Genomic DNA, 72,089 nt, shown 5'->3' with positions numbered 1-72,089 from the left:
TACCCAAGGATGATTACGCAACCAAACTACCCGAGGATGATGATACAACCAAACTACCTGAGCGGTGATGATGCAATCAAACTACCAGATGATGATGCAACCAAGCTACCCAAGGATGAATACGCAACCAAACTACCCGAGGATGATGATGCAACCAAACTACCTGGGCGGTGATGATGCAATCAAACTACCAGATGATGATGCAACCAAGCTACCCAAGGATGATTACGCAACCAAACTACCCGAGGATGATGATGCAACCAAGCTACCCGAGGATGATGAATTCGGCGACATTTTGGGCGCTAACAAGATGAGATCTGGCGATCTGTGAATTGAATGCAAATCGGCGCTCAGCAGGACGAGGTGTTGAGTGGGCAATTTGGGAAATATTTAATTATTTGGCATGGGGGCGGTGTACTTTGAATGTATCTTTACTTGGTGTGCACCGCACCTTTCCGATGCCATCTCCAGGCATTGCAAATCGTCATTGCCGGGCACCGAAGGGGGCTCGGCAGTGACTCATGCTGAAAGGGAGTACTGTTTTCACTCTGGTTGTTTGTTTGTTTTTGTACACCGCACCTTTCCTATGCCATCTCCAGGCATTGCAAATCGTCATTGCCGGGCACCGAAGGGGGATCGGCAGTGACGCACGCTGAAAGGGAGTACTCAGTTTTCACTCTGGTTGTTTGTTTGTTTTCTTGCTTTCTTGTTTTCTTGTTTGTTTTTTTCCGGACGATATCTCAGCCATCCTTTGAGCTAGGAAGCTGAAATTTCGGCACAGTAGTGAACAAGTCCTTTGTCAAAATGGTATTTTTTGTTTTTTGAACAATCAATTAATTGAGGAGTTATTTAATTATTAGCGATTAATTTATTAAGCGACAAAATCCACCCATAACTTTGCCCTCAACATCGACGGTATCCCAGTATCCACCTCCCCTCTCATCCGGAATCTTGGCGTCATCTTTGACCAAACCCTCTCCTTCGACAAATACACTAAACAGATCACAAAGACAGCCTTCTTTCACCTGAAAAACATCGCCCGTCTCCGCTCATCCCTCTCCTCCATGGCTGCAGAAACCCTCATCCACGCCTTCATCACCTCCCGTCTGGACTACTGCAATAGCCTCCTCTATGGTTCACCCTCAACAATCACCAATAAATTCCAATGCATTCAGAACTCCGATGCCCGTCCACTCAACCATTCCCAGACCCGTGACCACATCACCCCCGTCCTTTACAAGCTTCACTGGCTCCCCATCTCCCAGAGAATCCAGTACAAAATCCTCTTCTTGACCTACAAAGCCCTCCATAACCTGGCCCCATCCTACCTGGCTGACCTTCTCTCCAGACACACTCCCACCCGCAACCTCCGCTCTGCTGGTACCAACCTCCTGACCCCCCCCCCCCCCATCCGGACCAAATTCAGATCCTGGGGGGCAGGGCCTTCTCCATCGCTGCTCCCACCCTCTGGAACTCACTACCTCACACCATCAGAGACTCCTCCTCACTCACCACATTCAAAACATCACTCAAGACCTACCTGTTCAGCACTGCATTCAACATTCAACCCACAGCATTCAACCCCTGACTATCACTTCTTCTTCTCCCTCCTTTTGCTTTAAATATTTCCCTGTTGATTCTTGTCTTTTTGCAATTGTTGTTTTCATGTTTTGTTATGCATTATGTTTTGCACTCTGTCAAAGCACCTTTGGGCTTCATGAAAAGCGCTATACAAAATAAATGAATTATTATTATTATTATTATTATTATTATAATTAAGTACTTATTTAATTAATCAAATTTCCTTTCTCTTCTGACCATTAACTCAGGCACCTTTTGAGTTAGGAAGCTGATATTTGGACATGCCAATGGCCAGGTGATTTGGCTGCAAAGGCTATTTTTGATTTATTAATTAATCAATTAATCGATTAATTATTTAATTATTCGATTAATGACTAATTTTTTTTTTTTTAAGTTACAGATTCTGATGAAATGGTGGTGGTTTATGTGTTCTCTGACCGAATTGATTAATAATTTAATTTTTTATGATTATTATTTATTTATTTTCATTATTAATCATTTATTTGTTTTCTTTCTCATTTGGCCAATATCTCAGGCACCTTTTGAGCTAGGAAGCTAATATTTGGACATGACAGTGACCAGGTGATGTGGCTATCAAGGATATTTTTGATTTATTGATTAATCATTTAATCGATTAATTATTTATTGATTAATCAATTAATTATTTAATCGATTAATTATTTAATTATTCGAATAATTACTAAATAAATTTTAAAAATCAGTTACAGATTCTGATGAAATGGTGGTGGTTTATGTGTTCTTTGACCGAATTGATTAATAATTTCATTTTTTTATGATTATTATTTATTTATTTTCATTATTAATCATTTATTTATTTTCTTTCTCATTTGGCCAATATCTCAGGTACCTTTTGAGCTGGGGAGCTAATATTTGGACATGACAGTGACCAATGGTGTGGCTATCAAGGATATTTTTGATTTATTGATTAATCATTTAATCGATTAATTATTTAATTATTCGATGAATAATCTAATTAATTAATTTTTTAAGTTACAGATTCGGATGAAATGGTGGTGGTTTATATATTATATGAGGCAATTGATGAACTATTTAATTTTTTCATGATTATTATTTATTTATTTTCATTATTAATCATTTATTTTCTTTCTCATTTGGCCAATATCTCAGGCACCTTTTGAGCTGGGAAGCTAATATTTGGACATGACAGTGACCAAGTGATGTGGCTATAAAGGATATTTTTGATTTATTGATTTATCAATTAATGAATTCATTAATCAATGATTTGATTCATTACTTAATTGTTTTTAATTTAAATTACCGATTCGGGTGAAACGGTGGTGGTTTAGGTATTCTATTAGCCAATTGATTAATTATTTAATTATTTTATGATTATTATTTATTTATTTTCATTGTTAATCATTGATTTATCTCCTTTTTCATCTGGGTAATATTTCAGGTACATTTTGAGCTGGGGAAGCTGATATTTGGAAAGACAGTGACCAAGTGATGTGGCTCTAAAATATATTTTTGATTTTTTGATTGATCAACTAATTGATTAATTAATTATTGATTTATCAATTAATTAATTTTTTCGATTAATGGCGTTTTAAATTAATTTTCAAAAAGTTCCAGCTTCGGATGAAGCACTGGTGGTTTAGGTATGCTATTAGCCAATTGATTAAGAAAACATTTTATGATCATTTATTTATTTTAATTTCACAATTAATCAATCAATTATTGTACTCCTCTCCCTCCCAATTCCGTCTCCATGTGGCTGCCATATTTACCCCTGCCACCGAAGGTGGATGGAGGTTGTGTTTTTGCCCATGTCTGTCTGTCTGTTTGTCTGTGAACAAGATATCTCAAAAAGTTGTGGACGGATTCGGACGAAATTTGGAGGAGAGGTAGCATATGTGACAAGGACGAAATGATTAGATTTTGGTGAAGATCCGGTTTCGGATCCGGCTGGTAGAATTTTTTTTAATGATTCTGCACCATTGGGAGATAGGGCCAAAAACGATACATAGCAGGATATTTCAAAAAGTTGTGGACGGATTCGGACAAACTTGGTGGAAAGGTTGGATGTCTGACATGGAAGAAGTGATTCAATTTTGATGACGTTTCGAATCCGAATACGGAGCAGATAATTTTAAAGTGATTTTTCACCATTGAGTTGTAGGGCTAAAATCGACAGATATCGATAAACACGATATCTCAAAAAAGTTATGGACGGATTTGGACGAAAATTGATGGACAGGTTGGGTGTGTGACAAGACAGAATCGATGCGATTTTGGTGAAGATGTGGATATGGATTCGGATACAAGTATTATTTAATTTCCAAAGTAATTCTTCACCATTGAGAGATCGGACCAAAAGCGATATTTCACATGATATTAAAAAAATAATGGATGAGTTATGACTAAACTAGGTGGATGAGTTGGTTCAGTGACAAGAACAAGCCGATTCGATTTTGGTTCAGGTCCGAATCCAGATCTGGTCTATCAGTGCATACAAACATAAACTGTTTAGCCTGGCAGGGGTCGTTCTACCAAGTGCCGTTCTCGTTCACCATATTTTGGATAACGCAGCCGTAGGCTCAGGCATTATACATGGAAAAGCAAATCGATTACAACCCGCCACGGAGGGAGGCAAAACGCTGATGCAGAGACCGGAAAGGACGTTAATGACACCACCCAGTCGTAGCCATGGTGAAGCTCGTGACTGAAACACGCGAGGAAATCGTGGGAAATTGTGAGACTGCAGCCAAGAGGCAGGCTTGTCTTCGACTACGGAAAAGGGGTTTCCTGCAATAAGTGTCTTCAATTAGGTAAATTTGTTTCACCTTAACAGTTGATGAAGCACACCTGTAAAGAAATGATCTGTAAAGATGACACATCAGAAATGCTTTTACACACATTCACGTCAGAAATGCTTTTATTTTTATAGGCCTACACATTCACCTCAGAAATGCTTTTATACACATTAACGTCAGAAATGCTTTTATACACATTCACCTCAGAAATGCTTTTATACACATTCACGTCAGAAATGCTTTTTTTTTTTATAGGCCTACACATTCACCTCAGGAATGCTTTTACACACATTCACGTCAGAAATGCTTTTTTGCCGCGTCGCAGACGCTGCTCATAGAGTGCCCTCTGCTGTTGTTCTTGTTCTTCTTCTTCTTCTTCTTCTTGTTCTTGTTGTTCTTGCAGAGAAGACAAAACCTCAAAGCTCCACCCATTCTGGGAACCATAGCTCCACCCATTGTGGGAGAGGCTTCATATAAACAAATATCCACCATTTTATTAACTCGCATAGCTTTGAGGCCTGTTTTGTAGGCCCGTGGTGTCTTGCTCTCTCACACAGTTTTCTTTCAAATCAAATTCGATATATCATTTCATTTTTCACAGTCGCTAACATAGTTTTAGACTCGGTTGAAAAAAAACGGGAAGAAAATCCGATGAAAGTTGCCCTTTATAGAACGAAATGAATTCTCAAAGGCCTGTAACTTCAAGTCCATTGAGATTATTTTTTTTTAAATCGCGGCATGGTCAGTCATACACCGCCTGAAATAACAGACGGGAAAATGCCGAGATATATTAAAAATTCGTCCATTTGATGACAATCGTCACGATGAAATATTTAATTTATACGTCGTCACAATAATGTGGAGAGAGGAGCATAGCTTCGTTCACGTGTCGCCACACACGGGAAATTGCCGAGATTTTTTTTTTTTAATCGCGGCATGGTCAGTCATACACCGCCTGAAATAACAGATGGGAAAATGCCGAGATATATTAAAAATTCGTCGCCACACGGGAAATTGCCGAGATATATTTTCACTTTGCACAAAAATAACATCAAGTAATCGAATCAATAGGAATGTCCTGTGCCTATAACATCGACGTTATAGGCACAGCTGCATCTAGGCATTGAGTAACATCGACGCGGCTTTTGTTTTAATTAAAACTTTTTGTACTTGTTTTTTTTATAGGCCGACACATTCACGTCAGAAATGCTTTTTTTTTTGATGAAATTGTGGTGGTTTACGTGTTCTCTGACCGAATTGATTAATAATTTGATTTTTTATGATGATTATTTATTTATTCTCATTATTAATCATTTATCTTTTATTGATTTTAATTATACAATTAATGAATCGATTAGTGTACACCTCTCCCTCCCAATGCAGCCTCTATGAGCTGCACTGCGGTATTGCCGGGCGCCGGAGGCACCCCGGCAGTGCCGCGCTGTAGGATATTTAATTATTTGGCATGGGGGCGGTGTACTTTGAATGTATGTGTACTTGGTTTTCTTTCTTGTTTGTTTGTTTGTCCGGGCGATATCTCAGCCATCCTTTGAGCGAGGAAGCTGAAATTTCGGCACAATAGTGAGCAAGTCCTTTAATCAAAAAACAAAAAATACCGTTTTTGACAATCAATTAATTGATGAGTTATTTTATTATTAGCGATTAATTAAGTACTTATACATTTCCTTTCTCTTCTGCCCATTATCTCAGGCACCTTTTGAGCTATGAAGCTGATATTTGGACATGCCAATGACCACGTGATTTGGCTGCAAAGGCTATTTTTGATTTATTGATTAATCAATTAATCAATTAATCGATTAATTATTTAATTATTTGATTAATGACTAAAGTTTTTTTTTAAGTTAAAGATTCTGATGAAATGGTGGTGGTTTATGTGTTATATTAGTGAATCGATTAATTGTTTCATTTTTTTATGATTATTATTTATTTATTTTCATTATTAATTATTTAATTATTTTCTTTCTCATCTGGGCAATATCACAGACCGTTTGAGCTAGGAAGCTACTATTTGGACATGACAGTGACCAAGTGATGTGGCTACAATGGATATTTTTGATTTATTGATTAATCACTTAATCGATTCATTGTTTATTGATTAATCAATTAATTATTTAATTTTTATTCATGATTTATTTAATTAAATTTCTAAAAGATACATCTTCGGATGAAGCAGTAGTGGTTTAGTTATGCCATAAGCCAATTGATTAAGAAAATATTTTGTGATAATCTTTTATTGATTTTAATTATACAATTAATCAATCAATTATTGCATACCTCTCCCTCCCAATGCAGTCTCTATGAGCTGCACTGCGGTGTTGCCGGGCACCGGAGGCGCCGAGGCAATGCCGCGCTGTAGGATATTTAATTATTTGGCATGGGGGCGGTGTACTTTGAATGTATCTGTGCTTGTTCGATTAATGACTAAAATTTTTTTTTTTTTGGGAAGTTACAGATTCTGATGAAATGGTGGTGGTTTATGTGTTCTATGACCGAATTGATTAATAATTAAATTTTTTAATGATTTTTATTTATTTATTTTCATTATTAATCATTTACTTATTTTCTTTCTCATTGTCCCCAGTCTTTGTCCAATATCTCAGGCACCTTTTGAGCTCGGAAGCTAATATTTGGACATGACAGTGACCAAGTGATGTGGCTGTCAATGATATTTTTGATTTATTGATTAATCATTTAATCGATCAATTATTCATTGATTAATCAATTAATTATTAAAAAAATTTATTAATGGCTTCCTTAATTAAATTTTAAAAAGATGCATCTTCGGATGAAGCACGAGTGGTTTAGTTATGCTATTAGCCAATTGATTAAGAAAATATTTTGTGATCATTTATTGATTTTAATTATGCAATTAATCCATCAAATATTGTGCACCTCTCCCTCCCAATGCAATCTCGATGAGCTGCACTGCGGTGTTGCCGGGCGCCAGAGGCGCCGAGGCAATCCCGCGCTGCAGGATATTTAATTATTGGGCATGGGGGCGGTGTACTTTGAATGTATCTGTACTTGTTGTACACCGCTCCTTTCCCACGCCATCTCAATGCATTGCAAAACGTCATTGCCGGGCACCAAAGGGGGCTCGGCAGTGACGCACGCTGAAAGGGAGTACTCAGTTTTCACTCTGGTTGTTTGTTTATTTGTTTTCTTTCTTGTTTGTTTGTTTGGCCGGGCGATATCTCAGCCATCCTTTGAGCTCGGAAGCTTAAATTTCGGCACAATAGTGAGCAAGTCCTTTGTCAAAAAAGGTATTTTTTGTTTTTTGATTAATCAATTAATTGATGAGTTATTTTATTATTCGCGATTAATTAAGTACTTATACATTTCCTTTCTCTTCTGCCCATTATCTGAGGCACCTTTTGAGCTATGAAGCTGATATTTGGACATGCCAATGACCACGTGATTTGGCTGCAAAGGCTATTTTTGATTTATTGATTAATCAATGAATCGATTATTTAATTATTTGATTAATGACTAAAAAATTTTTTTTAACGTTAAAGATTCTGATGAAATGGTGGTGGTTTATGTGTTATATTAGTGAATCGATGAATTATTTCATTTTTTTTGATTATTATTTATTTATTTTCATTATTAATTATTTATTTATTTTCTTTCTCATCTGGGCAATATCACAGGCACCTTTTGAGCTAGGAAGCTAATATTTGGACATGACAGTGACCAAGCTATGTGGCTACAAAGGATATTTTTGATTTATTTATTAATCATTTAATCGATTCATTATTTATTGATTAATCAATTAATTTTTTAATTTTTTTAATTAATGCCTTATTTAATTACATTTCTAAAAGATACATCTTCGGATGAAGCAGTAGTGGTTTAGTTATGCTATTAGCCAATTGATTAAGAAAATATTTTATGATAATCTTTTCTTGATTTTAATTATGCAATTAATCAATCAATTATTGCGCACCTCTCCCTCCAAATACAGTCTCTATCAGCTGTACAGCGGCATTGCTGGGCCCCGTAGGCACCCCGGCAATGCTGCGCTGGAGGATATTTAATTATTTGGCCTGTACTTTGAATGTATCTGTATTTGTTTTCTTTCTTGTTCTGTTCCTTTTTCATCTTTTCAATAACATCGGCTTTCATCAAATGTACTTTAATGACATTAAGAATTTCTTCAAACATTGCTATTGTTTTTGTTTCCGCCGTCGTCATGGGTACTCGAGAATTATATATAACAAGGAGCAACGAATATGATTCAACTATGCTCCCCTTCGCACAATTTATATTTCCAATAATACCCCATGAAAACAACGTTGGTGTTTCGATAAACAGTTTTCTAATGTCACCTTGTGGGCGATTATGATCGTAATTATATTTAATCACAATGCGGTGAAAGGTAACCCCCTTGTTCTTATAATATTGTGGTTTTTCAAAAATAATATTCTTGATATCAAAATTCGGGTAAGTCAATGCCATATACAGTCACGTGAAAAAGTAAGTACACCCCATGTAAAGTTTTGACTTTTTCAACATATTTCTACATACAGCTATTTGATCTTCATTTCAACAATATTGATAGATAAAGGTGATATAATATAACAAATATCATGAAACATTTACATTTTGTAGTCCATTGTATAATTTAAAAAAACATAAATGCAAATTTCGCATGTGGAAAAAGTAAGTACACCCCTACATTTATCACGACTTCAAACACCTAAAATTTGAATCAGGTGCACCAGCTCAGGTGCAAATGATTAGAACATCGTTAGAGAGGATCTTGGAGGAACCTGTCTTATTTAAATCTCAGACATTTCGTTTGGTTTGCTCTTTGTTGTTGAAGTGTGTGGCGTCACCATGCCAAGATCAAAAGACCTCTCTGAGGTCTTCAGAGAGAAGGTTATAGATGCCTACGAGTCTGGGAAGGGATTTGAAAAGATCTCCAAACAATTTGAAATCAATCATTCGACTGTCCGGAAGATCATCGAGAAGTGGAGAAGACTCCAAACAACTGCCAACTTGTTCAGGCCAGGCCGCCCCAGCAAGTTCAGCCTGAGAGCAGACCGCAAGCTGCTGAAAGAAGTCTCTAAGAACCCCAGAATGTCATCATGGGACCGACAGGTAGCTCTTGCCACTGTTGATGTCAAAGTGCACGAGTCTACCATTAGAAAGAGGCTGCACAAATTTGATCTACATGGGAGGTGAGCCAGGAGGAAACCTTTGCTGTCCAGGAAGAACATCAGGGCAAGACTAAAGTTTGCCAATGAACACCTCGGCAAAGACCAGCACTCCTGGAACAATGTGCTCTGGACAGATGAGTCAAAGGTAGAGCTATTTGGCCACAGTACCAGAAGACATTGTTGCAGACGCGGTTTTAGATGTTATTTTACCGAGCGGTTGGTATTACCGCGTCCGAACAGTTACTCCCCGATTAGAACCCGATTCCACCCGACGTTGACCAGATCGCACCGCAGATATTCAATCGGGAAACCTCTAAAGCGACCGAAAGAGAATGAAAAGAGAAGAAGACAGAGTACGGAGGAAGAACAGATTTATTATACACACACAAGCAATGGATGGAAGAAGCAGTCACACAGCGAATCGTTAACTTACACTATTCATTTTACTTAATCCCAAGACAACGAGTAGGACAGACGACGTTCACACTTACACGGGGGATATTGCAGGCAGGTAGGGCTTGAGGTGGATTGCTGGAGAGGGAGGACAGGGTCGGAGGCAGCAGCTCTCAATTCCTCGCGCTTTTGGCGGGAAAACCTTCCGTCGCGTATCCGCTGCTGTAGATGTCACGCGCTGGCTCGGCACACCTGCTCCTCTCCTTCTGGTGGAGCCGTCTCCCTCCTTTCAGCGCGTCTCTCCAAAGCTGGTTTCCTTTCCGAGTACCTCTCCTCTTTGGCTTGGAGCATTTCGCATCTCACCGCTCCTCTTGGTGTCGCCTCTTCGCTCCTCTCCCAGGTCATCTGTTGAAGCAGTCCCTTCCCGTCGCTTTTATCACTCGGGGCGGAATCAAGCCGCCGGCTGCGAGGGCACGCCTACCGGGTCGCTAACCGCGGTGCTGGTTGGCCAAGTGGGGTTGGCTCACTCCTCCCCTCTATGCCGAGGTGGAGACACGCCTTTCTTCTCCGAGATTAGCACATGGGCAATGGCGGCTTGCGGGATTGAACACAACTCGCACCCTTTTGAAAGGAACTTTGGAGAGCGGAGATGTTTGGGGAAATTGCAAGGGCCTATGCTTATTTTGTTTGATACAATGCAAAGTCAATCTAGTGGGAAACACATATTTAGCCTACATAGAATAAGGAAATACACTATTTAAAAAGATATATCGTGACCTGCGTGTAAGTTTCATGGAATTAACTAGGAGGACGGCTGCGACCATTATTTACATTAACAGGGTGTTACACATAACAAAACCATACTTTTTACATTCGTTACACTTCCTCCAAAATTGTTACACTTCTCAAAAACCGTTACACTTCTCAAATTCGTTACACACTTCTCAAAACCGTTACACTGCACCCTCCTTTCTTCAGGCCCGTGCTCGGGCCTACTAAACTTTAACTTAGTGTGACACGTAGGTGTAATTCCCTCTACAATTAACCTGACCCTGAGTGTGACAATCTTAAAACACAAATAAGTATGTCCCCCTATTGCATTGCACCCTGTCTAACAGACTCAAGCCCACAGCTAACCGAATTACGGAATTATTCTCAAACTATACATTTACGGTGGGGAGCATTATTTACAATGACGTTATTTCTTATTTACAACGCAACCCAGGACCTGTGTTTTTTTTTTGTTTTTTTTAGGGAACAAGAAAAAGAAATTCCTGTTGGGAGGGAGGAGACAGCACGCATTGCATCGATGCACCAGTACCAATACCACCAAAGCACCCAAAAGCACCAAAAGCACCACAAGCACCACAAAGCACCAAAAGCACCACTCGGTGCGCAGTCACCATGGTTCTTAATAAACACAACAAAACAACTGGTGGTGGTCTTCACTTTCTCTGCTTGGCCGATGTTCTTCCCGACGTCTTCTGGCTTCATGCGGCCTATTTGGACATAATAAAAAGCACAACTTGTGTTCGTTTTTATTTAGGGCCTCAGGGGCCAACTAAGGGTGGTCCACCTGTTTGGCATAGGTGCCACCTTACCGAGGTCCGCAAGCAAGATTCCCTGGCCACTATGGCCGGTCTCCAAAAGATGTGCCCTGCCCCAGAACCTGGGGTCCATCAAGTGGTACTTGGCCGCAGAACAGCGGTCCATAAAGTGGTACATCAACGCAAGGCATGCTGGTTCTGGGAGTCTTGGATGCACAATGGCCACCTCATGCACGCTCCCCTCGGCACCCAATGGCGCACAGGTCATGTGGGAGACAAAAGAAAGACAATTGAGCGAGGGGTAAGGTCACAAGGGTACACGTCAATAAGGCAATGCAAGGCGAAATGCGTACGGAGGGCGAAGTGAGAAAGCTCGTCCCTACCGTACGTCACCCCCCTGTCATCTACCCTACCCTTGCCCTTACCCCATATGTACAAAAATCTACACATTTACAAATTCGTCACTACTGTCACATCTTCCCCATATTTCCTCTATACCAAATTCGTCTCCACAATCCCTCTAGTTCAAAATTTGCCATCACCAAATTCATCATCAATCCTCATAAGGAGGCAGAGATGGAACATCAAAGCACAATGTCACACCCACGTCATGATGCGTCTCACAATCCAAACATTTGCACAGTAAAAATAATTTAACATGGCATGGTGCGGAGTACCTGTCACCTCAGGTGAGTGGATGCAGATGGTGCGAGGAGATCCTTCTTCCTAACTATTCTCTAAATGACTTTAACACACTTTACACTACCCGGGGTCTCTCCCTGCCAATCCATTGGCCAACTTACACTATGGGTTCTAAAAACCAATTCCCATTGACCAAACTGTGGTGCTTCTCAATTTGGGGTCTCACTCCCCCGATTCATCTCCCGGTGCCTTCGCACAATTTCTGGGCTGTGACGTATAGCTCTCCCAGCAGGTCTACCCACCTGCACACCTCCACCACTGTAGTTGCCACCCGAGCTTACCTGCTCCTCACCCTAACCTATCTAACTGGGGAAGGCACTCTCCTGGCTCTGTCACCCCTTGGTGCCCTCTGGCACTGGGCTACCCGGGTCCGTCCTCCGGATCCTCGGGCCCCATCCACAACAACTACTACCGGCTCCCAGAGCCCACCTGCGGCCTCACCTGGCCGACATCCTCACAGTGGTGGAGTGCCCAAACCAACTACACACACTAACAGGCTACACGCCCAGCCATTTCCACAACACTAATGCACCCATCCACAGACCATTCTTTCACCCGCACCACAGATGCCAATATCCAACCACAATTTACCTGTACCCTCTACCTAACACTTACACTACCCGCCCCGGGTATCCGTGATGGGGGTCCACTCTTCCCCCATTCACACCTTCGCACCATCCACTCCACTCCACAATTTCCACCATACTCACTCCACGACCATCCATTCCAATACTCCATACCATTTATTCCATACAACCATTTATTTCACACAACCATTCTCCATTCACCTGTTGTTGCACACCTGTGCAATCACACCTGGTGCCACCTGCACCCTCCTCCTCTTCCTGGACCATTTGGTCAACACAACACACCTCACCATTACTCACTCATACACTGCTCCACACACCTGTTCAGTTGCACACCTGTGCAATCACACCTGTTCAATCACACCTGTTCAATCCTCACACACACGGCATCATCTCTGCTAACTACTCCCCTCTGAAACTTGCGTTTCCCAGTCGTCCCTTTAAACTATTGCGCTCCCACGTCATTATCATCCACGCTAATCTACCTGCGTCCCCACTACAGGTATCAGTCACTAACTAAACTTAACGTTACCTAATGTCATCTTCGCTAGATCCCTATCAATATAACCAAGCCCTCCCTGGCTCGGTTGTCATAGCCACCCCATAAACTATTGCGCATTTGCCCCCACACCGTCTGTGAGGGATGGTGGATTTGCCATCCCACCACATCGGGGAGGTCCTACTATCAATTTGGCACACCAAATTCCAACCAATTCAAAAATTTCCCATTTACTGCCAATTCTACCCACTATTATAAATTTCGTATCAAATCACTACCATCATCATCACAGTCCGCTATATCCTAGCCTCGGTGCGTCGTGACATCATTAAACTCGGTTCGTAAAGCCGAGCAATGAATTCGGGTGGTTTGGTCGCCTGCAGGTTGAATCCGTCCGGCTTTCGGTTCAAGGGAGGTGGTTTGGTTGGGCCAAGGCTCCACGCACCATCTCGGCGCGGCACCTTGCGGTCCCGGGCCCGATGGCTCAATCTCCCTCGGTCGGAACCCCGTCCCCGCGAGGGGGCACCGTTCCGCCTCCTCCCACTCGCCCTTGAACCGGACCGGTCGCCTCGCCCGACAAAGCCCGGACTCGACCGTGCGGGGCGGGGCCAAGCCCGAATCGGCAACGACGCTTCGAAGAGAAGCGACGCAGCATCGACCCGCGCCGGGCCTCGCACCCAACAAAGCACCCCTCGCACCGAGTGCTCGCATCGGCTATCCGTCGCCCTAACCGCTAACCCGGTTACCGTCGATGCTTCACTTGCATGCTTACAAGCATACGCTACCCCTTTCACCCTCACAAAACCTGGCGTTCCAACGCCGTCCGTACATTCCACCAACGCTCTCCCTGTTACACACCACACCTCTCATGCACACTCTTGCGCACACTTTGGTCCACACCTCTCCTCCGTTACGTCCTCCGTAACACTCACCATGGGCGTGCACTCTTGCATCCACCCACTAACGCGCTCGGATGGGCTCTCCCACACTCGCGCCATGACCAATTCAGGTGTGCTTTCTCGCACACGTTCCACCACCACCTTACTTTCCATGTCACACTTCGTACACCCCGACGTGCATTCTCGCTCGCACTCGGTTTCACACTCGCGCTCCGATGTGCCCTCTCGCACCTGCGCCATCACCAACTCACTATTCGTGTCACACTCCGTACACCCCGACGTGCATTCTCGCTCGCACTCGGTTTCACTCCCACACTTTATAACACACCCACTCGCCGACGCACACTTTTTCCTCCCACGTCTGCCATTTCCACTCACACGGGACCCTTCACCAACGCCCGGATGCTTCCTCGATCCCAAGCGCGTGAAAATTCTTTTGTCACTAAACATCCTCTTACAAAATCTCCCCGCACAATACACAACAGCACGTCTCACCTTCGGGGTTCTTCTTCCTCCCTGCACCAAAACCTGCAAACTTCCATTCGGGTTAAGCACAGCATCGTGATGTGAGCAGGGACTTTGCACATATTCCATTTCTCCCTGCAATTCCCGGGCTACCTCCGTCATCTCTTCAATTTCAATGCCCACTGCCGCTTTTTCTGTACTCACCTCGACGACCGTTGGCTTTAATAAAATTCCCTCTACCTCATCGGTCGCCGGCTTTTCCAAACCCCGTGTCGCGATTTCTACCCCCGTCATTGTACCCGCGCTTTCCTCCGCTTCGCTCAACCAGCGCTTTTCGACCCGCGTTACCTCGGCATGCACCCCTGGGACCCTTTCGCCCACCATGCGGTCTCTGTCCCTCTGCTCCCTTTCCTCCCTATCGGCCCTCATTCCGTTTATTCGGTTTTCCATTTCTAGCATGAGGGCCTCCATTTTAGCAAAAGGTTCGAATCCAACAATACTACGGTCACGGGCGCGGCAAAATTTGGTGCCGCTGTAACCACGTGCGCGAGAGCGCCATTTTGTGCACCTGATACACCCTCAACCACCTCATTGCTCTCCTCCTCCCTTTCTTCCCCTAAGTCCTGGGTTACCCCTAACCCGTCTATCTCCCCCACCGACATCCGATCGCCTTGATTGTCCATGGCGCGATCTCAAAATTCGGGTTTTCCTTTACAACAACACAAATTTCCAGCACTTTATAATTTTGAGCGCGTTAAGCGCGCTTCGGGTCCGATCTCACTCCTCGACACCAATTGTTACTTAATAACACAATTGGTGTTCCAAAATTTGGGCCTAACAAATTTAGTCCCAGGTCCGAATCCAACTCCTGACAACCAATTGTTACAGACGCGGTTTTAGATGTTATTTTACCGAGCGGTTGGTATTACCGCGTCCGAACAGTTACTCCCCGATTAGAACCCGATTCCACCCGACGTTGACCAGATCGCACCGCAGATATTCAATCGGGAAACCTCTAAAGCGACCGAAAGAGAATGAAAAGAGAAGAAGACAGAGTACGGAGGAACAACAGATTTATTATACACACACAAGCAATGGATGGAAGAAGCAGTCACACAGCGAATCGTTAACTTACACTATTCATTTTACTTAATCCCAAGACAACGAGTAGGACAGACGACGTTCACACTTACACGGGGGATATTGCAGGCAGGTAGGGCTTGAGGTGGATTGCTGGAGAGGGAGGACAGGGTCGGAGGCAGCAGCTCTCAATTCCTCGCGCTTTTGGCGGGAAAACCCTCCGTCGCGTATCCGCTGCTGTAGACGTCACGCGCTGGCTCGGCACACCTGCTCCTCTCCTTCTGGTGGAGCCGTCTCCCTCCTTTCAGCGCGTCTCTCCAAAGCTGGTTTCCTTTCCGAGTACCTCTCCTCTTTGGCTTGGAGCGTTTCGCATCTCACCGCTCCTCTTGGTGTCGCCTCTTCGCTCCTCTCCCAGGTCATCTGTTGAAGCAGTCCCTTCCTGTCACTTTTATCACTCGGGGCGGAATCAAGCCGCCGGCTGCGAGGGCACGCCTACCGGGTCGCTAACCGCGGTGCTGGTTGGCCAAGTGGGGTTGGCTCACTCCTCCCCTCTATGCCGAGGTGGAGACACGCCTTTCTTCTCCGAGATTAGCACATGGGCAATGGCGGCTTGCGGGATTGAACACAACTCACACCCTTTTGAAAGGAACTTTGGAGAGCGGAGATGTTTGGGGAAATTGCAAGGGCCTATGCTTATTTTGTTTGATACAATGCAAAGCCAATCCAGTGGGAAACACATATTTAGCCTACATAGAATAAGGAAATACACTATTTAAAAAGATATATCGTGACCTGCGTGTAAGTTTCATGGAATTAACTAGGAGGACGGCTGCGACCATTATTTACATTAACAGGGTGTTACACATAACAAAACCATACTTTTTACATTCGTTACACTTCCTCCAAAATTGTTACACTTCTCAAAAACCGTTACACTTCTCAAATTCGTTACACACTTCTCAAAACCGTTACAATATGTTAGGCGAAAACCAAACACAGCATTTGACCACAAGAACCTGATACCAACTGTAAAGCATAGTGGTGGAAATATTATGGTTTGGGGCAGCTTTGCGGCATCAGGGCCTGGGCAGCGCACCATCATAGAATCCACTATGAATTCTTCATTGCACCATAGGGTGCTTGAGGATAATGTGAGGCCATCTGTCGGAAAGTTGAAGCTCAACCGAAAGTGGACCCCGCAACATGACAATGACCCAAAACATACCAGTAAATCCACCAAGGAATGGCTGAAAAGAAAGAAATGGAGGGTTCTGGAATGGCCAAGTCAAAGCCCGGATCTAAATCCCATCGAGATGTTGTGGGGCTGTGGGGCTGTGGGGCTGTTGTGGGGGGATTTGAAACGAGCTGTGCATGCAAGAAACCCCTCAAACATCGCACAGCTGAAAGAATTCTGTATGGAGGAGTGGGCAAAAATTTCTCCCAGTCGATCTCAGAGACTGGTAGACAGTTATAAGAAACGCCTACTTGAGGTTGTTTCTGCCAAAGGGGGCAATACCACCTATTAGAGCCAAGGGTGTACTTACTTTTTCCACATGCAAAATTTGCATTTATGTTTTTTTAAATAATACAATGGACTACAAAATGTAAATGTTTCATGATATTTGTTATATTATACCACCTTTATCTATCAATATTGTTGAAATGAAGATCAAATAGCTGTATGTTGAAATATGTTGAAAAAGTCAAAACTTTACATGGGGTGTACTTACTTTTTCACGTGACTGTATATATATATATTTTATATAGGGAAAGTATTTCTTTAAATCAATTTTTTTTTTTTAAGTATTAATTTGTAATAGTAAGGAGTGAGAGTTCCTATATGGCGGGTCTACCGACCACGTGGATCTCGGATTGCGATGAGGTTCCTTGTTTGTCCACACCATGGGAGCTCTCATTCACCGTCACAAATGTTTGTAAACGTTCACAAGCTTACAATAATTCAATGTTCGCAAAATATTTTTTTAACCATTTGTTTGAAAAATTGGTTGTTGTAATTCTTTTAGAAATTTTGGAAAATTAAGAAAATCATGAAAATTTGGAAAAATGACATCAGAAATTTTGAAAATCAATTTTTTTTATTTTTCGGAAAATCGTAAAATATGAAAATTGTAAAATATGAAAATTTGAGAAAATAATTCATTAACTCACTTCCGGTTTGTGGTCGGGTCATTCCCGGTTTGAGGTGAATTCGTTTCGGTTTTGGGGCACTTCCTCATTTTGATACAGATGGAGAATATACAACACACACACACACACACACACACACACACACACACACACACACACACACACACCTTATCTGTTATGTAGTGTGGATATCAACCTGTATAAACCAGTTTAAGCAATGTGGCAGCTACATTCAAGTGTGAGGTGTGCACAGAGGGAGCTGCAGATGGAGGAAATGTTGAGTTGGATCTTGGAGACGGCGTGAAGCTGGAAGGTGTGAAAACATTTTGTTACCTAGGAGACATGCTGAATGGAGAAGGTGGATCAGACTCGGCAACGGTTGCGAGAGCGAGATGTGCATGGAAGAAGTTTCGGGAACTGAGTGTTGTGCTGATGAGGAGGGGAGTGTCGTTGAAGCTGAAGGGAATGGTGTATGCTGCATGTGTGAGAAGTGTTATGATTTATGGGAGCGAGACATGGGTAATGAACGTAGAGCAGCAACGAAGGTTGGAAAAGGTGGAAATGCGAATGGTTCGGTGGATGTGCGGAGTATCGTTGAGAGAGAGGAAGACAAATGATGAATTGCGAAAGATGATGGGAATAGAGCCTGTGATTGATGCCGTGAAGAGAAACAGATTGAGATGGTTTGCTCACGTGTTGAGGAAGGATGAAAGTGACTGGTTGAGAAGAGTGATGGAAATGAATGTAGAAGGAAGTAGAGGACGGGGAAGACCGAGAAAGACTTGGCCAAAGATGGTCGAAGAAGAAATGTGGGAAAGGGGGTTAACAAGGGGATGCAGAAAATAGGGCAAAATGGAGAAGATTGTCATGGGGGACCGCAAGGCTAACCCCCGCTCTTGCAGGGAAAATGGCCTTAAAATGCCTGTTGTTGTTGTTGTTGTTGTTGTATAAACCACACGACAAACAGCGTTTCTTACCTGTTATGCACACGAAGCCAAAACTACTACTCACTGACACATCCACAGTGATGCTTTATCACTCATATCGGTTTAACTACAAACATTTGATGTCGATTCTCGAGGTAAAACAAGTGCACAAAAAACGGAGTGTCAGGTATTCCCACAATTTGATGTGTAATGTTACTTCATTCCATAAATACTACAATGTATATCGGGAATAACAATGTACGAAATGGACAAACCTCAGTGGCAGCTCACAGCAAGTGGTTTGCAGTCTTAATAATCTATCATGTAGTTTATATTACTGATACATTCGGCATGAACATGGCATCTTAAACACAATTACGGTGATTGCAGCATGATAACAGGTGATCTGGTTTAACATCTACGTGTTTGAAACTGCTGTAGTTATCTTGTAAATTGATAACCATTTCACATCCCAAGTGATGCTCGGCAGGACACCTGCAACATAGTGTTGGTACACTTTGGCCGACACGTCCCCGTGACTAAATTACATTTCAACACGATGCGAGAACAACGACAAACTAGAAAGAGCAATCAGAGATTGCAGACCTTCGCCATGACGTGTTTTTAAAGCTTTTGTGTTAAAACATATATGACGGTCGAACCACGTGACCGATGACATCATTATATATTTTTTCTCCACCAATTTATCCATAGATGACGCTCAAGAAATTTCATCTTGACCGAATGAAATTTTGTACTTGACGAATTATGACGTCATAATGGAGGAATCTATGACATCATAAACATATTTTATTCCCCATGGAGAGTTATTTACAATGAGCCTGGTCTCATGTTTTTCTATGAAGCGCTTTCGGAGATGTGGAGGTGCAGTTTTCCCAATATGGCGCCTATACCACGTGACCTATGACGTTGTAATTATAACTAAAAATTATACAGGTGGAGTTGCACCTGTGGTGAAAATTTATTGTCAATAGGACCAACGGTTGCAGAGAAGATCATATTTATTCTGTGCAGACAAATAAACAGACAGACAGACAGGCAGACAAACAGACTCAAACGGAATACCCTCTCCTCAAGCGAGGGTAATAAATCACTGAATAACGATCATCCATCCATGGAAATAATATCAAACAATGTCATGTTTAAACCATTCGGTTCATTTGTAAAGATATTAAATAGATTGATTCATCTGTACGATGTCAAATAACGACACAGGGAAATCTCGTTACGTTTGTGCCTTTAAAAAAAATACTCATATATCGAGATAAATGTTTTTATTGAGTTAAAATAAATAAGTTTTAGAAAGTTATTGATGTAAAGAGGAGTTTTTGAGATAAACAATATGATACAGCTGGGGCCAGGTTGTCTGACCCTGTAAGGAAGTTTTAAAACCGGTTTAACATTTTCATTGTACCTGGTAATTATAATCTCCATTGAGACAATACAAAGCATTGGCAACGATTGTTTGTCTTTGGCAAAACAAGCTGCGTTTCATTGTACCTGTTTCAGGTGGTCAAATCAACTCAGTGTGTGGTCTGGAACAAACATTGTCAACTCTATCCAGATTATCTACATCACAGTAAGACACAATAAACTGTTTCTAAATTACAATTTTTGGGAGACGACGTGTCCCTCCCACCTATGGGAATGAATGGTTTTGCTCACGTGACCTATGGGGGATGGGCTTACCTGTGTTTCTTTTCCCTCCCAGTAGGTGATAAATGTTGCTTCTGGGACACCTCCGTTTAACATGGGAAATCCCTATCTAATGTCATTTACCCCCTTGTCTTTTTCAAAAATCAGAAACACCTCTATTTCTCCCTCTATGAACCTATAATCCTTCTCACCTTATGAACCTATAATCCTTCTCGCCTTATGAACCTATGATTTTCTTCCTTTATGAACCTATAATCCTTCTAGCCTTATGAACCTATGATTTTCTTCCTTTATGAACCTATAATCCTTCTAGCCTTATGAACCTATGATCCTTCTCACTTACATGTAATTTTTACCCTATTCCCCCACTAGCCCCTTAATGTAGTTCCTTAGACCACTCTACTAATGAGCCTAAAAATATATTATCTCTTTATAACTTTTTAAAGAGTTCCATTCTCCTATAGAACTCATCCCCATCAAGTATATTTATAAAGTATACAGGTTCCTTAACCTTTTGTTGTGAAAGTATAAAGTGGTATGTTTCACGGAGGGTTCTTGTTTGACCTCCTCCTCTCCCACATACCATTTTAAAATTATAATATTTATTATCCGATTGATAACCATTAAAGTTCTCACTCCACTCTAATATATTTTTCTTCCCGCCCTCCATTACCCCACTTAACAAATGAATACATTTATCCATCTTGAGAACCTTCTGACCAGTGATTCTCTCAACCTCTTGAATCTGAAATTTTTCACATTCGTTATGTTTTCCATTTATATACCAAGGTTGATTACACCTCCACTCTTTAGTCTGGTTGATACTTGGTTCTATCATTTATATAATCGTAAAAAAGGTGGCGGTAGCGCGTTAAAATCCCTAACCCCCCTTTTTAATTTATCACTTATATATATCTTATCACTTATATCTTATCACTTATATATCTTATCACTTATATATCTTATCACTTATATATCTTATCACTTATATATCTTATCACTTATATCTTATCACTTATATACTTATATAACCATAAGGGAGACTATCAATTCCATTTTCTAAAATAAACCTCATCATCAAAAGCCCCCAATGCTTTCTTATTCACCTCTTCTGAATATAATTGATGTTTATAACTTCTTATTCCATTAATCTTTCTAAACTCTTCTTTCTTTGTTGTTAAACACTAAACAGTTATAATAATCCTTAAAGTTTATTGTTTCTTTAATGACATTTTTCTTTACACCTTTTAACTTCTTATCAGTCTTTTCAACGTTATTCACAATGTATTTATAAGCATAAGCCTTCGACCTCAATCCCACAAATTCACTCATAATATTTCCTCCCAATTCATCCTTGAACTTTCCAATCACCTTTTTATTTTTAGAAGAGAACAACTCACTCTCTGGACTGTAATTACTTGTATCATAGATATTAATGTCCTTTTTCATGTCTGAATAAACATCATCAGTATTAATTTTCAAAATAAAACTATCAGTATCCATATACAACAATGACACATTATCCTTATACTTTGATTTTAGATTAATATAAAAGTAATCATACATTAATGACTTTGACAAGTCAAGAATTGATGTTCCAATGTAAATAGGTTTGTCCATTTCAATACTCTCTTTAACCAAATGGATCGCACAAAAGTTCTCAGTAAAGACCTCAGCTCTAGTAAAACTCGGTCTATTAATTAATTTTGATGCTTGTTCCCAAGATGTTGCTAGTCTGATATTTTGTCTTTTCCTCACATTCTCCATGGTCTTACCAAAGACCGCATTATTCATCAAATTATAAAAGTCTTTCTCAAAATTTGTTTTTGACTCTGTTCTTCTTTGTGTATTAAAATCAATGTACCCCTTTAACCAATGCCTTTGATTGAACTTTAGAACCCTGTGGATCTTCTCTACTCTTAGACCTTTTGATAAATATTGTCGCAAATTTCTTTGGTGTAGTACATAATTTTTCTTGTTATATAATGTAGTAAGTAATTTTTCTGTTGATTCACCTATATCAAACGATCGTTGATAATCACTCAACCATTCTTTCTTTGGACTTTCTTTCTCACAAGCAAATGGAAGATCTTTATGTTTGATATGAAGTTCTTCAGGATATTTTAAATCGACCTCAAAATAATAACCAACCTTTGAATCATCCAATTCTTTTTGTGTAGAGATAAATACATCTTGTAAAACCTTTGTGTAGTCTTTTTCCTTTACCCATCTTAGTTTCCCATAAGGAAGAGCTTGAGACATTGCCCAGCCATACAAGTTGTTTGCGTCATAGTACATCAAGTAAGAACTCTCTTTCGTTGAATCATAATTTGGAAGATATTTGTTATTTGCTTTTGCGTATTTGCTCGAGCATACTTGTGAAATTCCACCTCTTTTTGCCTTTTCAATCATCAAAAGCATATCGACATCGGTTATCAAATCCAAAACTTGTTTTGTCATTTTCAACATCGCGCTCCAAGCCAATCCAGGTGCTGTGTAGTAGTGAGCAGGATCCAATCCATATCCAGTGCGACAAACAGATCTAAAGGCTTCAAATACATCGGCCAATAAAAGCACATCAGTTTTGAGATACAAATCGTGATACTTGCCAGGATTCTTGATGTTATATTTTTCCCAAACATTTTGTGCGTGTACATAATCTTTATCAGATATATGACTGTTGTTTAATTTGTTATCGAAATTTTCTTTTAAAGGAAGTTGTGTTTCATTGAATCTCTCAAATGAGTCCATATAGTCAAAGGGGTAAATTCCCTTTTGTGTTAGAAAATCTTTATCTGAAAAATACTCTGAAAGACATGGAAACTCTTTTAGATTTTGAACCAAGTTAGCCAATGGACTTGCCATGAATTTAAATGTATCAAGAAATCTGATATGAGTAATAGGAGATGTGTGAATTGTTTTTGTGAATGAAATGTATTTCTGATCCGTGTTAGGAATTGCTGAAATGTGTCCAGATGTCTTTGAAAGTTCATTCATAAATAGATGCGTATCATAATGAGCGTTGTTATGAAGAAAGACAGGAATGAAAGAGGGGAGTTGATAATTAATATTACAACTTTGATGAGCTGGACCTCTATATTTACCAGTGAGATGACAATGATCTCTAACCTTTAGACCTTCACCAATTTTTTCCTCACAAATATGACAAACATTGTTATTCTAAATTCCCTTTTCTGTTCACTCGTCAAGGACATTGGTTTATTAGTTTCTCTCATTATCTTGGTTAATCGGACACAGTCTTTTTCTAGTCGTTTCACAAACTCCTCTGGGGTATTTGAGCCTCTATACTCCTCTAACTTGTTATATTTATCACCAACGGATGATTTGATATAATAACAAAAACCACAAGGAGTATGTTTTTGATATTTATTTGTGTATGATTCTTTTGGATCTGGAGAAGCAGTATCTATTTTTTCTAGAATACTTTCAAAATCAGCATATATAACAAATGGATGTTTGATCTTTTTCTTTTCATCTTTGAATGTGATATTTGAGCCTTCTTTAGGCATATTGATTACCGTTGATTTATGTTCACCACAATAATTTGAATGTTTATCTAATCTTTCTTGTGTATGGAAGAAGTTAAGACAATGCAAACAAATATATATTTTATTTGTTCTTTTACATACTTGTGGTTTTATTAATTTCGCAATATCTTTAATGTATGTATAATGTGAATTTTCCTCTGAATTAAAATATAGAAGATTAATATGAGTTTGTTTACAATTGTCAGAAAGCTTTAAAACCTGAATGCTGTTTGTTTCTGTTAGACCATAAACATTAACTGATAAATCATTTATCTTTTCAAATTTAGGAATATCATTTAAAGCCATAGGAAACTTTAGATCTTTCGTATTTAATGTATTCTCATATTTTTTATAATGAGATACTCTTTCATCATGAAAATGTGGAGGATGTAAGTGTGCTAGAATAGACCAGAGAAAACATTTATTGTCTTTATTTTTGATATTGATAACTGCTTTTCTATTTTTGATAACACTGGGTAAATCAATGTAGGAAGAAGCTTTTAGAGGGTCTGATTTAAGAATATGAATGTCTATGTAAATATTTTTTCCTATATTGAAACCACTTCCTATGATTGAATTATCCACATCTTGCTCTTGTTTAATAAGTTCATCATAGACTCCTGATGTTTTAAAATCTTGATATGAAGATATAAAGTGTGGCTCAGTTCTCATGTATGGTGTATCTATAACTCCTTCGTCCTTTGTCATTTCTAGTTTTACTCCCATATAAAATTTAAGTGGTTTCATTTCTTTTAGTGTTTTTTCAATCAACGTTTGAACAGCAGGTTTAACTATTTCTACAGCATCAACTATAGGCTCTGGTTCAGGAGGTTTGAAGTTAAAGACTCTTATTTTAATATGTCCTTTGAATGCGCCATTAGAGTTTTTAGTTGTGATAAAATTTGATAAATGTGGAATTGTTTTAAGATGTATTTCGAAGCCTTTCTTGAGGATATTTTTATTACATGCAGAACAGTGTTTTGTTTCCTTCTGAATAGGAGATAGTAGGTGAAGTAGATGAAATGTGTGTTTGTTAGTTTTAAGGTGTCTTTTGTATTGTTTATATTCTTGTTCACAAACGTTGCAATACGTTGCTTTGATCATATTTATTTATATAGTAAAATTTTACTTAAAACAAAGTGCCTTTTTTAGAGGCTTTTTAAAAGATGAAACTGTGCTTAAAGTAAAACACCTTTGAGCTTTTCAACTCGTTTTATGTATATAACTTTACTTAAAGTAAAACACCTTTGAGCTTTTCAACTCGTTTTATGTATATAACTTTACTTAAAGTAAAACACCTTTGAGCTTTTCAACTCGTTTTATGTCTATAACTTTACTTAAAGTAAAACACCTTTGAGCTTTTCAACTCGTTTTATGTATATAACTTTACTTAAAGTAAAACACCTTTGAGCTTTTCAACTCGTTTTATGTATATAACTTTACTTAAAGTAAAACACCTTTGAGCTTTTCAACACGTTTTATGTATATAACTTTACTTAAAGTAAAGCGTCTATGTATTAGCCAGAAAGTTTAGATACTCTAGTTCATCAATTTCAATTTCACTATCTGAGTCATCAATAAAGCTACTCTCATAACTATCATTTGAACACAAACTATTAGTATCATAACTATCTTCAGATCCTAGACTCTCAGTATAATAACTCTCAGAGTATTGACTGTTAATATCACTCATTTACATACCATTAAACTTCCATCAATATCTATACTGAAATGCAAAAGAAACTTACCATCTTTGAAACCTTTAAATATCAATAATAACACTGCGTGTAGTAAATGTGTGAACTTATTTGTGGACAATAGTGTCCTCACTGTCAGACAAAACGGTCACGGATGGTCACTTGAACCTTCAATGGTCACTTCATAGCACAGCTGTTGAACAGCCGTTTTGACTGTCAGTGATTAGCCAAGGGGTACGGGATGATTTTAATGAGCTGCATGCAATGTCTTGATATTGGCTTTAAAAAGGCCAGTGCAAAATGGGCATTTCAATCAACATGCCACGATTGTCAAGGGATCAACGGCAGCGTGCCCTGGGCATGCTGCAAGGCGGACTGAGCTACCGTGAGGTGGCACGTCGCCTTGGCTGTTCACACCAGACGATATCGGCCCTGGTGGACAGAGACCCCCTCCACAACTCTGCAGATGACAGACCTCGATCAGGGAGGCCAAGAGTCACCACTGCAAGGCAGGACAGGCAGATGGTCCGAAGTCACCTGCGGGATCGATTCCGTCCAGCATCCCGCACTGCGGCAGAAACTCCGGGGCGTGCAAACCCACGGATCTCCAATGATACTGCACGAAGACGACTGCATGACTATGGCCTGACTGCCAGAATACCATACAGAGGCCCCGTGATGACGGCTGCCCATCGCCGCAACCGACAGAGATGGTGCCAGCAGCGTCAGCGGTGGACCTTGGCGCAGTGGAACGAGGTCGCTTTCAGCGATGAGTCAAGGTGTCGAGATCGAAGACCTCAAGGGAAGGAAGAAGAAGAAGAATCAGAAGAAGAAGAGCAACAATGTTTAATAAAATCGATTACATACACACGTGTGGAGCGAGGCTCAAGAATGTACCGCCTACACGCAGCGGACAATTCCTCAAGACACTCGCTGATGAATGAGCAAAAAGGCATTCCATTTATAGCAAAATTTTAGACAAGAATCTGCGCTAAAGACAAAGCAAACCTGGGCCATAGAGACAACACCTCCCATTTGTCCCTTCTTACAGAAGGCCAAACTTAAACAAAACGATGTAAGCATTGGATAAGCTGAGCGTTTTTGGCTTTCTATCTAAACATATCAGACCCGAGCGCGGGCCGAAGAAAATATTCTCATACACTAGGCTAAATGGTAGATGAATGATTGGATACACATGCTGAATACAATTACAATCAAGTATATGTAATGTCTATATTTCTTCCGAGGTGTTAGGTTACGTCCTTGCTTTAGGAGACATACTGAAACTACAAAGATATATAATTAATTATTCCCTTCGTGAAGGAGGCGTTTGGCGCCATGTTTTTCTGTACGTGGGTCGCGAGCATATTATCTACTGTTTGGCACATAAATCAAGGACTTGTTTTTACTGGGCTAAGGATCCACTCTGCACCTCTAGCCTCGAAACCACATTTTGTCCACTCGCCTCTGCCTGCAGCTGAGTTCAAATCAGTTTTCAGAAGCACGATATATAATTTCAGATGTTATGATGAATTGAGTCATGGGGTTTGAACCCTAATGGCTGACAGTTCCTTCCTTTGTCTTTACAAGACACCTCCTTGGAAAGACACCAAATTCATCAATTAGTTACATGCCAGGCACGACATAGCGTCACGTATGCTCAAAGAGAGATACCGGCCCTAACTGGCCGTCTAACATTCACCGCACAATTTGTTAGCCATAATTCGCGACGACGGCGCCTGGTTGAGAGATTGCTGCCGCCCGCCAGATTCCGAATCCACCCTCGTCACGGCGTAGGTGCGACCCGGTTGCCAGCCAGATTAAGGGGCCCTCTTTATGCAGGTGAGGTCCTCGCGAATCAGGGCAAACAATTGACGTTAAATGCCATCAAGCCCTTGTACATGTGATTTGCTGGGTGGTGTAAATAATTTTTTTTTTTTTTTTTTTTTTTAAAAGAACCTACACTTTCTAAATCACAGATATAATCATCCCAACTAAAATCATAATCATTATCAGAATCCCAAGCATCAATAGGTTCATCGATTACTCCATATACTCCTTCCTTTTCTGCCAACAACATATCCAAAACCACTTGATTCTGCATCACCATCGTTTGCATATGCATTAATTCGTTTTCCAATTGTAGTTCTACGATTCAGGTTTCGTTTCCAATTCGTTCCATTACTAATGCGAGACTATCTATTCGCCAGTCATTCATAATACATAAGAGGCGCTAGCCAGCACACGCAAGGGGTTTTCCACACAAGTATCACAATCATCACAAACATCGATGCAGGCATTAGCCAGTAGCCAGTCCCCACAAGGGATTTTCAACACAAGTATCACAGTCATCACAGAAATCAATTAAAATTCTGAAGCGCTGGTCACATCCGCCTTGTTGAAGGACCCATTCAGGTCGACGGCCTCTGTGGTCAAGATCATGGTCTTCGGACGGCGGTTGCTTCATCGTCCATCCTGAAAAATACTTTCTTACACACACCATGATCAAATTCCTAGCCCCCCCGTCCTACCAATTGGCATTTAGTTACCCTCTCTCTTGGTTGGCTTATTCATAGCCGCATTTCCTGTGTCGTGTCTGGAAATTCGAATGCCCTATTTTCTTTCACCAATTTCCGAAAATACCTTCCTTTTAATCATCTTCCCTACATCTAATAATAATACATGATTTACCAACCATTTTCCCCCCCAGTGCAAGCCAACCCCTTGTATCACCTTCTTATCACGAAACAACAGTCCATAACTAACCACTTTTCTTTATTTCCTGTCTTTTCCATTAACTTTTATAACCTTTTCCCATACCTTCTTAGCAAACCTTGCAAAGTCACTTGTCATTGACAAATGATCCATCTAATTCGACTTTCCTTTATCATCTTCGCACTTTCCACGACATTCTTCTCACTTACTTTTAAACCTTTTCTTCAGACACAACCCACATGAGTTATGAATACAATTTCCCCTTTCAGGCACGTGTCTAGCCACTCACAAAGTGTCCACAAGACAACGTCATTATATTTCACACCTCAGCTCTCGAGACCACCCAGGGGTCCCTTGAGAGATGCATCCTAATGTTAATCAGCTCTCGAGAGCTCAATTTTGAACAGGGGTAAAACTAGCAATACTCAATTCTGCCGAGCAAGAGGCCAGAGCAGTATCACTCCCTCTGTGGTGGTGCGTTTGAGGTGTCTGTGTTTGTGGGTATGGCCAACTTACAATGTGTGGCATGTACCCAGGACGACTTGCCCTCACAAAACACCGCTGTTGGTGTGATCAGAAGAACTTGGTATGGCCCCGTCCATCTTGGTTCGAGCGCAGTCTTACGGGTGAAATGCTTCACCAGCACGTAATCTCCTGCCTCGAATGTGTGGATAGGCTTGCTTGCTGGCTCCGGCAGGGCTTCCCGAACACGTTCATGTATGTTGCGCGCTACATTGGAGAGACCTATGCAAAACTTTAAAAGCATATCATCCATGATAGGTAATTCAAGTGCTGCCATATCCACTGGCGCCGATACCGGCAAACTCATGGGCCGACCCATTAATATCTCGTGCGGAGAGAGACCAGTGGTGCGCCCTGGAGTGGAGCGCACGCTCATTAACGCTAGCGGAAGGGCCTCCGGCCACTTGAGGCCTGTCTCGTCGCAAATCTTTGCCAACTTACCTTTCAGTGTGCCATTCGTTCGTTCTATAAGTCCCGCCGATTGTGGGTGGTAAACACAGTGGAACGACTGTATCACTCCCAGGGCCTTTAACACGGCTTTAATGACGTCACCTGTGAAGTGCCCGCCCTGATCGGATGACACTTTCTGCGGGACACCGAATCGACATATAAAGTGCCGCAAAAGGCACTTGGCCACCGTTATAGCGTCAGCCTTGACGCATGGGTAGGCCTCTACCCACTTGGTGAACATGTCCACCACTACCAATACATGCTTAAAGGACATACAAGGCGGTAAATTTAAAAAATCGAACTGGATATGACAGAACGGCCCGACGGGAGCTGGGTGACCCGCGTTGTGGCGGCGTCTGGGGGGTGCCCCCCTATTGTGCCGTTGACATATAGCGCACGAGCGACAGACCATGGTAACCACAGCCGAAAGACCTGGTGCTGCCCAGGTGGAAGTGACCTGCCTCATCACCCCCCTATGGCACACATGGCCATTTTGATGCGCCATGCGTGCCAACCATGGTAATAACGCTCGCGGTGCCACGGGTTTGTCATTAATCGTCCACATTTGTCCTTCTGCGGGGCGCTGAGCTCCCAATTTAATCCAATCTTGATGTTCTACGTTTGAGGCCGCGGCTTGTAATTGTATTACATCGAACTCTGTAGGTGCGGATGTCGGAACGTCTGTCTGGGCAGTTGTTTTAGCGCCCTGTTTGCGCGTAACTACTGGCATATTATACCCAATCTGTTGGTTTGCTGCTTGTGCTGCTGCTTCGTCGGCTCGGGCGTTTCCACGGGCCACAGCGTCGTCTGTACGCTGGTGACCTCGGCATTTGACTACAGCTATTTCACGTGGAAGCATAATACTATGAAGCAAATTTCGCACTAGGTCCCCATTTTTGATGAGTGTTCCCGCTGAAGTGAGAAATCCTCTCATTTTCCATATGGCTCCTTTATGGTGGACCACTCCGTGTGCGTATGCCGAGTCTGTATAAATTGTCACTGCTTTTTCCTCGCTTACTTCGCACGCTCTCGTGAGTGCGTACAGTTCAGCTTGTTGTGCTGACCAGGTGGGTGGGAGGCGGCCGCTTTCGACCGTCTCTGTATCCGAGCATACTGCGTACCCAGATAACAGGGATCCGTCCCATGCCCGTTTGGCTGAGCCATCGACGTAATAGGTGTGATTGGCTTTCTGTAGCGGAGTGTCCTGTAGGTCAGGCCTTACTGTTGATATTAATTGCACCACGTCCGTACAAACGTGCGGGACTCCCTCCTCCTTTGTTGGCAAAAGTGTCGCTGGGTTAAGAATGGTACACCGCATCACCGTCACGTTGGGTGCCAAAATTAATGCTGTTTCGTATTGCATCAGTCGAGTGGCTGTGAGATGCTGTGTGTTTCGCTGTTGTAATAGTGTGTGGACGCAGTGCGGTACCTGTAAAAGGACAGCATGTCCCATCACTATGTCGGCCGTCCGCTCAACTGCGTATCGAGCAGCCGCCATGGCTTGTAAACACAGCGGAAAGCCTTGTTCTACCGCATCAAGCTTTTTGCTGAAATAGGCTACCGGACGTTCCTTATCTCCATGAGTCTGAGTTAACACGCATTGCGCGAATCCCCCTACTGCATGGGTGAAAAGTGTGAAGGCCTTTTTATAATCGGGAAGGCCCAAGGTTGGGGCCGTGACCAGGGCTCGTTTGAGTCCTTCGTAGCAGCGTATTCGATTGTCCGTCCAGTTTACCATCCGTGGTTGGTCGTTTTTCGTCGCCTCATACAGAGGTTTTGCTAGTAATGCATAGTCAATTATCCATGTACGACAGTACCCTGCCATTCCTAAAAATCGCAACACCTCCCTTTGTGTACGAGGCAACGGGGTTTCCATGATGGCCGTGACCCGGCTCACGTTGAGCTCACGTCTCCCATGCGAAATTGCGTGTCCCAAGTATGTAACTATTTCCCGCACAAATTGCAATTTTTCCCGGCCTACTTTGTGGCCTTTCTCGGCTAGCGCATTTAACAGCGCTAGTGAATCCGTCTCGCAGGCTGCCTTGGATGGAGAGCAGATTAATAAGTCGTCGATGTACTGCAATAGTACCGAGCCGCCTTCCAATTGGACATCCGCGAGATCGCGGTGCAGCGCACGTGAAAACAAGGTAGGGCTATTTGCGAAACCTTGCGGAAGCACTGTCCAGGTGAATTGTCTCCCCCTAAAGGTGAAAGCGAAGAGGTACTGGGACTCTGGAGCTATTGGTACTGAAAAAAATGCGGAACACAAGTCTATGACTGTAAAATGTGTAGCATCTGGCGGAATGGAAGTCATCAAAACTTCTGCATTTGGTACAACCGGATGAATTCCCTGAATTCTTTTATTAATCTCTCGTAAATCCTGCACAAAGCGCCACTTTCCTGTCATTGGTTTTGGCACTGGGAAAATGGGGGAGTTACATGGGCTGTTGGTTTCGATTATTATTCCTTGCTGCACGAGCGATTCTATCACCGGAAAAATGCCTGCGTCAGCCTCGTGCCGAAGTGGGTACTGCCGAACGTGTGGTAAAGGTAACCCTTCTTTAATTGGAATCACCAACGGGGGTGCATCCCTGATGCGTCCTACTTCATTCTCGTGTTGCGCCCATAGTGACGGGGTGACGGTGTCGAGCAATCCATCGGAGTCCCCTGGGGTCGTGGGGACTGCCCTAACCATATGTGTCGCTTTGGGTGGAAGTTCCACCATCTCGAATCTAACTCGTCTGTCTTGAGGTGCCAAATTAATTATGAACCCTTCATTGTTGTCCAACACATGGACCGTTCGGTGTTCAACATTGTATCGACGCCTTACTGGCGTTTTCCGCAGTCGGTCCATCATCCATCCAATGCTCTCGGGTGGCCATCCTCTAGCGGTGCTAAGGGTAACATGCGCTTCCATCCCCTCGGGGTACTTAGCCTTTGATCTCTGGCGCGGCGACAAGGTTACCGTAATCCCAATGCCCTCTCGGCCAATCCATATGTGTGATAATTGAAGATCAGAGGTTTCCCCTAAAGCTGCCGCAACCATGTCTAAATAATAATCATCGCTCCCAGTCGCATCATAACACGCGGTGCAGTGCGGCGGGTTGTATTTCAATTTTGTGGCTATGTGGTGTTCTTCTAGCCAATCACGAATTTCTTGCGTTTGCGCGCCAATCGTGTCAATCACGTAGGTCCATGTTGCTAGAGCCCCTTCCTCCAATCGCCACCAATACACGGTGGGGCTGGCTCGCTGCAATGCCATCATTAACAAATCGCGGTTCGATTCTCTGACGTCGACGTATACACCTTCCTTGGTGCACGCAATGTCACAACCTAATCGACACAACAAATCCCGTCCTAGTAAATTAGTTGGGGCAGTAGTGGTCATGAGAAATGCATGCTTAGCTTTTGGCGGTCCGAACATCACTCGGGCCTCTTTTGATACGGGGAGAGTTTCTAATTTTCCTGAAACGCCCTGGATTTGGACGCTTTTGTGTGTCGGTTTCAAAGTAGGTAGTTGTCCCTTATTGATACAACTGCGAGTCGCACCGGTATCCACTAAGAATTTTAGTGGTTGTCCATTTACATCTAACGTCACGGTCGGTTCCTCATCTGGGGTCATTGTTATCAATGGACATTCCTTTGGCGGCCCGCATTCGTCCCGTCAATAGGCGTTTCCATATGAGGGTCTTTGCTGTCCCTGGGGTCTTCGTGGTCCCCTTGGACAATTTGGACAATCCCGTCTCCAGTGGCCCATTTGTCCACACTCAAAGCATGCCCCTCTCCCTGGGGGTCCCTGTCCTGGACCTCCCTGTTGGTTTTGTTGGTTTGGCCTTCGCCCCCCTTTATAGGGGGGTGGGCACCCTTGCCCTCCCCTTGGCATTTGTTGGACTGGGGCACAAGGCCCGTATGGCATGCCCGAATTGGGGGTAACCCATGGGGTGGGGCCCATATTTGAGGGTCCCCATTGCGGTGCCCATCCTGGCATGGGTGTTTGTGGTGGCCAATAGGCCGGCGGGGGACCTAGCACAGAACATGGTGGAGCAGCCCACTGGGGTTGTTGAAGTTGTTGGGGTTGTCTCCACGTCTGATTCCCTGGCCCACTAGGCCCTTGTGGTTCCCGGGGTATTTGCATCACAGCTGCCTGCAGTGCCAGACCGAGTGTCTCGTCATCACTTGACCCACTCTCACTGTCACTTCCCATTATTTTTGCCCCCTTTTGTTTTCCTCTTGCTCCCCATTGTTCTTGTTATTTGTTGCTGGGCCAAATTTTCCCTTACTAACATCTGCAATATTTCCTCTTTAATTTCCTTTTTTTCCTCCGAGGAGGAGCCCGGACATTGTTCGAGTTTTGCACATAATTCATTGGTCCCCATTCCTTTCCAACCGAAAAGGACAGCATGCACTTGTTTTTTTAATGCGGGCCGAAGCCCTTCTACTAGGTAATTGTTCACCAGGGGAGCGGGTAGGTCCTCGACTTGGATTAATCCTAACCCGCCCCATCGAGCTATCGCTTTTTCTATCCTCTCTCGGTAATCGCCGATAGTCTCTCCTGCTTTCTGTTTTATGTTCCCAATTTTTCCCCAATCTGGCCCTCCAGGTGGCGCGAGCGCATTGCCAATGTTGGTCAGGAGAAAATTTTTCAAAATGTCCCAATCGTTTCCGGTCATGGGTGGCATCCGAGCCATGGGGTCATCTACCGGCCATAATGAAAGGGTTTTAGCCTTTGTCCATACCTTTGGTGGCAATATAGATGCTCCCAAATGACAAATATCTCTCCAATCTGGGGCATCCTCTGTAATCCAGTGACGGAGCAATATTACTATATCCAAAGGTTGGTCGATCAACATTTCCTGAACCCTCTTTTGCATGGCCGTTAAATCAGATTCTTTCCAAGGTACCCGTTCCCTTACTGCCGCGCCGTTCGCATCTATTCCCACGCATCGCATGGGGAACACTCCCTCTTTTTCTATCGCACGTTGCACTGGTGCCTGATACTCCACTAGTGAAGGGTATACTTTCTGACCTGGACCTATCGGGGGTGGAAATCCCAGGGTGTCTGTGCTGCTATCTCCATCGTCCTCGACTTGAGGGGCTGATGGTTGTGGGGTCTTATGAACTCTAGGGGGCCTCCCAGTTGTTTCCCTTATAGCGCCCTGGTGTCGGGTACGTACTTTAGATCCTGGGACTGGACCGTGGGGGGAATAGGAAATAGGGATTTCATCTTCCTCATCCTGTTCCTTCTCATCGGAATTAATCCGGGCTACCATTAGCCTCTGACTTGTCTGCGCTGCGAGCGCCTTCATCTGTTTATCCTGTTTCTTTCGACCCTGTTTGCGCTCATCCTGGTATTTGCTCAACTCTCCTCGCAAACTCGCTTGTTTGGAGGCTGCCTGTCTCTTCAAGGCCTCCACCTTCCACCAACTATAGACCTTCCATGAATCAGGTGGGAGTCTCTTCTTCTTCTTCTCTAGGGCATCTAAAGCCCCATATAGTACATCCAACCTGTCTATTGCGAATGACCCTTCCTCTGGCCAAGGCCTATTCAAACTCTTGGTCAATACAGCCCATGCCTTGCTCGGTTGCAAAGCAGCATACCCATAATCTCTTTTCATATAAAACGCTGGAGTGTTCTTCAAAGGTTCTCCCTCCTTTCCTTTCCTATTACCCATTTTTCCTACCTTCTTGGGTTAATCCCTCCTGGTAGTCCTAAGATCGGGTCGCCCCCCGATCCCTAGCCTTAAACGCAGTTCTCACGCCGGAGTAACTTAACACCTATTCTATCACCCACATATGGGTCTACCTGCTTCCCACGCAGGAAGCTTACCTAAGGGATATCCCTCCTTATCTCGCGCGCCCTGTATAATCGATTTATTACCCACTGCTGCTCTGGGTTAAACTAAATATGGTTCGGAATGCAAGCCTGGTAGTACAGCCGACAGAGGTCCACACGTCCAAAGCAAGGTAGGAGGCTTCAATTTCGATGTGCAACATTGCTTACCCAAATTTGATGCCGGCAGGCCTCCTTCCAGACCTGGAACGTGAGGATCCACCTCGTCTGCACACCTGGATGAATCCCACCGCTGCCACCAAAATTGTCGAGATCGAAGACCTCAAGGGAAGGAAGAAGAAGAAGAATCAGAAGAAGAAGAGCAACAATGTTTAATAAAATCGATTACATACACACGTGTGGAGCGAGGCTCAAGAATGTACCGCCTACACGCAGCGGACAATTCCTCAAGACACTCGCTGATGAATGAGCAAAAAGGCATTCCATTTATAGCAAAATTTTAGACAAGAATCTGCGCTAAAGACAAAGCAAACCTGGGCCATAGAGACAACACCTCCCATTTGTCCCTTCTTACAGAAGGCCAAACTTAAACAAAACGATGTAAGCATTGGATAAGCTGAGCGTTTTTGGCTTTCTATCTAAACATATCAGACCCGAGCGCGGGCCGAAGAAAATATTCTCATACACTAGGCTAAATGGTAGATGAATGATTGGATACACATGCTGAATACAATTACAATCAAGTATATGTAATGTCTATATTTCTTCCGAGGTGTTAGGTTACGTCCTTGCTTTAGGAGACATACTGAAACTACAAAGATATATAATTAATTATTCCCTTCGTGAAGGAGGCGTTTGGCGCCATGTTTTTCTGTACGTGGGTCGCGAGCATATTATCTACTGTTTGGCACATAAATCAAGGACTTGTTTTTACTGGGCTAAGGATCCACTCTGCACCTCTAGCCTCGAAACCACATTTTGTCCACTCGCCTCTGCCTGCAGCTGAGTTCAAATCAGTTTTCAGAAGCACGATATATAATTTCAGATGTTATGATGAATTGAGTCATGGGGTTTGAACCCTAATGGCTGACAAAGGTTCTGTGTGGACAGTCGTGATGGGCGTGAGCGTGTCTGGAGAAGAACTGGCGAGCGATATGCCGATTGTTGCGTGCGTCAAGCCAACAGGTGGGGTGGCCCAAGTGTGATGGTGTGGGCCGCCATATCAGGCCGGTACAGGACGCCACTGGTGGTTGTGGATGGGAATCTTAACGCCCAGCGGTATGTAGATAACATCCTGCGACATCATCTGCTGCCATTCCTGCTAGACCACCCAGAACTGAGAACCTTTCAGCATGACAACGCTTGTCCCCATGCTGCTCGCTTTACCACTGCATTTCTCCAAGGCGAGAACATCAACACCATGCAGTGGCCTGCGCTCTCCCCTGACCTGAATCCCATAGAGCACCAGTGGGATGAGCTTGGGAGACGCGTAGTTGGCAGGGCCAGGACACGGCAGAGCTGCTTCAGACATTGAGGACTGAGTGGGACAGAATCCAGCAGCAATCCATCCAAAAACTGGTAGGCAGTATACGCCGATGATGCACTGCCTGTATCCAAAACAATGGTGGCCACACACGCTATTGAAAGGGGACTGACATTGCACCCTGTGCTGTTCTGTACTGTAAAACAAACTGATGAGATGGTGTATCTTGGTCAAAAACTTGACGTGTCATCAATAAAATGCCAATGTTTCAATTAGCAATTGTTGGTTTGTTTTATTTTGAACTGTTACAATTTTATTACATTTCAAACAAGTGGTAAGTTTCTTTTGCGTTTTCGGTCTTTTTGAAGTTGGTCAAAATGGTCAAAATGGTCAAATTATTCGGTCAAAATGCCCATTTTGCACTGGACTTTTTAAAGCCAATATCAAGACATCACGTGCAGCTCATTAAAATCATCCCATACCCCTTGGCTAATCACTGACAGTCAAAACGGCTGTTCAACAGCTGTGCTATGAAGTGACCATTGAAGGTTCAAGTGACCATCCGTGACCGTTTTGTCTGACAGTGAGGACACTATTGTCCAAAAATAAGTTCACACATTTACTACACGCAGTGTTATTGTTGATATTTAAAGGTTTCAAAGGTGGTAAGTTTCTTTTGCATTTTCAGTCTTTTTGAAGTTGGTCAAAATGGTCAAATGTTTCAGTCAAAATGCCCATTTTGCACTGGCCTTTTTAAAGCCAATATCAAGACATCACGTGCAGCTCATTAAAATCATCCCGTACCCCTTGGCTAATCACTGACAGTCAAAACGGCTGTTCAACAGCTGTGCTATGAAGTGACCATTGAAGGTTCAAGTGACCATCTGTGACCATTTTGTCTGACAGTGAGGACACTATTGTCCGCAAATAAGTTCACACATTTACTACACGCAGTGTTATTGTTTATATTTAAAGGTTTCAAAGGTGGTAAGTTTCTTTTGCGTTTCATTATGTATATTTTCTTTCATTTGAACTAATAACCACAATATTTTTTACATTAAATGTTATTTTCAAATAATCTCTAATAATCAGAGTACGGAATGATAGTTCACCACTAATATTCATATTATTAATTTCACCCACATCTTTGGGTCTATTAAAGAATATACAAATGTTTCCTCTAGAATCGTTGATGGTCTTATCATTCATTTTCAAAGCTTCTTTATCAATGACCTTTTCAAGCTTTGAGTAAATTGTTAGTAGTAGTGGAGAAACTTTTGTCAAATTTACTTTAATAGAGTTATTAATTAACATAGATTGTCCCGTAAATTTAATAAAAGGACACATGTTATTCTCCATTATGGGTTTAATCCAAAAATTTCCATATTTATCTTTGTTCAATTTAACATCTTTGACATATTTTTCTATATCTTCCACCGAAGTAGAGATTGATTGAAATTTGTCTTTTGTGTTTTACTTTAAGCACAGTTTCATCTTTAAAAAAGCCTCTAAAAAAGGCACTTTGTTTTAAGTATAATTTTACTTGATAAATATGATAAATTCTGAAGGATATTTAGAATTTCCAGACTCTCCATATGATAAATTAGAAATCTGCCACCATTGTGGTAGAATAGGGCTTAATAATGAGGGTTCATATAAACAATGTATTTTCTGTGATTTAATTTTAATTAATGACAATAAAAAATATAGAAAAATATATAACTCTTTTAAATTAGAACCAAAAATGAATTACTTTACAAGATTAATAAGAGAGATGAAAGTTAAGTATTATGGTGATAATACACCATTTCTTACAAGGGAGGAGACTATTTGTATTGAGGAAATGTATAAGGGTTTAATGATATTTATTATTCAAAATAATTTTAATGGAAATGTTAATACAAGATACTATATAAACAAAATAATGGATTATTTTGAAATTAAACCTGAACTCAGGATAAAATATAGAGTTTCTCAAAAAACTCAAAAAAAGTTAGATGACTTGTTTTCCAAATATATAAATGAATGATTTTTTACCCGTTTGGGAAAATAAGATAAAATTTAATAACCATAAAAATCTTCCAAATTCATTGAGATGTCTAATAGTCGGTTCAAGCGGATGTGGAAAAACCTGTTTACTTTTAAAGATGCTCCTTAGTTCTAATTTTTTAGATTATGATAATTTAATAATTTTTACAAAGTCAAGTTTTCAACCCGAGTATCAACTACTCTCACAGGGTTTTAATGCGGGTCTTAAAAAGGAAGACATTATCGGTTTATTTAAACTTCAAAACAAACTAAATGATTATAATATTGATGATATAATACAATTATTTTGTGATACACAGAAATCAAAATCAAAACCAAAACCCATAACTTGTATTCTCAGTGATAATACGGATGATATACCTTCACCTCAAGATTTAGATAAATCAAAAAAGAACCTCGTTATCTTTGATGATTGTGTTAATGAGAGAAACCAAACAGTAATGGATTGCTACTATACAAGAGGGAGACATTCTTCTTGTAATTGTATTTATCTTAGTCAGTCATATTTTCAACTCCCTCGGCGCTTAATAAGAAACAATGCTAATACTTTTATTTTATTTAAGTTAAATTCAATAGATACAAATAATTTTTGGAGAGATAATTGTTCTACATTATGTAGTAAGAAGGAATTTGAAAATAATATGAAACACACGATTGGAAAATATAAATATATTGTTGTGAAACAAGATGAGATACGAAATGATATTTTTCAATAAATAAATACAGAAAATGAATACCGAAGAAAGAGTAAGAAAGTTTAAAGAACATCAAGAGTTGGTTTCAAAAGTTGTAAAGCAACAGGAAGACATAAAGAAGAAAAGGAGACAGAAACTAACTGGTGAAGAAGGCTTTGAAAGAAAACAAGAGAAATTTTTTAAACCACTTTAAAAAACTCAACAAACGATTTCACCTACAGTTCCCACGGTAGAATTTACTCCGAAAAAATTTCAAATGCTCAAATATTTTAGTCAAATGACAGAGCAAGAACTTGGAGAATTAGAATATGATGATGAAGGATTATTTCGGCATCTTGAGAAGGTAAATAAACTTTCCAATTATATTGTAGAAGCTCTTCAAAACAATGAATATTTGAAGGGTTCAAAAACCAGAGCAGGTCTCATTCCAACAGAAGAACCAGCACAGTTCCATCTTGTGAAAGAAAAGTTATTGATATTTAATGATAAATTGGTGTTCTTAAGTTCTGACCAACCAAATGTTGAATTAACCCCAACATTAATGTTTCTTCTAGCAAAAGATGGACATGCTAATTCACCTTATTTTGATGAACCGCTTGATATGGAAAGAGAGGAAGATAGAGAGTATATTGAGTTGCTAAACGCACTTGATTATGGAGTTTCTGTTGCTGGTAAAAGTAAGAAGAATGAGAAGGAGAAACATATTATTGATGCTTTAAGTAAGCTTGGTTCGGGTGTTAGTTTTCTTCCAAATGACCCATCACAATTAGTTAATAGGTTATTATTGTTGTTAGGTAGTAAGAAGGCTGGAAACAACAATTGTTTTAATGAAGCATCCGCCATTTTAGATCAGTTGATGAATATGAAAATAATTAATAAATGTCAATACAAAGATATTTTATTAGATATTAAATAAGATGAGAATCACAATTCTTAGTTTTAATTTCACAACGAGTGATTACACAGCTTCATTCCCTTACCCACTACAACTTGACCCCACAAAAGAATATGAGGCTTCTTTGTTGTCAATGGAGACTTACAATACCCGTTTTAATATCACAGAGAAAAACAACAAGTTTAGTTATAATCCAGGAAGTGGATATAAAACTATAACCGTTTCACCCGGTGCTTACGAGATTTCTCAAATATCTTCAGAAGTCTCTCGCCTTATGAAAGAAAAAGGTGATGAACCAAAAAATATTGTCATAGATATTCAAAAACACACTTCAAAATCAACTATTAAACTTAAAAATAATTATAAAGTTGATTTCACGATTGAAAATTCGTTCAGAAAGCTATTGGGTTTCTCTTCTAAAAAGATTGAAACTAACGGGATGTCTTACAGTGATAATGTCATTCAAATATCCTCCGGTATAAATTCAGTATTAATTCATTGTGATTTGATTGATGGTGCTTATAACGATGGAATAAGAACAAATACAATATTTTCATTCAGTGCATACTCAACCCCGATTGGTTATAAATTTAATATGGAACCAAAAAATCTTGTCTATTTGTCAGCCATTAGGGTTCAAACCCCATGACTCAATTGATCATAACATCTGAAATTATATATCGTGCTTCTGAAAACTGATTTGAACTCAGCTGCAGGCAGAGGCGAGTGGACAAAATGTGGTTTCGAGGCTCAAGGTGCAGAGTGGATCCTTAGCCCAGTAAAACAAATCCTTGAATTATGTGCCAAACAGTAGATAAAATGCTCGCGACCCACGTACAGGAAAACATGGCGCCAAACGCCTCCTTCACGAAGGGAATAATTAATTATATATCTTTGTAGTTTCAGTATGTCTCCTAAAGCAAGGACGTAACCTAACACCTCGGAAGAAATATAGACATTACATATCCTAGATTGTAATTGTATTCAGCATGTGTATCCAATCATTCATCTACCATTTAGCCTAGTGTATAAGAATATTTACTTCGGCCTGCGCTCGGGTCTGATATGTTTAGATAAAAAGCCAGAAAGGCTTAGCCTATCATTATGCTTACATCTTGTTGTCTAAATTTGGCCTTCTATAGGACGGGACAATGGGAGGTGTTGTCCTTATGGCCCAGTATTGCTATGTCTTTAGCGCAGATTCTTGTCTAATATTTTGCTATAAATGAAATGCCTTTCCACTTATTTTTCAGCGAGTGTCTTGAGGAATTGTCCGCTGCGTGTTTGGCGGTACATTCTCTAGCCTCGCTCCACACTGTGTGTGTATAATCGATTTTATTAAACATTTTTGCTCTGATTCTTCTTCTTCTTCCTTCCCTTGAGGTCTTCGACCGAGATTTTGGTGTCAGAAGTGGGATCATCCAGGAGTGCAGACGAGGTGGATCCTCACATTCCAGGTCTGGAAGGAGGCCTGCCGGCATCAAATTTGGGTAAGCAATTTTGCACATCGAAATTGAAGCCTCCTACCTTGCTTTGGACGTGTGGACCTCTGTCGGCTGTACTACCAGGCTTGCATTCCGAACCATATTTAATTTAAACCCAGAGCAGCAGTGGGTAATAAATCGATTATACAGGGCGCGCGAGATAAGGAGGGATATCCCTTAGGTAAGCTTCCTGCGTGGGAAGCAGGTAGACCCATATGTGGGTGATAGAATAGGTGTTAAGTTACTCCGGCGTGAGAACTGCGTTTAAGGCTAGGGATCGGGGGGCGACCCGATCTTAGGACTACCAGGAGGGATTAACCCAAGAAGGTAGGAAAAATGGGTAATAGGAAAGGAAAGGAGGGAGAACCTTTGAAGAACACTCCAGCGTTTTATATGAAAAGAGATTATGGGTATGCTGCTTTACAACCGAGCAAGGCATGGGCTGTATTGACCAAGAGTTTGAATAGGCCTTGGCCAGAGGAAGGGTCATTCGCAATAGACAGGTTGGATGTACTATATGGGGCTTTAGATGCCCTAGAGAAGAAGAAGAAGAGACTCCCACCTGATTCATGGAAGGTCTATAGTTGGTGGAAGGTGGAGGCCTTGAAGAGACAGGCAGCCTCCAAACAAGCGAGTTTGCGAGGAGAGTTGAGCAAATACCAGGATGAGCGCAAACAGGGTCGAAAGAAACAGGATAAACAGATGAAGGCGCTCGCAGCGCAGACAAGTCAGAGGCTAATGGTAGCCCGGATTAATTCCGATGAGAAGGAACAGGATGAGGAAGATGAAATCCCTATTTCCTATTCCCCCCACGGTCCAGTCCCAGGATCTAAAGTACGTACCCGACACCAGGGCGCTATAAGGGAAACAACTGGGAGGCCCCCTAGAGTTCATAAGACCCCACAACCATCAGCCCCTCAAGTCGAGGACGATGGAGATAGCAGTACAGACACCCCGGGATTTCCACCCCCGATAGGTCCAGGTCAGAAAGTATACCCTTCACTAGTGGAGTATCAGGCACCAGTGCAACGTGCGATAGAAAAAGAGGGAGTGTTCCCCATGCGATGCGTGGGAATAGATGTGAACGGCGCGGCAGTAAGGGAACGGGTACCTTGGAAAGAATCTGATTTAACGGCCATGCAAAAGAGGGTTCAGGAAATGTTGATCGACCAACCTTTGGATATAGTAATATTGCTCCGTCACTGGATTACAGAGGATGCCCCAGATTGGAGAGATATTTGTCATTTGGGAGCATCTATATTGCCACCAAAGGTATGGACAAAGGCTAAAACCCTTTCATTATGGCCGGTAGATGACCCCATGGCTCGGATGCCACCCATGACCGGAAACGATTGGGACATTTTGAAAAATTTTCTCCTGACCAACATTGGCAATGCGCTCGCGCCACCTGGCGGGCCAGATTGGGGAAAAATTGGGAACATAAAACAGAAAGCAGGAGAGACTATCGGCGATTACCGAGAGAGGATAGAAAAAGCGATAGCTCGATGGGGCGGGTTAGGATTAAATCCAAGTCGAGGACCTACCCGCTCCCCTGGTGAACAATTACCTAGTAGAAGGGCTTCGGCCCACATTAAAAAAACAAGTGCATGCCGTCCTTTTCGGTTGGAAAGGAATGGGGACCAATGAATTATGTGCAAAACTCGAACAATGTCCGGGCTCCTCTTCGGAGGAAAAAAAGGAAATTAAAGAAGAAATATTACAGATGTTAGTAAGGGAAAATTTGGCCCAGCAACAAACAACAAGAACAATGGGGAGCAGGAAGAAACAAAAGGGGGCAAAAATAATGGGAAGTGACAGTGAGAGTGGGTCAAGTGATGACGAGACACTCGGTCTGGCACTGCAGGCAGCTGTGATGCAAATACCCCGGGAACCACAAGGGCCTAGTGGGCCAGGGAATCAGACGTGGAGACAACCCCAACAACTTCAACAACCCCAGTGGGCTGCTCCACCATGTTCTGTGCTAGGTCCCCCGCCGGCCTATTGGCCACCACAAATACCCATGCCAGGATGGGCACCGCAATGGGGACCCTCAAATATGGGCCCCACCCCATGGGTTACCCCCAATTCGGGCATGCCATACGGGCCTTGTGCCCCAGTCCAACAAATGCCAAGGGGAGGGCAAGGGTGCCCACCCCCCTATAAAGGGGGGCGAAGGCCAAACCAACAAAACCAACAGGGAGGTCCAGGACAGGGACCCCCAGGGAGAGGGGCATGCTTTGAGTGTGGACAAATGGGCCACTGGAGACGGGATTGTCCAAATTGTCCAAGGGGACCACGAAGACCCCAGGGACAGCAAAGACCGTCATATGGAAACGCCTATTGACGGGACGAATGCGGGCCGCCAAAGGAATGTCCATTGATAACAATGACCCCAGATGAGGAACCGACCGTGACGTTAGATGTAAATGGACAACCACTAAAATTCTTAGTGGATACCGGTGCGACTCGCAGTTGTATCAATAAGGGACAACTACCTACTTTGAAACCGACACACAAAAGCGTCCAAATCCAGGGCGTTTCCGGAAAATTAGAAACTCTCCCCGTATCAAAAGAGGCCCGAGTAATGTTCGGACCGCTAAAAGCTAAGCATGCATTTCTCATGACCACTACTGCCCCAACTAATTTACTAGGACGGGATTTGCTGTGTCGATTAGGTTGTGACATTGCGTGCACCAAGGAAGGTGTATACGTCGACGTCAGAGAATCGAACCGCGATTTGTTAATGATGGCATTGCAGCGAGCCAGCCCCACCGTGTATTGGTGGCGATTGGAGGAAGGGGCTCTAGCAACATGGACCTACGTGATTGACACGATTGGCACGCAAACGCAAGAACTTCGTGATTGGCTAGAAGAACACCACATAGCCACAAAATTGAAATACAACCCGCCGCACTGCACCGCGTGTTATGATGCGACTGGGAGCGATGATTATTATTTAGACATGGTTGCGGCAGCTTTAGGGGAAACCTCTGATCTTCAATTATCACACATATGGATTGGCCGAGAGGGCATTGGGATTACGGTAACCTTGTCGCCGCGCCAGAGAACAAAGGCTAAGTACACCGAGGGGATGGAAGCGCATGTTACCCTTAGCACCGCTAGAGGATGGCCACCCGAGAGCATTGGATGGATGATGGACCGACTGCGGAAAACGCCAGTAAGGCGTCGATACAATGTTGAACACCGAACGGTCCATGTGTTGAACAACAATGAAGGGTTCATAATTAATTTGGCACCTCAAGACAGACGAGTTAGATTTGAGATGGTGGAACTGCCACCCAAAGCGGCACATATGGTCAGGGCGGTCCCCACGACTCCAGGGGACTCAGATGGATTACTCGATACCGTCACCCCGTCACTATGGGCGCAACACGAGAATGAAGTAGGACGCATCAGGGATGCACCCCCGTTGGTGATTCCAATTAAAGAAGGGTTACCTTTACCACACGTTCGGCAGTACCCACTTCGGCACGAGGCTGACGCAGGCATTTTTCCGGTGATAGAATCGCTCGTGCAGCAAGGAATAATAATCGAAACCAACAGCCCATGTAACTCCCCCATTTTCCCAGTGCCAAAACCAATGACAGGAAAGTGGCGCTTTGTGCAAGATTTACGAGAGATTAATAAAATAATTCAGGGAATTCATCCGGTTGTACCAAATGCAGAAGTTTTGATGACTTCCATTCCGCCAGATGCTACACATTTTACAGTCATAGACTTGTGTTCCGCCTTCTTTTCAGTGCCAATAGCTCCAGAGTCCCATTACCTCTTCGCTTTCACCTTTAGGGGGAGACAATTCACCTGGACAGTGCTTCCGCAAGGTTTCGCAAATAGCCCTACCTTGTTTTCACGAGCGCTGCACCGCGATCTCGCGGATGTCCAATTGGAAGGCGGCTCGGTACTATTGCAGTACATCGACGACTTATTAATCTGCTCTCCATCCAAGGCAGCCTGCGAGACGGATTCACTAGCGCTGTTAAATGCGCTAGCCGAGAAAGGCCACAAAGTAGGCCGGGAAAAATTGCAATTTGTGCGGGAAATAGTTACATACTTGGGACACGCAATTTCGCATGGGAGACGTGAGCTCAACGCGAGCCGGGTCACGGCCATCATGGAAACCCCATTGCCTCGTACACAAAGGGAGGTGTTGCGATTTTTGGGAATGGCAGGGTACTGTCGTACATGGATAATTGACTATGCGTTATTAGCAAAACCTCTATATGAGGCGACGAAAAACGACCAGCCACGGATGGTAAACTGGACGGACAATCGAATACGCTGCTACGAAGGACTCAAACGAGCCCTGGTCACGGCCCCAACCTTGGGCCTCCCCGATTATAAAAAGGCCTTCACACTTTTCACCCATGCAGTAGGGGGATTCGCGCAATGCGTGTTAACTCAGACTCATGGAGATAAGGAACGTCCGGTAGCCTATTTCAGCAAAAAGCTTGATGCGGTAGAACAAGGCTTTCCGCTGTGTTTACAAGCCATGGCGGCTGCTCGATACGCAGTTGAGCGGACGGCCGACATAGTGATGGGACATGCTGTCCTTTTACAGGTACCGCATTGCGTTCATACACTACTACAACAGCGAAACACACAGCATCTCACAGCCACTCGACTGATGCAATACAAAACAGCATTAATTTTGGCACCCAACGTGACGGTGATGCGGTGTACCGTTCTCAACCCAGCGACACTTTTGCCAACAAAGGAGGAGGGAGTCCCGCACGTTTGTACGGACGTGGTGCAATTAATATCAACAGTAAGGCCAGACCTACAGGACACTCCGCTACACGAAGCCGATCACACCTATTACGTCGATGGCTCAGCCAAACGGGCATGGGACGGATCCCTGTTATCTGGGTACGCAGTATGCTCGGATACAGAGACGGTCGAAAGCGGCCGCCTCCCGCCCACCTGGTCAGCACAACAAGCTGAACTGTACGCACTCACGAGAGCGTGCGAAGTAAGCGAAGAAAAAGCAGTGACAATTTATACAGACTCGGCATACGCACACGGAGTGGTCCACGATAAAGGAGCCATATGGAAAATGAGAGGATTTCTCACTTCAGCGGGAACACTCATTAAAAATGGGGACCTAGTGCGAAATCTGCTTCATAGTATTATGCTTCCACGTGAAATAGCTGTAGTTAAATGCCGAGGTCACCAGCGTACAGACGACGCTGTGGCCCGTGGAAATGCCCGAGCCGACGAAGCAGCAGCACGAGCGGCAAACCAACAGATTGGGTATAATATGCCAGTAGTTACGCGCAAACAGAGCGCTAAAGTAACTGCCCAGACAGACGTTCCGACATCCGCACCTACAGAATTCGATGTAATACAATTACAAGCCGCGGCCTCAAATGTAGAACATCAAGATTGGATTAAATTGGGAGCTCAGCGCCCCGCAGAAGGACAAATGTGGACGATTAATGACAAACCCGTGGCACCGCGAGCGTTATTGCCATGGTTGGCATGAATGGCGCATCAAAATGGCCATGTGTGCCATAGGGGGGTGATGAGGCAGGTCACTTCCACCTGGGCAGCACCAGGTCTTTCGGCTGTGGTTACCATGGTCTGTCGCTCGTGCGCTATATGTCAACGGCACAATAGGGGGGCACCCCCCAGACGCCGCCACAACGCGGGTCACCCAGCTCCCGTCGGGCCGTTCTGTCATATCCAGTTCGATTTTTTCAATTTACCGCCTTGTATGTCCTTTAAGCATGTATTGGTAGTGGTGGACATGTTCACCAAGTGGGTAGAGGCCTACCCATGCGTCAAGGCTGACGCTATAACGGTGGCCAAGTGCCTTTTGCGGCACTTTATATGTCGATTCGGTGTCCCGCAGAAAGTGTCATCCGATCAGGGCGGGCACTTCACAGGTGACGTCATTAAAGCCGTGTTAAAGGCCTTGGGAGTGATACAGTCGTTCCACTGTGTTTACTGCCCGCAATCGGCGGGACTTGTAGAACGAACGAATGGCACACTGAAAGGTAAGTTGGCAAAGATTTGCGACGAGACAGGCCTCAAGTGGCCGGAGGCCCTTCCGCTAGCGTTAATGAGCGTGCGCTCCACTCCAGGGCGCACCACTGGTCTCTCTCCGCACGAGATATTAATGGGTCGGCCCATGAGTTTGCCGGTATCGGCGCCAGTGGATATGGCAGCCCTTGAATTACCTATCATGGATGACATGCTTCTAAAGTTTTGCGTAGGTTTGTCCCATGTGGCACGCAGCATACATGAACGCGTTCGGGAAGCCCTGCCGGAGCCAACAAGCAAGCCTATCCACACCTTCGAGGCAGGAAATTACGTGCTGGTGAAGCATTTCACCCGTAAGACTGCGCTCGAACCAAGATGGACGGGGCCATACCAAGTTCTTCTGATCACACCAACAGCGGTGTTTTGTGAGGGCAAGTCGTCCTGGGTACATGCCACACATTGTAAGTTGGCCATACCCACAAACACAGACACCTCAAACGCACCACCACAGAGGGAGTGATACTGCTCTGGCCTCTTGCTCGGCGGAATTGAGTAGTGCTAGTTTTACCCCTGTTCAAAATTGAGCTCTCGAGAGCTGATTAACATTAGGATGCATCTCTCAAGGGACCCCTGGGTGGTCTCGAGAGCTGAGGTGTGAAATATGATGACGTGGTCTTATGGACACTTTGTGAGTGGCTAGACACGTGCCTGAAAGGGGAAATTGTATTCATAACTCATGTGGGTTGTGTCTGAAGAAAAGGTTTAAAAGTAAGTGAGAAGAATGTCGTGGAAAGTGCGAAGATGATAAAGGAAAGTCGAATTAGATGGATCATTTGTCAATGACAAGTGACTTTGCAAGGTTTGCTAAGAAGGTATGGGAAAAGGTTATAAAAGTTAATGGAAAAGACAGGAAATAAAGAAAAGTGGTTAGTTATGGACTGTTGTTTCGTGATAAGAAGGTGATACAAGGGGTTGGCTTGCACTGGGGGGGAAAATGGTTGGTAAATCATGTATTATTATTAGATGTAGGGAAGATGATTAAAAGGAAGGTATTTTCGGAAATTGGTGAAAGTAAATATGGCATTCGAATTTCCAGACACGACACAGGAAATGCGGCTATGAATAAGCCAACCAAGAGAGAGGGTAACTAAATGCCAATTGGTAGGACGGGGGGGCTAGGAATTTGATCATGGTGTGTGTAAGAAAGTATTTTTCAGGATGGACGATGAAGCAACCGCCGTCCGAAGACCATGATCTTGACCACAGAGGCCGTCGACCTGAATGGGTCCTTCAACAAGGCGGATGTGACCAGCGCTTCAGAATTTTAATTGATTTCTGTGATGACTGTGATACTTGTGTTGAAAATCCCTTGTGGGGACTGGCTACTGGCTAATGCCTGCATCGATGTTTGTGATGATTGTGATACTTGTGTGGAAAACCCCTTGCGTGTACTGGCTAACGCCTCTTATGTATTATGAATGATTGGCGAATAGATAGTCTCACATTAGTAATGGAACGAATTGGAAACGAAACCTGAATCGTAGAACTACAATTGGAAAACGAATTAATGCATATGCAAACGATGGTGATGCAGAATCAAGTGGTTTTGGATATGTTGTTGGCAGAAAAGGAAGGAGTATATGGAGTAATCGATGAACCTATTGATGCTTGGGATTCTGATAATGATTATGATTTTAGTTGGGATGATTATATCTGTGATTTAGAAAGTGTAGGTTCTTTAAAAAAAATTATTTACACCACCCAGCAAATCACATGTACAAGGGCTTGATGGCATTTAACGTCAATTGTTTGCCCTGATTCGCGAGGACCTCACTTGCATAAAGAGGGCCCCTTAATCTGGCTGGCAACCGGGTCGCACCTACGCCGTGACGAGGGTGGATTCGGAATCTGGCGGGCGGCAGCAATCTCTCAACCAGGCGCCGTCGTCGCGAATTATGGCTAACAAATTGTGCGGTGAATGTTAGACGGCCAGTTAGGGCCGGTATCTCTCTTTGAGCATACGTGACGCTATGTCGTGCCTGGCATGTAACTAATTGATGAATTTGGTGTCTTTCCAAGGAGGTGTCTTGTAAAGACAAAGGAAGGAACTGTCAGCCATTAGGGTTCAAACCCCATGACTCAATTGATCATAACATCTGAAATTATATATCGTGCTTCTGAAAACTGATTTGAACTCAGCTGCAGGCAGAGGCGAGTGGACAAAATGTGGTTTCGAGGCTCAAGGTGCAGAGTGGATCCTTAGCCCAGTAAAACAAATCCTTGAATTATGTGCCAAACAGTAGATAAAATGCTCGCGACCCACGTACAGGAAAACATGGCGCCAAACGCCTCCTTCACGAAGGGAATAATTAATTATATATCTTTGTAGTTTCAGTATGTCTCCTAAAGCAAGGACGTAACCTAACACCTCGGAAGAAATATAGACATTACATATCCTAGATTGTAATTGTATTCAGCATGTGTATCCAATCATTCATCTACCATTTAGCCTAGTGTATAAGAATATTTACTTCGGCCTGCGCTCGGGTCTGATATGTTTAGATAAAAAGCCAGAAAGGCTTAGCCTATCATTATGCTTACATCTTGTTGTCTAAATTTGGCCTTCTATAGGACGGGACAATGGGAGGTGTTGTCCTTATGGCCCAGTATTGCTATGTCTTTAGCGCAGATTCTTGTCTAATATTTTGCTATAAATGAAATGCCTTTCCACTTATTTTTCAGCGAGTGTCTTGAGGAATTGTCCGCTGCGTGTTTGGCGGTACATTCTCTAGCCTCGCTCCACACTGTGTGTGTATAATCGATTTTATTAAACATTTTTGCTCTGATTCTTCTTCTTCTTCCTTCCCTTGAGGTCTTCGACCGAGATATTTACCTGTGTCAGGAAAAACCATATACAGAGTAAATTTTAGGATAACCGACCAAGATAATCGTATGATATCCTTTAATGATGAAATTATATCCATCACAATTCACCTACATTAAGTTTTTCAATAAATAAATAATGGTTATTGTGAAAAAACACGAGTTGGGAAAATATAAAATAATTACAGGGGATGGGATGTTCCTTTCACCATACTATAAGGGTGAAGGTATGTTTATTGGTAGAGGATACTATAAACCAAAGAGACAACGGGGTGTGGGACATCAATTTAGAAATAAAGGAGATGGGATAATTGATACTCTAATGGGTATTGGTTCAACCATCCTTAAACATAAAGACCTAATTGGTTCAACTGCTTCAGCCGTGGGCTCAGTTGCGGGTGCTATAAAGAGTATAAAAGATGCTCAAAAGGAGTCTCATAAATTATAAGCAATCAAAGAAATTAAAAAAGGTAAAACTCAACTATCTTCACAAGAACGACAAAAAATCATTAAAATACTTGGGTCAGGGTTTCAACGATTTTAATGCTATATAAATACAAGTATGGAAGCGATTGATAGTATCTATGATTTGGATTTTTTTTTTTTTTTTTTTTTGTATACTGAATCGAGGCTCGTGAAAGAGCTAACATTTACTTCACAAACAAATCAACCAGACAAACAAAATATATAAAAAGCGGGAGCGGAAAACAAGATGGGGAGAGAAGGTGAAGCACACAAACACAACATTTGAGAGCAGGGAGATGTGTGGAAGGGAGAGGGCTTGGGGGGAAGAGGCATGGGAAGGGGGGGGGGGTGGAGGGAGAAGTATAAAACACAAGGACACCAAGGACTTCCAGGACAGAAGTTGGTATTTCAAAAAAGTGGAATTGGGGTGAAATTAGCGGGGGTAGAAAAGATCAAGGTTTTGGATGGGGGAAGATAAGAGATGGTGGTGAACAGCTGTTTTAAAGACCTGGAGGGTGGAGTGGGATTGAAGAGAGTGAGGGAGTTTGTTCCAGAGGCGGGAGAAAAGAGGAATGAAGGAGTGAAGGTGAGCAGAGAGTCTTGATTTTGGCAGTTTGACCATAAGAGGGTTGCAGGCAGATCTTGTGCGACCTGTAGGAATATTTGCGGGACAGAGCCCAGAGAGAGCTGGGGGGGCAAGGCCAGAGAGGAGTCGGTAGAAGATGGAAAGACCACCAACCTGCCTGCGGTGAGTGAGTGAGAGGCCCTTGGAGTTAGCTTCATCGCGGGAGATTCCAATGATTCTGAATGCTTTGGTTTCAACAGCGTGAAGACGAGCTAGGTGTGAGGCAGGAGCACCAGCCCAGAGGGGAGAGCAGTATTCCATTGAGCTGCGGATGAAAGCCTTGTATGTGGTGAGGAGCTCAGGTGTGTAAGGAAGGACTTCGCACGACGGAGGATGCCCAGTCGGCGACTGGCTTTGGAGGCCAGATTTGAAATGTGGTTTTCCCAGGAAAGATCATGGCAGATAGTGAGACCCAAAAGCTTGAGTGACAGAACTTCTCGGAGAGGATTATTCAGAAAGTGGATGGGAGGGTTGTCCAGTCGGTCTTTTCGGAGAGACATCGTAAGAGTGTGAGATTTGTCAGGATTGAAAGACATGTTCCACTTGTTTGCCCAGTCTGTGATTTTGTCCAGGTCTGCAGAGAGTGAGGAGGCAGCAGACTGCCGATCTGAGGGATGAAGAATGGAGCGACAGAGAGTAGAGTCATCAGCAAAGAGATACAGAGGATTTTCAAGAGAGTCAGAGAGCTCATTGATGAAGACCAGAAAAAGGACAGGGCCGAGAACACTGCCTTGTGGAACTCCAGCCTGAACAGGAAGAGGAGATGAGAGAAACCCATTCAGGGCCACACGTTGACTACGACTAGAGAGGAAGTCCGCCAGCCATGCGTGGAGATTTCCATGGATACCAAAAGAGGAGAGTTTGGTGAGCAGAGCGGGGTGCCAGACCGTATCGAAGGCACGTGATATGTCAAGGGAGACTGCTCTAATTTCCTGTTTGGCATTGAGGACCTCCATCCATTGTTGAGAAAGCAGAAGCAGCATGTCCAGAGTAGAGTGTCCAGGTCTGAAACCAAATTGATGATCAGAGATCAAGCCATTGGAGAAGAGGAAAGATTTCATATCTGAAGCAATGATGGATTCCATGACTTTGCTGATAATTGGGAGAAGGCTGATTGGTCTGTAGTTGCTGGGATCTGTTTTTGCACCTTGTTTGTGCAAAGCGGTGATGTTGGCAGATTTCCAAGCAGATGGAAGATGACCTTGAGCAAAAGAGAGGGTGAAGAGAACAGAGAGAGGGAGTGAAAGAGCGGAAGAACAGGATTTTAGGACCCGTGGGCTGATGCCGTCAGGTCCAGTTGCAGAATCCGAGTCGAGGGTTGACAGAAACTTTTCCACCTTGTCAGGAGGAAAGGACACAGAGTCCAGGAGCTGCTGGGTACGACTGGGTACGGTGGGTACAGAGAGGGATGGGTTTGGGACACAAGATTTAGAGGCAAACACAGAGTTGAGGCATTCAGCTTTTTCATGTGCAGAGTCAGCCGTGTGGCCATTTGAGGTGAGGGAGGGGATGGAGGGGGAACAAACACCAGAAACAGATTTGACCAGACGCCACCAGGATTTGGAAGAGGGAGACAGATAAGAGAGTTTGGTCCTGAGAACGGAGAGATATTGTTTCCTGGCTCTCCTGAGGGTGGACACACACTTGTTTCGGGCTTTGTGAAAGGAAATGAGATTTCCTTCCGTTGGATTTGCTTTCCAGGAGCCGAAAGCAAGTTGTTTCTGGGCATTATCATTTTTGATAATGATACGATTATCATTTCAAACTCTACTAAAGAGGAAGACTATTTTAAGGTAAATGCTATAACAGGAACAGACTGGAATTCAAACGGAACAAAAAGTTTGGAAATAAATAATCAACAAACTTACTTGAATATAGCTGATAGTTTCTTGCTGTGTAAATTTAAATTCACTAAGGCTGCGAATAATACTAATGCTACACTCGTAAATGATTTCTTCTGGAAAATGTTTGATAGTGTCCGCCTGTATATTGGAACACAAGAGGTTGAAGCGGTTGATTATGTCTCTGCTACATCTGAAATGATGAAATTTACACTATATTCGTTTAGTGATAGAATGGGTAAGGGAGCTGTTGAAGGTTTTATTCCTGATATGTCAACGGGAACAAATGCTGACCCTGGTTATAGTCAAAGGAAGTCAATGTATAATGATGATACAAAAGCAGAGAATAGTTTTACCGTAGCAGTACCTCTGAAAGGTATATTTGGATTTTGTGATTATGATAAAGTTTTGTATGGTCTTAAAATTAGATTTCAACTACAAAGGAATGATAATGTAAATAGATTGCTTTTTGGGGCTGAAAATGCTTTTGGCGACAATAATAAATTTGTTATTAATGATTTGTGTTGGTATATTAGTGAATATACTCCTAATCTTAAAACGGAAGAGATGTTAAATAGAAGACTTAACTCAAAGAAACCGCTAAATGTATCATACCTTAAAAGAAGATGTCAACACGTTAAACTGGAACACACTACCTACACTTGGAATTTGGGTGTTCTTGAAGGAAAGCCACGATACCTATGGCTCATTTTTAAGAAACCAGATGGAGAGGAGGGTACTGATAAGAATAATGCACTGAGTGATAATGCTAAGGTGAAACAACTTCGGGTTTCTCTTGATGGAACATTTTATCCGCGAGATAGATTGGAAATTGATTGGGAAAAAAATGATTATGCGGAAGCCTACAAGTCTTACCAAAAGGTGTGTGAAAGCAACGGTAATAATGAACCTATTTTGGATATGGTTGCGTTTCAAAAACTTTATACAATCTACGCAATTGACCTGAGTTCTCAAAAGGAAACTATAAAGTCTAATAGAGTGGATACTTCTCTATACATTGAAAGAGGAGAGAATGAAGAGGTTGATGCTTATTGTTTGCTTTTGGAGGAAACAGAATTACAGATTAATACAGATAATGGTGTTATGATTAATATCACATAGGTTTTTTCTCATAAATAAATGAGTAGGAAAGAACTGGTATATGTTAATCAAATCAATCTTAATGAATTAACATCTTGTATTCAAAATCAAAAGCCTTGTATTATTAACGTTAATACAATTCAAAGAAAAGGAGCAGTAAGAATTGATGTTTTACTCACAAGAGAGCAGGTAAAAACACTAAATGATGCTGGTTCACTTAAAATTAAAATGACAAAACCTATGTTAAAGAAATATTCAATACAAGAGGGAGGATTTCTCCCGTTTCTAATTCCTTTATTTGCTGGTTTAAGTGCGGCGGGAGCATTGACTGGTGGTATTTCAGCAGCGGTAAAAACTGCTAACGAAAGGAAGGCACAACTAAAAGCTCAAAAAGAATTGGAAAGACATAACAAGGAGTTGGAGAAACAAATTAGTGGAAGTGGTGTAATTGTGGATTTTGCTCAAAAACTTGAAAGTCTACCTGATAAAGCTAGATTGTTAGTTGGAGTTATGCTTTCCTCTATCGCTCAAGCGGGTGTTAAACTAACTAAAAGGGGTAATGGGTTATATCTTTCTCATAAATAAATGGATAAATGGTTTAAACAATTTGGAAAGAATACAACGTCAAATATAGAACTTACTAAATATTGTAAAAAACTAAAAATTGATAATGTGGTTATTTGTATGAGAGATTAATTTAAAAAGTTGTCCAAGAATACAATGAATATTATTATGAATTTAGACACACAGAATGGTTCTCATTGGGTTTGTTTTCATAATAGTCAGGATAAATATTATTTTGATAGTTATGGTATGCCACCGCCTGTTGAAGTAATACAATTCTTACAGAATGGTGTTTATCAAACATTTCAAGTTCAAGAAATTAATTCTAAATGTTGTGGTCAATTATGTTTATATGTATTATTGCAACTCAACAATAATGAAAATTTTTATGATATCATTTTTAATCTAATATAAATGACATGTTGGAAAAGATGGTTCTATCTTTGGAAATTCCTCTCAGGATATTGATTTATCAAATTATTATACAAAGGCACAGGCTGAACGACAAAAATATAGTGTTGCGGATATGAGGACTTTATTTTTTTATTGTGTGCTTTATTATTATTATTGTTTATTCTGCGCCTCCTGCCTCCGGAGTTGTGTAAAGATAAAAAGGGCGTCTCGGTAGTTATTCCATAAACACCACATTGCAGGACCCGATAAAACCCTTGTTCAGTAGCTTATATCTTATTATGTGTCTTAGGGTAAGGCTGTGTCTCCCATTAAGTTAAATACTCCATTGCACCGAGTGAAATAAGAGTAGATTCCCTTCATTCCCATTCCCAAAACCTCCATTTCCCCTTTCGTCATTGCCAGGCCTCAATTGCCATTGCCAATTACATCCCCTCCAATTGCCGCCATTGACCACGAGGCAGGGTCGGAGGAGAAGGGCGTGTCTCCACCTCGTCATAGAGGGGAGGAGTGGGCCAGCCCCGAACAACCAACCGAGCATGAGTGGTTTGGTTTGAGAGGGCGGAGGAAGAGCGTTTGGGGGAGGTTCGAAAAGGTTGAGGGGCGGGGCCTATATAACCCGCCGTGGGGCGTTCCCCGAGGAGACAAGCAGATGAGTCCAAGAGAGGAGTTGAAAGGCTGAGCTGAGCTGCGTGGTGAGGTACAAAAGAAAGATGAGCTGAAAGGCTGAGCAGGGCGCATAGAGAGGTCCATGACAAGAGCTGAGTTGGTCGTCAGGGGTGGTCAGTGGTTGCGTTGAGTGGTTGCGTTGAGTTGTCGGTGGAGAAAGAGTGGTTGGACCAAGAAAGAGAGAGGAGAGAACCCGTCACGCCAGACCCCCCCACCAGCGCGTCGGCTCCACCAAGCAGCTCCAACCCGTGATCCCGCGCACACGACAGGATCGGTGGCATCAGCGGCCGTCGAGGTCAAGCCCGGCGTCCCGTGCGGGATCAAGCTCCAGCCAGCTCCGTGCCGTCCTCCCCCTCCAGCCACACACCTCCTTCCAGCCAATCCACTCTGCAATTCCCCGCGTGAGTCTGTGTCTTCGTTTGTTCTGTCCTGGGTAGTAAGTAAGCCTGTTAGATAAGCTAGTATTTTCCCTGTGTCTCTAAAAGCTTCTGTATATTATTTTATTATCTTTCCTTCTCCTTGGTTACTTTGAGCCTGTAAATAGTAATAAATAGTAATCGTATTTCAAACCTTTCTTTGCCTTCGTCTTCCTTTTCTTCACATCCGTGTCGTCTTAGTCTTTTCCCGATTGAATAGCGGTGGCGCGATACGGCCAACGTTTGGGTAAATCGGGTGAATCGGGGAAGCACAGTTCGGCCGCGGTTATACCTCCGCTCGGTAAAAATAACATCCTAATCTGCGGACCGTAACAATAGTATAAGTAAAAATATTAATATGAAGAATACTTCTAAATTAATCAATTATCCAAACCCTACAGGTGCGAATGACTTAATTAGATTCAGTGATTTATCACAATATATATATTTAAATAAAACAGCACGTTTTGTTAAACAAGTAAAATTTACAACCACAACACCCGGTTATACTGACCATACACCTTTCCTCATTCAATTTAACTATCTGCTTACAATTGAATTTTATAAAGAAGGACATATAGCTAATATGTGAATCAATAAATGGGGGTATGATATGCCTGATTTAGGGTATAATTGGTATTTTTCAATAAACTTAGAAGACCTACATGATTTGAATCAGTCTCGTAAAGAAGAATATTATCCGCTTGGTGAGGATAAGGATTTATGTGGAAGTACAATTAGTAAACAACAAATACATGATTTTGAGAAAAGAAAAATATATGATAGTATAGCGATGGTTAACATGACAAAGAAGGAAGGTAATGAGATAAGGATAGAAAGCCGAGGAATACAAACCGATTTGGTAGTGGGAAGATGGGGTGGTATTACCTGTTATAATATTAATCTCACATATATTTCTGATACATAAATGGCAGGAAAAAGACTACAAGAGAATTATAATTTTTGTATTCAGGGATACCTACAAGAAAAGGGTGCTCGGTATTACATACCTTATGATTTGGAGCATATACATGGAAATTTTGTCATTAAAAACTGGCCTTATACTGATATTGCTAAACCCACAAATAGAGACTTGTTTAAAATATTAAATAAAAATGAACTTCTCAAAGTTATGAAATATAAAACTCTTTTAGAAATAGTCAACAAATCTTATTGGTATCCTATTATGAGAAAAATAATTATAGATACAAGAATATCTCAAAATCCAGATGAGTATATGTATAATATTCTTTGGGGCTCAAGCTCAAGGGTAGCAAGGGATGAGGAAGGAGTTGAAGAAGAGAAGGAGGAAGGAGTTGAAGAAGAGAAGGAGGAAAGAGAGAAGGGGGAGAAGGAGGAAAGGGAGAAGGAGGAGAGGGAGAAAAAGGAGAAGGAGGAGAAGGATGAAAGGGAGAAAAAGGAGAAGGAGGAGAGGGAGGAAAGGGAGAAAAAGGAGGAGGAGAGGGAGGCAAGAGAGAGGGGGGAAAAATATAAAAATATGACCATTCCTGAGATTAATGAAAGATTGAAGTTATTACGACAAATAAATAAATCTCAACGCACCAAAGAGGAAAATAAAGAACTAATGACTTTTATGAAGATATTGGTTTTTTAATTTGCTATAATAAATTCAGAGAGCAGATATACAACATATAGTTGATGATGTTGGTGTTATTGACTTTAGTTAGTTTTATTTGTAAATAAATGGAGGAGAGAGTGAAGGCATTCCTAAGGATTCTTTATGTTTTAAAAATCAAGATAGAAATGTATATGTTGAAAACCCAAAAGTCTTTGGCACTATGTAGGACTTTTTCTCATAAATAAATATGAGTTATTGTCTCAAATGTAAAAAGAAAACTAAATCTAAAAATATCTCCTTTGTTAAAGCTAAAAATAATAGAGTTTATCAAAAAGGAATATGTCAAGTGTGTGGCTCTAAAAAGTGCCAATTCATCTCTCCTAAAAGTGGAGGAGACATACAAAAGTTTTTGTCAGGAAGTAAATTTACAACAACTGGAATTCCAGGGGAACTACATCTACCTGGATATTCCTTCTGTGGTCCTGGAACAAACCTGGATAAAAGATTAGATGAGGCTGACAATCCTAAACCTTGGTCTAAACCTACAAATAGGGGTGACAAAGTGTGTATGAAGCATGATATTGCTTATGGGAAAACCACTACGTTGACTGAAAAACATAAAGCCGACAGAGAAATGTTGTATAATTTGTCTTTGATACAAAATCCAACGTTGAGAGAGAAGGTTGATAGGTTTATTGTGAGAAATTTGATAAATGCTAAATTGAAACTTGGCCTTGGTTATTCACCCTCAAAAAACTATTAGGCTCTAATGATGTCATCAAGACTGAGGAGCTTTTGGCTGATGAATTACATAAACCTATAATCACAAAGTTTAAAAGAAGGAAAGTTTATTCTAAATACACCGACCACATATGGTCCGCTGATTTAATCGAACTAAAAAATGATAAGGGATACAAGTATGCTTTAACCGTTATTGATTTGAGGAGTAGATTTGCTTGGGTTGTTCCTTTGAAAAACAAGAGAGGTTATACTCTGATGTTAGCCTTCCAACAGATATTTAATAAAAGTAAAAGAAAACCAAAGAAACTGTGGACCGATGAGGGAACAGAGTTCTATAACAAAATATTTATGAAATTTCTTAAGGGGGAGGGTATTAAATTATACAGCACCTTTAATGAAGGAAAAGCAGTTGTTATTGAGCGTTTTAATCGTACTTTAAAAGAGAAATTATATAAAAAATTCACACAACTCGGTTCCCAAAAATGGGTGTATTTTATTCAGGATATTGTAGATAATTACAATAATACAGTTCATTCATCAACAAAATCAAAACCATCGGAAACATTTACAAAATTAGAATATGAAAAGGAGATTAATTTGAGAAAGCCCAAGTTCAAAGTTGGTGATATTGTAAGAATATACAAATGGAAAAGCCATTTTGAGAAAGGTTATACAAAGAGATGGACTAATGAATTATTCAAAATCGTTGATGTAATGGATACTATGCCTTGGACTTACAAATTATATGATATGAATTGGGAAGAAATCTTGGGTTCATTTTACTCACAAGAATTACAAAAAACAAAACTGATAATTCATTAAACAACAACCATCCATACTTTCATCCACCAAGATTACCTAATTTAATTAGTAGCAATAAAAAATATTAAATAAATAAATAAAAATCATAAGCCACACCCACACAGACCCCACCCACAAACCCCACCCACACAGACCCTGCCCACACAGACCACACCCACACAGACCACACCCACACAGACCACACCCATCATCCCCCACCCCTGTGCGCCCCCATCCTTGATCCCCCCCCCTCATCCCACCCCCACCTTCCCCACACACACAAGGGGAGGGGATGGGTGGGATGAGGGGGGGGTCAAGGGTGGGGGACACACCTTCCCATCTTTTTTTCTTTATTCTCTTTTTATAATTAAGAATTAAAAAATTGTATACAAAGCAAATATAATCTTCCATAAATACAGTTTCTTCCAAGGCATCATGAGGTATAAATACAGTTTCTTCCAAGGCAGTCCAACAGAATGTTGTCTCCCATGTTGGCTTCACCAACACCTTCACACCGATTGGCTGTTTGGCCAATGGTGATAAAAATTGCATTGGTTGTGTCTGCAAGGCACAAAAGGGATGTTAAATTAAGTCAACTAACAACAGAACCCGCCCATATCCCAAATATCACACACAAATCCGTTAGATCATCATTATCAAATCACATCGAAGCAGTATCTTACTATAATTCACCAAACACACACAAACACACACATACACACATTGTAAGATGGAAATTTTAAACTCACATGGGCAGGAAATGAGTTGACACTCCTCCCAACTATCATCTCTGCTATTGATCTATCATCATCCTTCGGAACTCCAGGTAATTCTGTAAGGGGTTCATTCAGATCCTCCCTTTGTTGGTGATAATCATTGGTTTCATCGTAAAAGTTCATGTTGTTTGGTTGGCTTTTAATGCTGAAATAAAACAAACAGTTGACATTTAAATACTAACTCACTGGTGATATCAAAATCGCAAGACAGTATCCAAGTATCAACCAAACCGTTTAATAACACACATACACACAGTATCAAAGTTTGTGAAGAATTAATCATGTATCTTACCTCTCACATAACATCCCAAACAAGGTGTTTAATTCGTTGTCAGTCATTTGTTCATTTGTAGAGACAGCTTTGGGTAATATTAATGGGTGAGAGAGGCTGTTCAAACATTCAACCATCTCATTATGAAGACCCCTCCGAACTTCAGTGAATTCTGTAAGCGTTTCATTCAACTCCTTCCTTTGTTGGTGAAAATCATTGACTTCATTTTCAACATCAATCACCAGGTTTGATTTCTTTTGTGTCTGCAAGGCACAAAAGGGATTTTAAATTAAATTCACCAAACACAGTATTTGCCTGCCGTGTCATCCCAAAACCACATGAGGGCAGTCTAGGACCATAAATGAGAAACTCCATTTTTCCAAACAACTCACATGAGCAGGAAATGGGTTGACACACCTCCGGTCGTCGAAGTTGTGAAATCCCTGGGTTTCATCAAACTTCATGTTGCTTGGTTGGTTTTTCATGCTGGAATAAAACAAACAGTTAGTTAAAGGAAATAACACACAGCTCACTTTGCAACCAGCTGCTCCTTTAACACACAGTTATTCAACCACCAACTTTGATAAAAAGGAGAAAATTAATGGATTGAAGTTTGTGAATAATTAATTATATCTCTTACCTCTCGCATAGAATTTCAAACAAGGTGTTTAATTCGTTGTCAGTCATTGGTTCTGTTGTTGAGACAACCTTGGAGAATATTAACGGGTGAGAGAGGCTTTCTAAACACTCAACCATCTCATTATGAAGACCCCTCCGAACTTCAGTGAATTCTGTAAGCGTTTCATTCAACTCCTTCCTTTGTTGGTGAAAATCATTGACTTCATTTTCAACATCAATCACAAGCCTTGATAAAGATAAACTGTAAAAGAGAAAAAACAATAATTATTGAGAGGCTGTTAATGATGTTCCATATAAGACAATGAATAATTAATCGTGAGAACAAAAAAAAATTACCTATCTTCTGATAAAGCTTCATCCTCCATCCTCCAGAGAAACATAACGTGTGTTTAAAAAAGCAAGGTGTGGTTAGAGCCTTTATAGGCAAGGCTGCGTCATTGGCAAGGCTGTCATTTCCTGTGCCACGTTGGCAACTGGCTCAACAAAAGATGATGCAATGTTTCGCCATAAATGATAGAACCAAGTATGAGCCAGACTAAAGAGTGGAGGTGAGAAGGATTATAGGTTCATAAAGGAAGAAAATCATAGGTTCATAAGGCTAGAAGGATTATAGGTTCATAAAGGAAGAAAATCATAGGTTCATAAGGCTAGAAGGATTATAGGTTCATAAAGGAAGAAAATCATAGGTTCATAAGGCGAGAAGGATTATAGGTTCATAAGGTGAGAAGGATTATAGGTTCATAGAGGGAGAAATAGAGGTGTTTATGATTTTTGAAAAAGACAAGGGGGTAAATGACATTAGATAGGGATTTCCCATGTTAAACGGAGGTGTCCCAGAAGCAACATTTATCACCTACTCCTCCCACCTGCGGTCATGATCCTGTATAAAGTCTGCGCTGAGAGACGTCGTCAGAACAGATCAGAATTTCCATTGTGATTTGCATCTCCTGTTTATGTGCACATGGTTCAGCTTGTCATAAATAGTTCAATCTTGTAAGGGTCGAACTTGCATGTATTCTTGAGTTTTTCCTTCAACAGTATCTCTACTCGTTTGGTATTTACAACGAGGTAAAAACGAAACTCTTACCATAAACAGTTCGCAAAACATCGAATTCATCCACCTTTTCTTTGAATTGCCTCACAGTCACCGTCCAACTGGCACCCAGTCAAGCACTTCCTGTCCGAGGAGCGGTAATCTGTTACATCATATCCGGAGAGTTATTCCCTCCTTGTATTCGAATGTTTTACAAAAAATATATATATAATGTCCATCACTAAACTTGACCCTCCATATCTCCCAAACCGCTCAATGGAAAATATTTAAACATGGCTCATTGTCAAGTAGTCCCAATGGGCAATACTATGTTAATGATCATGTCAGAGTGCCTTCATTGTGACGTCATAATTCAACAAGTATAATGCTTGATCCACTCAGTATTAATTTTGTTTCTCTGCCACTGTTGGTCCGAAGAACAGGAAATTTTCATCATAAGATTGCCTCCTTCAATATCATTTTTTAATAAGTACGACGTCAAATGTCACGTGGTAGGTCGCCATCATGGAAAAAAAACAAAAAACGTTGCACCTCTATATCTCCAAAACCGCTCAATGGAAAAAATTGAAACGTGGCTCATTGTAAATAACTCAACATGGAGAATAAGTGTTAATGATGATATCATTGGTGCCTTAATTATGATGTCATAATTTCACAAGTACAATGCTTTGTCCGATCAGTTTTAAATTTATTGAGCATGATCTATGCAACAATTCCTGGGAAAAATGGCAGGAGCACAGAAAAGACCCCTTTATATGGTATGTGCCATGTGGTAAACTATACAAAAGAAGCCACATTCCATCGCTGGTCGGAAATGTCAAACAATAGAAAAGAAGGGGCATACAATAAATCTTGTGTGCATGCTGGACTCCCTTTTTTCTTCAGAGGAACCAAGCACTGCACTAAAAAGTTCATGTAAAGCGGCGCCAATTTGATTCATACAGCTATATGAAAAAGTAAATGTATTTTCAATGCAGTTACAGTCTCATGGTTTCAAAGGAACCTCTTCGTGGTCTTTTTCAGTAAAAAAAAATAAATTGAAATGCCAAACATAATATAAATTTTCTGTTCTATTGCAGATTAGGTGTCCATATACAATTCATCCATCATCTCTACTTATTATCAGTGTTCATCATGTACATATCACGTTTGTCCAATATGTCTGCAATGTCAACACTTGCAAGTTTATATAATGTGCAATTATGGTTCAAAAGGGATTGGTAAAATAGGCCGCACTGCACCCTACAATTCTTTCATCTAATCCAATTGTTGCCTATGTGTACACACATCGCGCTCGTCCAACACTTGTCCCAGAGAATACATCACACCCAACATGTCTGAAATTGGTTGGGACATAGTACATACAAACATACTAAATTTATAAGTTTTTTTAAACAAATTTATCACACACATGCACATTATCTGACGCGTTTTCGTTTTCAAGGTACACAGAAAACTTTACGTACTGATGGGTTTTAACCTGTACATGTGGGGCGCCCATTTATATGAACTTTTCTAGAGCAGTGCTTGGTTCCTCCTAAGAAAAAGAAAAGTCTAGCATGCACACGAGATTTTTTGAATGTAACTTATTTTCTATTGTTTCGCATTTTCGACAAACTATGGAATGCTCCTTCTTTTCTCTACTTTGCCACATAGCACATACGATATGGAGAGAGAGGCCTTTTCTATGCCCCTGCCATTTTCCCCAAGAATATATAGTCACGTGAAAAGTAAGTGCACCCCATGTAAAGTTTTGACTTTTTCAACATATTTCAACAAACAGCTATTTGATCTTCATTTCAACAATATTGATAGATAAAGGTGATATAATATAACAAATATCATGAAACATTTACATTTTGTAGTCCATTGTATAATTTAAATAAACATAAATGCAAATATCGCATGTGGAAAAAGTAAGTACACCCCATGTAAAGTTTTGACTTTTTCAACATATTTCAACATACAGCTATTTCATCTTCATTTCAACAATATTGATAGATATAGGTGATATAATATAACAAATATCATGAAACATTTACATTTTGTAGTCCATTGTATAATTTAAATGAACATAAATGCAAATTTCGCATGTGGAAAAAGTAAGTACACCCTTGGCTCTAATAGGTGGTATTGCCCCCTTTGGCAGAAACAACCTCAAGTAGGTGTTTCTTATAACTGTCTTCCAGTCACTGACATCAACTGGGAGAAATTTCTGCCCACTCCTCCATGCAGAATTCTTTCAGCTGTGCGATGTTTGAGGGGTTTCTTGCATGCACAGCTCGTTTCAAATCCCCCCACAACATCTCAATGGGATTTAGATCCGGGCTTTGACTTGGCCATTCCAAAACCCCCCATTTCTTTCTTTTCAGCCATTCCTTGGTGGATTTACTGGTATGTTCAAGGTCATTGTCATGTTGCAAGGTCCACCTTCGATTGAGCTTCAACTTTCGGACAGATGGCCTCACATTATCCTCAAGCACCCTCTGGTACAATGAAGAATTCATAGTGGATTATATGATGGTGAGCTGCCCAGGCCCTGATGCAGCAAAGCTGCCCCAAACCATAATATTTCCACCACCATGCTTTACAGTTGGTATCAGGTTCTTGTGGTCAAATGCTGTCTTTGGTTTTCGCCAAACATGTCTTCTGATACTGTGGCCAAATAGCTCTACCTTTGACTCATCTGTCCAGAACACATTGTTCCAGAAGTGCTGGTCATTCCCGAGGTGTTCATTGGCAAACTTTAGTCTTGCCCTGATGTTCTTTCTGGACAGCAAAGGTTTCCTCCTGGCACACCTCCCATGCAGATCAAATTTGTGCAGCCTCTTTGTAATGGTAGACTCGTGCACTTTGACATCAACAGTGGCAAGAGCTACCTGTAGGTCCCGTGATGACATTCTGGGGTTCTTCGAGACTTCTTTCAGCATCTTGCGTCTGCTCTCGGGCTGAACTTGCTGGGGCGGCCTGGCCTGAACAAGTTGGCAGTTGTTTGGAATCTTCTCCACTTGCAGATGATCTTCCGGACAGTCGGATGATTGATTTCAAATTGTTTGGAGATCTTTTTAAATCCCTTCCCAGACTCGAAGGCATCGATAACCTTCTTTCTGAAGGAACCAGAGAGCTCTTTTGATTTAGGCATGGTGACGCCGCACACTTCAACAACAACAAGCAAACCAAACTAAATGTCTGAGGTTTAAATAAGACAGGTTCCTCCAAGATCCTCTCTAATGATGTTCTAATAATTTGCACCTGAGCTTGTGCACCTGATTCTAATTTTAGGTATTTGAAGTAGTGATAAATGTAGGGGTGTACTTACTTTTTCCACATGCGAATTTTGCATTTATGTTTATTTAAATTGTACAATGGACTACAAAATGTAAATGTTTCATGATATTTGTTATATTATATCACCTTCATCTATCAATATTGTTGAAATGAAGATGAAATAGCTGTATGTTGAAATATGTTGAAAAAGTCAAAACTTTACATGGCGTGTACTTACTTTTTCACATGGCTGTACAGCGAACGAGAATGTGCAGAATCGAGAGGAGGGACCAGTTTCCATGTGTACTGACTGTCGCCACACGCAGTTTCTTCATGGGAGAACAACAAATATGCCTGATGCTTGTGCTCATCCACTTGTAAACAAAAGACCCACACTATGACAAACTGACCAAGCACAGTGCTGGCCAGAAGGGGAGACAGTGAAACTTTTTACGGCATCGTCCATCGGGCAAAGCCATCTAGAACAGTGTTTGTCCGTCTGTATGTATGTCCCCTCAAACGTATACCAATCAGAGCTGAGGATCTGGTCACATGACAGGGTGATGCGATACAAAGCAAGCGTCCAAACAGCGGTTTATTTCTGGATGTGACATACAGGAAAAAGCCCTCCGGGTGCCCAACAGGTGGCAGAGCCCGGAAAAAGGATATGACATCACAGTATGTTGCAGTTCTCAAGTAAAATATGCTTTAGCATCTCAAATGTTTTCTCTGGTACATTAATCTTCTTGCTGTCGAGACTTGAATGTCCCTTCTGTGTTTCACTCCTCATTATCAAGACCACAGCCCCGACAAGGCCATGCAGCTGTGTCTCTTCAATCACATCAGCCTTTGAAGTAGAGAGTATTTAAATCGGGTTCCACAAGCAGGAGGCAGAATAAATTGCTTCATGCTTTGCTCGGCGAACTGTTGTTATTTCGTCTCATGTGCACGATATTATTTTATTATTATTTGGATGCTGTCACTGTGTTACGAATAGATTGTACTTTTGAACCTATTTTGAAGTGGTTTTTCTTCGACAAGCCCCACGTTTAATATGACAGGAGAAAATCGCTGAGCCATGCGTGGAGATTTCCATGGATACCATCAGAGGAGAGTTTGGTGAGCAGGGCGGGGTACCAGACCGTATCGAAAACACAAGATATGTCAAGGGAGACGGCTCTGATTTCCTGTTTGGCATTGAGGACCTCCATCCATTGTTGAGAGAGCAGATGCAGCATGTCCAGAGAACAGTGGCCTGGTCTGAATCCATATTGATGATCAGAGATCAAACCATTGGAGAAGAGGAAGGATTTAATGTCAGAAGTGATGATGGATTCCATGACCTTGCTGATGATTGGGAGCAGACTGATTGGTTTGTAGTTGCAAGGATCTGTTTTTGGGATTTTTTTTTTTTGGAATAATTCTTACTGCTTGGTCTGGTCAGTGGCCACATCGACTTGAATGTCAAGCTTTTTGGGAGGGGGTGGGGGAAGAGTTTGTTCCCCTCCTCTCTTCTTTGGACGTCTGTGTTCAAAGGATTTCCTCCATTAACAATGCATTACCATTGATGTTGAGAAACATGTGGTAGCAACCAGCTGTGTGGCCTTCCACATTGGGACCTGTGTAACCGAGCTGCTTGGCAGCAATCAGTGATGGCATGAAGTGCAGTCATGTCAAGATAGTAAATGCTATGCAACGTTTTCAACTGGTTTGGTGAACACCTCTTGCATTGTCAGGATCACTTACGGAGATATGGACAACTCCAAACTCTGCACTGACTGATAAATGATCATAATGTGCCATTACATATTCACAATAACACAGGCAGTGCATTTGTGCTTTGAGGACCTCTCTTTATTGAGAAACCCTTCACAATTTCAAGTTTCATGGAAAACATAGGCAGGAGTCTTCTTCTGTTAAACAATTTTACAACAAGGGTGTTCTCCCCATATCACACATGGCAATAAAACACGGACTACAGCAAATATCGAGTAAAAATTAATGTTCAAACTTCCATGGAAAGATGCCATCTGAGCATAACCAAAAAGGGACAAGAAAACCAACAAAATCAGAAAGAAAACAAAATTCCTAAACACTCATCACAATCAAAAAACTCAAATGGAACTTGGCTAGATACATGGCAAGGACAGAGACAATAATTGCAAACTGACAACCGAAGTTAGGCCCTGAAAGAAGCACGATGAGATCAAAGATCAGATTGAGAGATTAAGTTCTGTTACCATTTGAGTTTTTGGCATCAATTTTTCGACAATTTTCCATTATGAGAACTAGCGTGACTCGGCGAGCTCCGCACGCCTCACCACACGTCGTTTCAGAGGGGTAGGCATCTTTGACCATTTCGGTGTATTTTGGGTTTCATGATGTTTTGGGTCTTCAGGGCCATTTGGGTCTTCAGGGTCTTTTGGATCCTCTGGGCCTTTAAGGGTATTTTGGGTCTTTGAGGTGTTTTGGGTCTTCAGGGTCATTTGGGGCTTCGGGTATTTGGGGTCTGAAGGGTCTTGGGGGGAATTAAAGGGTCATCAAAGGTCTGAGAGGTTTCAGCAGTTTTAACGCAATTAAAAGGGTGGTAATTTTATTTGAAGAATAAGAAGACGTTTTCGTCGCATATAAACATACATACATACATAGCGAACCATATACAACAACACAACAACATGCATTTTAAGGCCATTTTCCCTGCCAGAGCAGGGGTTAGCCTTGCGGTCCCCATGACAATCTTCTCCATCTTGCCCTATTTTCTGCATCTCTCCTTGTTAACCCCCTTGCCCGCATTTCTTCTTCCACCATCTTTAGCCAAGTCTTTCTCGGTCTTCCCAGTCCTCTACTTCCTTCTACATTCATTTCCATCACTCTTCTCAACCAGTCACTTTCATCCTTCAACACATGACCAAACCATCTCAACCTGTTCCTCTTCACAACATCAATCACAGGCTCTATTCCCATCATTTTTCGCAATTCATCATTTGTCTTCCCCTCTCTCAACGATACTCCGCACATCCATCGAACCATTCGCATTTCCACCCTTTCCAACCATATAACGTTATACCATATACGAATCATATACGTTTGCTCTATTATAATAAATAGATATGGAGAACCGGATTAATAAATTTTACATTTATTTTTAAAGCTGTCATTTTCTTTAAACTTGGTTTGAGGATGCGGATGAGCTTAGCATTTTGAGATTTTTCTTGCCTTCTGACACCAGTTTGCAATTATTGTTGTGGACATTCTGGTGACAGCCAACCTTACGGCTTTCATCAAGGGGCTCCCGGGGTGCCGGCTGGTTGTCAAGGGTTAAAGATGGTACTCTGAGAAGTTGCGTTTACAAGGTACATGCCCAAACCTGTACGCTTTCACTGTAGCTTTCTCCCTACTGGTTCACTGAATAACTTGCCAACTGCTGCAGATCGCTTACTCCAGCATGGGTTGCACTGTGGAAGTTCAAGATCAGTTTAGAAATGAAATCCTTGTCACAAATAGAACATTTGGAAGGATGCTCTCTTCGGTTGTTATTTCCATAGGCGAGTACTAGGAGGTGGGAGGAAGTTCTCCCAGAACTCAAAATCTCCACCTTCTTTTTTGGATCAGAAACTTCATTGTCATCGTTTTGTTCCAAAGGCTCCTTTTAGAATCCTCAGTGAACAACTGACAGCCTTGACCTGCAGCTTCTTTGTCATTATATTCTCCAGAATGCTTTTTAAGTACTCAGTTTGGGTTTTCTTGATCATCTGGATTCCCTGTTGCTCTGACTATCACTGGTACAATTTCAGGTTTCTTCAATTTCGAAATCCTCTGAACCTCATTTTTCATATTGAGGTATTTCAGATTTCAGCTCTCTTGTATGGATCTTCATATGTGTTTTCAAATGGACTTTTTGAGAGAAACCTTCATCACATATCGACCATTTGTGAGGTCACTGTCCTGTGTGGGTACTCATATGCCTTTTCAAACTGCCGCGATGAGAGAAACCTTTATCACATATCGAGCATATGTAAGGTCGCTCTCCTGTATGGATCCTCATATGTGATTTCAAATGGCTTTTTTCAGAGAAACCGTTATCACATAATGAGCATTTGTGAGGACGCTCTCCTGTATGGATCCTCATATGTGATTTCAAATGGCTTTTTTGAGAGAAACCTTTATCACATATCGAGCATTTGTAAGGACGCTCCCCTGTGTGGATCCTCAAGTGCGATTTCAAACTGCCGCGATGAGAGAAACCTTTATCACATATCGAGCATATGTAAGGTCGCTCTCCTGTATGGATCCTCAAATGTGATTTCAAATCGCTGTTTTGAGAGAAATCTTTGTCACATATCGAGCATTTGTGAGGATGCTCTCCTGTGTGGATCCTCATATGTGATTTCAAATGGCTTTTTTGAGAGAAACCTTTATCACATATCGAGCATTTGTAAGGACGCCCTCTTGTATGGATCCCCATATGTCTTTTCAAACTGATGTTTTCAGGGAAACCGTTATCACATAACGAGCATTTGTAACGACGCTCTCCTGTATGGATCCTCATATGTGATTTCAAATTGCTTTTTTGAGAGAAAACTTTATCACATATCGAGCAATTGTAAGGTCGCTCCCCTGTGTGGATCCTCAAGTGCGATTTCAAACTGCCGGTATGAGAGAAACCTTTATCACATATCGAGCATTTGTAAGGACGCTCGCCTGTATGGATCCTCATATGTGATTTCAAATATCTGCGATGAGAGAAACCTTTATCACATATCGAGCATTTGTAAGGACGCTCCCCTGTGTGGATCCTCAAGTGCGATTTCAAACTGCCGCTATGAGAGAAACCTTTATCACATATCGAGCATTTGTAAGGACGCTCTCCTGTATGGATCCTCATATGTCTTTTCAAACTGATGCTTTCAGAGAAACCGTTATCACATAACGAGCATTTGTAAGGTCGCCCTCCTGTATGGACCCTCATGTGCAATTTCAAATTGCCTTTATGAGAGAAATCTTTCTCATATGACGAGCATTTGTAAGAACGTCCTCCTGTATGGATCCTCATATGTTCTTTCAAAGCATCTTTTCGAGAGAAACCTTTATCACATAACGAGCATGTGTGAGGTCGCTCTCCTGTATGGATCCTCATATGTAATTTCAAACTGTTGCTGTGAGAGAAACCTTTATCACATATCGAGCATTTGTGTGGACACTCTCCTGTATGGATCTTCATATGTAATTTCGAATTGCTTTTTGTCAAGAAACCTTTATCACAGACAGAGCACTTGTGGGGGTGTTTTCCAGTGTGGATCCTCATGTGTATTTTGATTTCACTCAAAGCAAAATCCATTCTGCACACATTACACTTATAATGTATTCGCCTTTCTTGAACCTTTTTGTTTTTGTTTAATTTCATATTAATATTGGTGCTGTGAGGCCCAGACATGCCCTTGTATTTTATGGAAAGCAAGTCTTCATCCTGTGATTGTTTCTTCAAAAAAGGATTCTTCTTCACTGTCAAGCAGTGACTGGACCTTCTTTGTCCCATATTCGTTTTGAATTGTTCTACAGAAACAAAGAACACTCATAAGAGATTTCCTTTTTTGACAAAATCAAAATGCAAAACATTTAACACATTTCCGAAAATTATATATTTTCTCAACACAAAAGATTGGATGTTAATTTGTTACGTTTCCACTCACCAGTTGCAAAACAGGAAGCACTTCCGTTTGTCATGTGAATATCGTCTGAACCTTCCTTTGCAGGACATTTTGAATCTTCTGTGACAGATGAATCCTTGTTGTGTTGTCTGCCTTCCACATTTACAGGATAGACATCACCTGTGTACAAATCAGCATCAGTCTTTTGAGGGGAAATGAGATTGAGAGCCATCTTGAGAGTTCATAGAACATGTTACATCATGGAATGTGTTCTTCAATTTAAATATAATAATTAAGTTAAACATTGATAAAAAGAAAAATTCTGGATGTTAAGCACCATTGAAGCAGTCTTCTACATCACCCATATTCACCACCCTTTTCAACATGTCCAAGTACTGCTAAACTGGAGGTTAGTGGAAGTAACAAGAACGCAATTTGTGTTCAACAGTGTTCAAGTATTTAATTCAATTTAAATGAAATAAAGATTGTAAAATTCGTCAAACAAAAATTCTGGAATTTACTGG

This window comes from Myxine glutinosa, chromosome 1 (assembly GCF_964187855.1).
Source record: "Myxine glutinosa chromosome 1, kmMyxGlut1.1, whole genome shotgun sequence".
NCBI classification, from domain to species: Eukaryota; Metazoa; Chordata; class Myxini; order Myxiniformes; family Myxinidae; genus Myxine; species Myxine glutinosa.
This window is presented reverse-complemented; position numbering follows the sequence as displayed.